Raw genomic sequence first — 72089 nt, 5'->3', positions numbered from 1 at the left:
TGGGCGAACGAATGAGCTGGCAACACGAGTGCAGACTCCAGCCAGAATTTGACAAGGACAAAATAAAACCAGACCCAGCCACCCCATGAGGGAGCCTGTGCCTGACAGGCCTTAAGAATTCATTCCCCAGCTGCCGCGGGCCTGCCCTCGCTGCTCCTCTCCACGGCTTTTAAATAAAGCTGCTTTGAAGCCCGTAACTCACTGTTGTGCCTCAAGGAAGGCACAGCGCCCAAAGGTGTTGTTTCTTAAATTGGTGATGGACAGTCTGCAATATACAAATCAGCCAGACTGTGTTTCTCTCCGGGCTTGCCAAGGAACGCCTGGTTCCGTCCTGGTAAGGAATCGGGTGGTCTTGCGTTGGAGAAGGGGAGCTTACGTCAGGGCCAAGCAAGTGAGTGTGAACCTTTCTGCCAGAGTGGGGGAGGAGCCTTTTCTGGAGGTTCGTCACGGGCTGCCATTTTATAAGCATATAAAGGAGAATCTGGTGGTTTTACTTCACCGAAGCCGGCAAACCAGAGCTGATGGATTGGGGTTGGAGAGGGTGGGGAGAAGGTATAGCTGGATCAAGAGGAAAAACATCTGCCCCTCCTCATATGCCAGGGTGGGCTCAAAGTCACGTGGACATTCGTGCTGCTGCGGCTCTCCACGTGTGGCTGGTGCAAAGGAACTGGGAGCCCGAAGCAGTCAGGAAGGTGTGGGGAGTCTGCCAAAGGTCCCCCCTCGCCCGCTCACAGGACACTCCTGGGTCCCTCAGGCAGAACACATCTCGGGGCTTAGTTAGGAACAACCCAGCCCCAAAGGAGCACATGGGTAGAGCCCACTCCCAGCTGGTGATCATTCAGAGAACATCCCAGGGCCCTAGACCCTAACCTGGCTGCCTCTCCTCAGAGCCAGAGGGAAAAGCCAGACGAAACCCCGTCTTTCTGTGCCACAGTGTTTTAAGAAAACCATCGTTCTAATAATTGGGTTCTGTTCAAAACAAAAAAAAAAAGAAGAGAGAGAAAGCGAGAAAGGAGAGAAGCCTGAACACAATTCATGCTGGGAGAACAGGCTCACACTTAGCTTGTTTTAAAGGTGTACAAATACAACTTCTCCAGCAGAAATTTCGGGGGGAAAAAGAAGCTTCTGGCTGCAGCATGCGGTGTGGGGAGGGAGCAACACCAGGTAGGAACGGGTGGGTGTAACTCCTGGTGTCCATTCCCCCTACCCCGTCAGCCTTGCCCTGCGATCTGACAGCTCTCCACCTCCTTACCGGGAAGTGAGTTTATTTCATTTCAAGCTCTCACAAATGAAAAGAAACAGGGCTATAACCCTTTTATGGAGTGAGTGAAAAATGTTTTGTGTAGGGTAATTTGAGCACAAACTGGAATTCACCAGGTGATTTTTTATCATTTCCATAAACTTTTATTGAATTAAGATAATAGTGTTTTGAATTTACATGTCACATTTCTTTAGAGGGAGCAAAGCACATTCACATATATTTCCTTGCTTTCCAAAAATCCCTGTGAAGTAAGACCTAGCAGGCACTGTCACTCCTATAAAATAAAATCTACATGCACAGTGCCTTGGGGCCCCTGGGTGGCTCCGTTGGTTAAGTGTCTGACTCTTGATTTCGGCTCAGGCACGATCCTGGGGTCGTGGGATCAAGCCCCGAATCAGGCTCAGTATGGAGCCTGCTTGGGGTTCTGTCTCTCCCTCTGTCTCTCTCTGCCCCTACCCCACTCACGCCCTCTCTCCCCAAAAAAAAAAAAAAAAAAAAAAAAAAGCCTTTGCCTTTCCCTTTAGTCCACCAAGATTATGGTTGAGTCCTTTAAGAGATTCTTGGATGCACACAAGGGTCTCCTCATAACAGTCACAAACACTTTTATTTTATGATGTGATACTCTGCTTTATAACTCCTGTACGGCTTCATGAATTCCAGCTTTGAAGCTGCAACTTCTGAAACCCTCCTTTCTCCAGTTAAACATCAGTTTCAAAACTCATCTTTTTGGATATTTAAAAGATCAGAGGAACTGTTTCAACCCCTCTTTAAGGCAGGCGTGTGATTGAGTGACAATCCCCTTCTTCAACAGATGCCCCAAACTATAAAAGAAGCTTCTTGCCTTTTTGTTATAAAACGGCATTTATTATACACCATTCCAATTATTCCAGTGAGCAATTTAGAAGGCGCAGTGTTTTTCTTCTTTCAGGTTTTGCCAGAGAGGGGGAGAGCACATTATGGAAGACGCAGCTATCATAATCATCAAAGACTATGGGAGCCGGGGTGGAAGTTTGAGAGCAAATGTGTTCTTTTTTTTTTTTTTTTGAATGTTTCTTTATTTCTGAGAGAGAGAGAGAGAAAGAGAGACGGAATACGAGTGGGGGAGGAGCAGAGAGAGACAGAGACGGAATCCGAAGCGGGCTCCAGGCTCTGAGGTGTCAGCACAGAACCCGACACAGGGCTCAAGCTCACAAGCGGTGAGGTCACGACCTGAGCCGAAGTTGGAGGCTCAACCGACTAAGCCACCTAGGTGCCCCGAGTGCAAATGTATTCTTAAAGAGAGTGCCTTTTTAAAATTAAGACACAATCACAGACCATAAAACTCACCTTCTTAAAGTGTGCAATACAGCTGTTTCTAGTATGGAGTTGCACAACCATTGCCAGTAATTCCAGAATATTTTATCACCCCCAAAAGAAACTCCATACTGTTAGCTGTCACTCCCCATCCACCCTTACTCCCAGACCCTGACAATCACGAACCTATTCCCTGTCTCTCTCGATTTGCCGATTATGGCCCTTTCATAGATGGAGAATCATGGAGTACGTGGCCCTTTACGTGCGGCTTCTTCCACTTAGCATTTCCATGCTGTAGCGTATGTCAGTACTTTCCTTTTTACGCTGAGTAATATTCCATTGTGTATTTTAGTTATTCGCCGGTTTGTTATTACGAATAGTGCTGCCTTGAACGTTCACATGTAAGCCCTTGTGTGGACATGTTTTCAGTTCTCTCGGGCACATCCCTGAGAGTGGAATTGCTGCGTCATACGCTAACGCTGATGAACTCTTTGAAGAAATTCCAAACCATCTTCCATAGTGGCTTCACCAATTTACATTTCCACCAGCAACATATGGAGCTTCCAATTTCTCCGCACCCTTGCCGATATGTGTTACTTTGATTTTAGCCGGCCTACTAAGTACAAAGGGTTACCTCATTGTGTAAACAGAGTGCCCGCTACAGGATCGTCAATAAAGGTTTGCCAGTAGGGCGTCATTTTTCTGCCCAGGAGACCAAACAGCTGCTATTTCATGGTTACATAGTCTGTAACTTATTTCTAAATCCTGCATCTTAGCTGAGCGAGATTGTCTCCTGTGTGGTTTTCCGTATGGATGATGACTGAATAATGAGTACTCGATCGCAAGAATGACTGTCCTCTCAGGGACCACCTCCTCTGTTCCCATCTTACCTGCAGCGATAACTAAACTCTGCCAGCCCCATGCACGGACAGCTGTGGCTGTCCCAGGGTGGCCCGGCATGCTCCACTCCGCTGGTGAGGGCCAGAGGCAGATCACTGCCCTAGCCTAGGCCCCCCCAGCTCGGCTCCACATCAAGCCAACCCTGAGAGCTCACCACGTCTGCCCGCCCGGGGAGCGAGGGGGCAGAGGGCGGAGGAGACAAAGGCAGAATTCGAATCTCCGGTAGTTATTTGACCCTCATCAAGGTTAGGCACTGAGCTTTCTCACCTCTGGGCTTTTTTCTTCTTGTTCCAGTTCCCCTTTGATAGCCCTGCCACACCTCAAGACCTCAACCCCTTCCTAAAGATGTGCTACTGTTCCTCCGCCCACAGACATGGGATCTTAGGTCACCCCAACAGGTTTAAAGGTGAAAAACCCCAGAGTCAGCAAGTCAAGTGCGCAAACATGGAACCGTCTTCGTTTCCGATTAGAACGAACTGACCTTTTCAGCCCTCATTTCTGCCGAAGGTGGAAAACTTCGTCGCGTCAATTCAAAACAATTAGTCGCTTCTAATTTAAAAATCATGCCCTTTTGGGTAACCTCAGGGGGACAACCTGAGATTCTCGTGACCCAAGGGCTGGGAGGCCCGTAAAGTGTGCCCGGCTGTCCCCGCTGGCCTCTGGGGGTGGGACCTGCGTGGCCTTGCCTGCATCTCTTCTGATGTCCTGGCGGTCAGGCGCCTGCCCTCCTTATCCTCCTCTTCCCCTACAGGCCCGGGCTGGCCCACCCCGCCTCTCCCCGAGGAGTGGGAGTTCGAGCTACCGGCCAGTGGCCACACCCGAGCCCTAAGGCCCTGAGGCCTCACCTGAGCCCCACCTTCAGGACACTACCAGGCCCCAGGCTCCAGCATCCTCCAGGAGGGTTCGTAATCCGGGCGACACGGGGAAAGGCAGGCGGCTGCAGTCTGCTTTCCAGTCCCCTGACCTCCTTCCACCTCCACCAGCCATTGGGAGCTTGCCCTGAGGCAGAGTCACGCAACACTGGGCATTTCTCGGGGACCCCCTACCTCGAGGCTCCGGTCCTGTCCACTGCAAGTCTTTTTCCTTTCCCCTCAAGTTAGCCTCTCCTCCGAGGCAGAAAAGCTGAGCTTCCCTCCTCACTCGTTCCATGCTCTAGGCCGGCGTTCCGCTCTCCGGACCAGCAGCGGCACCGTCTAAGGACTCAAGAGGCAAATCCCCAGGCTCCATCCCAGACCTGCCGAGGCAGAGGAACGGGTGGTGTCCTGGGACGGCATGGGTCAACCAGCCACCAGCTGCTCCCGGCCAGAGTTCGAGCAAAGCTCTAGTCCCAGTGTCCTTCACGGGCCACATCCAACTGTTGAGAGTGAAAACCAAGTGTGGGATTCAGACGGCTCTTTTCTCTCAGGCACCAGGCTTTCAAAACTTACCTGATTTAAATATTCATAGGCCCACCTGAGAGCTAGCTCAAGAGCCACACTTTATTTTTTAACAGCCTGATTGAGAGATAATTGACTCCAATCAAAACTGCACATATATAAAGTGTCCCATTTGGTAAGTTTTGACTTAGGTATACATCCGGGAAACCATCGCCACAATCAAGATAACGATCACCACAAGCAGTTTCGTGTTCTGTCAGGATTTGCTTCTGGTTTTGATGGGTTTCTCCTTCCGTGGCAGAACAAGGCTCAGCTTCTCTTGTTTTCGTGGTGAAGGGTTGGGAGGACGGACGGGGCAGGGAGCGGGAGGAGTTGCCAGGGAAGAAAGTCCTCCGGGTGAGAATTTAAAACATCATCTCGCCACAGATTCACTCTGCACGCCCTATTTTGGAGGGGAGACTAGATTCTGAGCACCAGGCTAGGAGCTAGAGGTACCACGACGAACGAGACAGACACATCCCTGAGCCCTGAGCTCAGGTCTAGCTAGGAGTCCGGGCACTTGTAACCACTAAGAAGTACCTCAGCAGAGCGTGGGCTGAAGAGAGCCAGCCTGGGAACTGGAGAGCAAGCTGGGCATTTCAACGGAGACCTGCAGCGTAGGTCTGAATGGACGGGGTGAGTTCCAAGCAAAAGAAACAGTCCGTGTGTGTGTGTGTGTGTGTGTGTGTGTGTGTGTGTGTCTGCCAGGGGCTGGGCGGCTCGAGGAGGTGCCGGGCCCCTAGGAACTGAGCAGAAAGCCCACTGTCCACTTCTCACCAGGGGACTGAATCTGCCAGGGCCTTGATCTGACTTCCAGCGTCCAGGCCTGTGAGAAAGAAATGTTTGCTGTTTGAGTGTATGGGATTCTGTGAGAGCAGCCTACCAGACTGAGACACTGACAGTGACGTGTGAACTCATCGTCAGCGTCAAGGGGTCCTTGACTGTGGGAGGGCTCTGTCACTCCTGCCCCAAGCGTGGACACGGGGTCTTTGTGAGCCTGGAAACCAGAGCTTCCTGGCTGCACCCGGGAGCCTCTCCCTGGGGGCCCTGGGGTGAGGAATGGTGGACCCACTCCTCGTCTCTCGGACTCCCTCCATAGGCCAGCCTTTTCCACTCCCTCCATCCCCTTCCCTCTGAGCCGGCTTCTTCGTTACTTCCCCTATTGGCTTCTCCAAGTGAGGGTGAGGCGCTGATGCCTGCGTTTCCTGAGGGGCTCCTTCTGTCCTCTCTCCCTCAGCCGGTGCACCATTCTCCATCCCGGCATACCCTCAAAGGGGCGGGGTGCAGCTGGCCTCTCCCCTCAGCTCCCGGGCTCTGTCCTAGTTGCTTCCCCGGGACAGTAACTCCCACGGGCCAGGGGAGAAGCCTGGGGAAAGGTGAATCTTCCACTTCAGGAAAATGGCAGCCTCCTTGAAGGATCTCCTTCCTTCCTGCCCTGCGTCTCCTGGAGGCTCCGTGTTGCCCGGGGAGGAGCCCTTGTCCTCAGCTGGAAAGGCCTCGAAGGAGGACTTGGCTGGACACCGCTCGTCTTGCTCTCAGAGCCCCACACGGAGTGGGAAGTGCAGAAGTCGCTCATGATCCGCTCGAATCAGACTATTGGTTCACTTGAAACTCTTACCTGACTTGTATTCAGGGCCGGTCTCTCCATTCCTTGAGGTCCACACACTGGGGTGCCTGTTTTTAGAGAGGAAAACGACTGTACAGGCACAGAAAGATCTTCAGCGTCCACACAGATAAGCAGTAAGGGCAGCGTGAGCGAGCACCACCCGCCCCCTACCCCGGGGCTCCACCGCACACAAGGCCTTCGCTGGGCACGTCCCCAGGCCCTACCCTGTCCCACATTAAGGGTCCACTCGCCTCCCTGTGCACCGCTGTGGCTCACACCCCTCCCCACCACTCGCTCTCTAACGGTCATGCCCAAACCCTTCACCCAGCACACTTAATATTTGCAGGAACCGGCCACATGCACGTGAAGGGACTCTGATAAATCCCCCCTCTGACTCAGAGTCGTTTAATGGGATCCTCACTGTAATCTGGTTTCCGCCTCCCATGTTACCTAGAAAGAAAGGGTCCAGGGAGACAAAATGGCAGATGGGCCCAGCACGGTGAGCACGTCCCCGCCTGGGGCTCCCGCAGCAGGCTCTGCCAGACCCCTGGCCACAGACGTGGCCAAGTCTGAAGATCAACCAACAGAAGTGTACGGGGCACCGCCTTAGGTGGGGTCCCAGAGGCAGTGAGACCAGGATCATGGACAAGGGATTTACTACCCAAGTGCTCCCAGGAGACGCCTGGAAGGAATGAGGGACCAGGACGGGTGGGGAAACCACACGTCAGGAACCTCCATCCCAGGGGTGGAGCTTACACCCCAGGGTGTGGGGTGTAAGCTATTCTCAGTGTATCTCACCCCGGGGCAAGGGAGCCAGCCCTCACCTCACCTCCCACATGGGTCAGTTATTGGGAACAGGCCCCCCAGGGGACATAAACTCCCACGTGGAGGCATAAGGCCTAGATGGGCACATCCATGTTCTCTACTGTGTGCTATGTCCCACTATGAGTGGAAAAGAGGCATCTTCAGCTCTCTGTGGATTTGGTAAGGGCTCCAGTGGCCTCTGGACAGTCCCTGAAGAGGGTCACAGCTGTCTGATGTCAGCAGCAAATCACACGGAGTCCTGGAGTCCAAGGAGCTTGGCGGGTCACCAGCGGGATCCCTGCCGTCACTACTGTGGGCCAGCCCTGTTCCAGGTGCTTCCAGACATTGGCCATTTAAGCCTGACAACAGCAACAGAAATGAGAGCACTGAGAAGTTAAATCACTTGCCTAAAATGCTGAGCTGGTGTCAGGAGATTTCCACCGAGAACTCCACTCTAGACTGTCAGCTTCTGGCGACTCAGCAAGTCTCAGGATGGTGCTCTGCGTGTCCCTTTGGTAAAAGAAAACAAACACGTATTTATATGTGTGAATGTGTGCATGGGGAGGAGGTAACCAAGCAGTGCTATCTTATACAAAAGAATACTGTGTGTGTGTGTGTGTGTGTGTGTGTACAAACATTCACTTAAGTAAAGCTCTAGAACAGGCCAAACTAACCTCATCCGTGGTGGGAAAATACCAGCACAATGGTTGCCTGAGAAGGAAGGCAGGCAGTCTGTGGGTTGATGTTTGTGTTTGGCTTCTTACTTCTGTCAAAACCAGCAAATGTACACGTAAAATCTGTGCATTTCATTGGATATAGATTTTACCTCAACAGACAAAAAAAATGTAAAGAAATCGTAACGTCTAGCTAATGATTTGCATGCTGAACTATTGGGGGGAAGTGTTGAAGAGGAAGTAGGAGGGGGAAAGTGCCGATGTCTGCGGTTTACCCGGAAACACATACTGAAAAGAAGGAAGAAAGATGGACCGATGGGTGGATAGAGGCATGGAAGACGGGCAGAGATGTGATAAAGCAAGAATAGTAAAATGTGAATTGTGGAATGTAGGTGGAGCATACAGGCGCTCGCTGCAAAATCGTTACTTCTAAAGATTTGAACATTTTCATGACAACATGCTGGGGGGGAAACGTAGCTACTCTAGAGAAGCCACGGAGGAGATTACGAGCGGATGGAAGGGGACCTTATTTTACTCGGTATGCTTCTTAATTGTTTCATTAAGCAGGTACTATTTTTGTAACAATTTGTTTTAATTTAAGAACTTAATAAAAAGTGCCATGAAATATGATCTTTCCCTCGTGGAGTTTCTGGGAAATGTGATGGGAAATTGAAGACCTACACACACCTTTCATTGTATGGCTGTCGCCAAAAGAAATGGCATTGACAATGCACGTGAATTGGTGACCCACCATGAAGGCCAAATGTGCCTTGGTCCTGCTCTGTCATCCACTGGCATTGCGACGTGAGCCTCAGTTCCACAGGGTGTAAGACAAGGGGGTTCGTTTGGGTGTCCTGGGGTGCCTTCCAACTCTGCTCAAGACATTCCTAGGAGACATTTGCACGAATGGTGTCTGTAACGTTTGAGGACATCAGAGAAGGAAAACCGCCGAACACAGGAGATTTATAGACGTACACTTTAAAAATAAATGTAATTGTTTGGAAGCAAAAACCTAGGGCGGATTATGCTCTGGGATTACCGTGGAAAGCGGTTCTTTGTGCTCTGCCAGCAGAGGCAATTTTACACCAGCCTGTGATTCCACACGATTGTGTCTCAGTGCGACTCTCTACGTCGGGCAGGTAAACTGGGCCCCACCACCTGCTTTGTAAATAAAGTTTTATTAGAACACAGCTGTGCTCACCTGCTTCTGGATCGTCTCTGTGTGCTTCCTGGTGACAGTGGCAGAACTGAATAGTTGTGACAGAAATACCATGGCCTGTAAAGCCTAAACTATTAACACTCTGGCCTTTTACAGAAAAAGTTTGCCAACAGCCGCTCTAAACATTCACTTCTCCTCTGCTGTAATTAGCGGTGAGTTTATACTTTTTAGTGCATTTTGCCGAACATTCCTGTGGCTGACAGAGCTGATCTCAGCCCATCACTAAAAAGCTGGGGAGGCTGTAGGTGCGCCTGAGCTACGGCTGGGCACGTTGATTTTCTGACTCTTATCACACACAGCCTCTTAAATCTCCAAGCAGAAGCGTGAAGTCACCTCCAGGCAGCCCTGTACATGAACTGTCGCTGAACACGCACCTGGCCTTTGCGCTCACCTGGATGGCGCAAACCATGACACCGTGCTGAACAGGTGAGTGTGTTTGCTCCATCCAGACTCCACAGTGGTCAGCACACCAGCCTTTAAAAATGAAACGGGGGCACCTGGGTGGCTCGGTCGGTTAAGTGGTTAACTTCGGCTCAGGTTCATGGGTTGGAGCCCCACGTCAGGCTCTGTGCTGACAGCTCAGAGCCTGGAGCCTGCTTCAGATTCCGCATCTCCCTCTAGCTCTCTGCCCCTCCCCCCGCTCATGCTGTCTGTCTGTCTGTCTCTCTCTCTCTCTCTCTCAAAAATAAATAAACATTTAAAAAAATGAAATGACATGAAATACTAAGATGGGTGCGGAATGCAGCTGTCTCTTCCTCAGTGGGACAGAAGAAGAGGGCTTCTTCTCTTTCCCTCTCTTCATTTTAAGTGGTTTTTGCATTTGGCTGCTTACATGATGACCAGGGCTTTGAAAGCCACAGAAATTGCCTCCGTGGCTGGCAGTTCCATTAGTTCCCTTAGTGACCGATGGCCCAGGTCAGCAGAGGCTGTGAAGTCAGGAGGGCAGGGTGCAGGGAGGTGGAGACCACACCAGATGCAGCAGCCGCAGAGGGACCGAGGGGACCTCTGGCCAAGGACCACCGGAGGGATCTATCCTCTGTCACCAGTCCTGAAATACTCCCCGCACTGAGACCCTGGCCTGAGCCTACAGCACAGCCGTGTGGAAGACCAATGACTCATCTCCCAAATTACCCGCTTTTAAGATAAAAAAATAAGGCACAGGGGCACCTGGGTGACTCAGTCGGTTACGAATCTTATTCTTGGTTTCAGCTCAGGTCATGATCTCATGGTTTGTGAGTCTGAGCCCCACATCGGGCTCTGTGTTCACTGAGCAGAGCCTGCTTCAGATGTTCTGTCTCCCTCTCTCTGGCCCTCTCCTGCTCGCTTTCTCTCTCTCTCTCTCAAAAATACATAAATGTTAAAAAAAATTTTTTTGAAAAAAATAAAAATTAAGCACCGACGTTTGTCCCGTGTACTACAAGGGGAGACGAGGATCCTGGGCCAGGCGTCCATTTTGTTTCCATTTCGTTGTCCTATTTCCGTGATGGCTTTCTCAGTCCCCATAGTCAGTGGGAAGCCACAGAGCTGTGTGTGTATGGAGAAACCACTTGTAATGGGTATGGAGCTCACAGGACCGGGGCTGTCTCCTTCAGTTCTCAGTCTTAGGTGCCTCCGAGGTATTGCCAGAATTTTCTCCCCAAGGTGATAGACAAAGGAGGTGATCGGCCGGAGGAAACACAAATTCAGCTAAACGAATGGTGCTCTTTCGTGGCCGCTTTCTGTTTTCTTCCTTTACACTAGTGACATCGACCGATGATCTCTTATCGAAGCCTCCAAAGACAGAATCGTGAAATAAACTCAATCAGACTTCAGTTCAGTGAAGATTTATTGAGCAAAGTGCAAGTCGGTGGACAACGCAGGACACAGAGGTGCGTAAGATGTGACTCCTGTCCTCAAGCAGGGCACAGTCAAATGTGGGTGGGGGACAGACACTACAGGGGTCTGCTGAGAGCTGTAAGAAGGGTGCATGGTGCTGGGGGCTCCAAAGAAGGAAAGAGTTACAGTCACAATGAGGGTGTTCGGGAGAGGGCAGAAATGGCTGGGGGAGATGGGCTTTAAGGCAAGGCTGATGAACGATGATGCCCTGCACACCCCCAAAACTCGTTCACGTGTCTGCAGGTCAGCTTGAGGTTGGCTGATCTCGGATGGCTTGTTTGGGCGGCTCTAATGCATGCTGAGGGCTCTGCTGGGCGTGGCTCAGTCTGTTCCACGTTTGTTCAGTCTGGGGCAGTGCTTACACACTGCTGGAGCTTTAATACTGAATAAGTGAATACCTGAAGTGTTGGCACTGTGACTAACAATACTCTTGGAGACAGTTTCTTTTAGCGTGTAAAGTGCTGTCTGAACTCTTACATGCAGGGAGCTTTTTCCTCAACGCTTCATGTTACAGTTCAGACGTCCAAGGAAAGCTACCCCAAATGACTTCGCTGGGTGTGAGGACATGAGTACGTAAAGGCTCCTAGTATGCTTTCTGGATGAAAAGGTTGGGTGCAAAGGGCATAGCCTTATCTTTCTTTGTCCCTTCTTTTGGTTGTGGATGTGAGTGGGATGGCAGGAGCTCTGGTCACCCTTTTGCAACCGTGGGGGAAAACCGAAAGGAATCTCAGAGTTACCAGTTGTGTCAGTCTAGGTCCTTCAAGAAGCAGGTGCCTGTGACTCTTGATTTAGGCTCAGGTTATGAGCTCCGAGTCCGTAAGATTGAGCCCCACGCCTGGCTCTGCACTGATAGCACAGAGCCTGCTTGGGATTCTCTCTCTCCCTCTCTCCCTGCCCCTCCCCAGCTCATGTGTATTTGCTCGCGCTCTCTCTCTCTCTCTCTCTCTCTCTCTCTCTCAAAATAAATAAATAAATAAACAAAGTCCAGCAAAGCCATCAGGAAGTCTTCAAACTAAAGTTGGCTGTCGGAGGAGTCCCAGATCCCCCAGAGTGGGTCTGCCTCGGTATCCCTGCTGAGTCATCATTGGTTGCCACGGAAGGCAGAGCTTAGGCACAAACATTGTGATGGATTTTAAAGAGAAACGGTTGGAGCCCTTGTTCAGTTATGCTCCCTGTGGCAGGAGGTCCACGAAGCATACCCCAACACCAATCTTTACGCTGTTGAACCATAGCCAAAAACTAACCTCCTTGAAGTACTCACTGTCAGAGAAAAATAAGCTCTTTGTCTCTCTACACCCTTGCTGTATAACTTGTTGCTGAATGAGTTCCTAACCTGCGCCCTTCACCGGGTTAAAGCCCAGCCTCCCACCATTTCCCCTTTCCTCTTTCCTTTTCCTCCTTCCTGTCTCCTCTCCCCCCTTTCCTCCCTTCATCTCCTCATACAGAGAAGCTTAATTCAGTCTCTTTCATACTTGAACTCATGCCAGCACCCAGGCCGCGAGATCTCACCTTCAACCCCAAGCTGAAGTGGCTTATCAAGTTGTTTTTCCAAAACAAACACATTCTCTCCCTAAAAGGAATTTGGGATCCAGGTGGTAAGGTAAAGATTTTGGCTCAACATGCACACATATGTACATACACGTGCGTGCATGTGTGCACCCATACGCATACACACACACACACACACATTGACCATTCTCTAGGATAGGTTACTTATCTTCCTCCCTAACGTGTGAACTATTCTAGAACTGATACCTTATCTTTTTATGTATAATTTAGTTTTACTATAAATTATTTAAAAATACAGAAAAATATCAAGAATAATACAGCACTCACAAAAACATCCCATGGATTTAACGAATGTTAACACTTTGCCATATTTGCTTGGAGTCTTATTTTAAGCAACAAATTATTACAGATAACAATTATAATAATACTAACACTTTCACAGTGCTGACTATATGCCAGGCCCTGTTCTAATACTTCGTGTGCATTAACCCCTTTAATCCTCATAAAATCTGTGAAGTAGATATTAATGTTGTCTCTGTTTACCTTCAAGGAACCTGGGCACAGAGAGGTTGAATAACCTGCTAATAAACAGCCAAAATTCGAACCCAGGAAGACTAGACTAGGTACAGTTTTGGATCATATTTGATTTATTCTTATACTTAGCTTGAGTAATAATTACTCAACAGCTATTTGTTAAAGAAAGAAAAGAAAAAGAAAGAAAGGAAAGGAAGGGAAGGAAGGAAGGAAGAAAGAAAAAGAAAGAAAAGGAAGGAAGGAAGGAAGAAAAAGAAAAGAAAGAAAAGGAAGGAAGAAAAGAAAGAAAAGGAAGGAAGGAAGGAATAAAGGAAGGAAGGAAGGAAAGAAATTTCATTTAGGGTATAAATAAATACATGACTGACTTGCATTCTGGGAAAACTAAGCTCAATGAGACCACAACTCCTTTCTGAGATATTGTTATCTTGGGTCCTAAAATGTTTTTAATTTCCCTGCCTAGTGGCTTCCTACTGGGAAGAGGATAGCTCTTGTATTGGTTACCTATTGCTGCCTGATGACTTACCCAACACAAAATGGCTTAAAACAATACTCCCTTATTATCTCACACCAGTTGCTGTGGTTCAGGGATTCAGGGCTGGAGATGGCTTTTCCCTGGTTCACAAGGTCTGGGGCCGGGCTACAAAGCTCGAAGACCAGAGCTGAGCTCATCAGGTCAATGTTCCTTCACTCACATGTCTGGCTGTTGTCTAAGGACGTCAGCCTGGGAGTCCTTACAACATGGTAGCTGCATTCCAAGGACAAATAACCCAGAGAGGGAGTCAGGCAGAAGCCATATTGCCTTTATGGCCTCAGAAGTCACACAGTGTCATTTTCACCCCATCCTGTTGGTCAAGGCAGTGATGAAGTTTGGCCTGGTTTCAAAGGGTGGAAATACAGATCCTTCCTTTCCTTCGGGAGGAAATACAGATCCTTCCTTTCCTTCGGGGGGGGGGGGGGCATGTCAGTGTCCTATTGTGAGGAAACCAAACAGGATGGGGTAAATGTGTAATCTACCACAGACCCTAAGAAACAGACATGTAGTAAGTATTCTTTCTATTATGGGGAGACAGTTATTTCTTTTTAACCAGTTGGATCCCACTAAAATGTATGAGAATGGACTCTACCAATGTGTCCACTATGAAAGCAGAGTGAGACCAAAAATCACTGTGCATGTCAACGATTGTACCAATTACCATATTCTTTTCTTTACCTGTTCCAGTGTTATCAGCCCTTAAAACACTGAATATGCAAGCACTCTTAAAAATCTAACCATGTCCTAGGGTGCCTGGGTGGCTCAGTCGGTTAAGTGTCCGACTTCAGCTCAGGTCATAATCTCATGGCTCGTGAGATCGAGCCCCACGTCGGGCTCTGTGCTGACAGCTCAGAGCCTGGACCCTGCTTTGGATTCTGTGACTCCCTCTCTCTGTACTCCTCCCCCACTCACGCTCTGTCTCTCTCTCTCTTGAAAATAAACATTAAAAAAAAAAGTAAATAAATAAACATTGAAAAAAAATTTTTTTTAAATCTAGCCACATCTTGGGGCACCTGGATGGCTCAGTCAGTTAAGCGTCGGACTCCTGATTTCGGCTCAGGTCATGATCTCACGGTTTGTGAGTTTGAGCCCCCTGTCAGGCTCTGTGCTGCCAGTGCAGAGCCTGCTTGGGATTCTCTCTCCCTCTCTCTCTCTCTCTACCCCTTCCCCGCTTGCTCTGTCTCTCTCTGTCTCTCAAAAAAAAAACAAAAAAAAACTTTAAAAAAATCTAGCCACACATCATTTTCTAAAATTACAAAGTGGGTCAGCTCCTCTCTGTGCCTCACTTTGTCTCATGAACACAGGTAAGTGGCAGTGGGTCCCTCGGCCCCAGCTCCCCCCACAGCAGCACCAGTCAGCTTCCCCAACTCAAAGCAGGTCTGACGAAGGTGAGGGGGTGCTGTGTTATTCCTGCATCCTCGCCGAAAGAACTACAGTCTGGCTGGTTTACATTCCTGGAGCGAAGCAGATGTAATTCATACCTTGAAGACATAAAGGCCAGATCCTATTTGACAGTTCAAATGACTTATTCTCCCGTCCTCGTAGAAAATATCTACTCCTAGAACTGAGCAGAAAAATGTAATAAAGTGGAAAAGGCTCGTGAAGAAGAGGTTATGGCATCTTTGCTCTGAGAAAAGAATGGCAGGTCACTTTTAACGGTCACATCACACACACCGCGTTCTTCTGAGAGTGGCGGTAAATCGAGCAAACCCTTGATGTTTTCTTCACTTGTAATAGGAGAAGGTGTGTGATGTGCTGACTGGAGGCTCCTCTCCTGCTAAGGTTTTCAGTCTCCTGTGTGTGTACCAAACACCAGGGCTTGTGGGCAATTCCTGCCGTTTCCGGAACTGCTTCTAGAGAAAGGGGTGAGATGGCCGCGTCTCCAGGACATTGTTCCTTCTTCTTTGTTATTAAAGAAAATCAGCCCCCTCCCTGTCCTGTGACCACTCAATTTCCACTGTCACTCCATAAATAGCTCTCTGATTTGGGCCATATTTTTCCTAAGGAATGAGTTACTGAAGTCATCTAATTTAATCATCAGGAGATTATCTTCCTACATCGATTTAATAAAGGAAATTAAAATGTGTTTTCTTTTTGTTAGTATCCTCGACTGCCATCTGCTTAAAAATGTGGATATAATCAGCCACTGGAAAGTATAAGAAACAGATCAAGTTTACAAAGGAGTTTCTCTCCTTTTAAAAAGCATGTGAATAAAATTTTGAAATCCCCATGAGGAAACAAAACAAAACAAAAAAAATCTGCCAGAATTTTTAGTTGAAAGAGATTTCATTTCATAGCAAGAACTGGTAATGTAAAATGATCCCTCTAAATAGAAACCCATGGCTTCCTGGTAATTGTGTTATTTTTAAGACAAATAAGGTATTTTTTTCTAATTTATTGTTTTCCAGAAACCCCTTTTTTTTTTTTTTTTTTTTTTTTTTGCGGTCCCTCTGGTAACACTCAGTGGGACTAAATCGGCCACCTGTTCCCATTGGTTTTCAATCTTACATATCTGGAAAGTCTCTCTAGTCATCTTCCCCAATGAGGATTATTCTGGAAAAATAAATACTGTTTTTACATGAGTATGAATGTGTTTTGAGTAAGGGGTATTAAGATTGTTTAACTGCTTGCAAGATTGACATTAGTTTTTTATCTTCATCAAGGAAAACATACATTGATTTTTTTTGAACAGCTTTATTGAAATATAATTAATATACCATGCCATGCACTCAGGTAATATGCACAATTCCATTTTGTCAGTACATTCACACGGTTATATATCTATCATCACAATCTACTCTTAGAACATTTTTGTCCCTCACAAAAAAAACCCTGTACCTTTAAAGCAGTCATTTTTCATTCTTGCCCCCGACCCGCAGCACGGGTATCCATTAATATACCTTCTCTACTGATTTGCCCTCTCTGGACATTTCCAATAATAAGATTCATTGGAAGGGCACCTGGGTGGCTCAGTGGGTTAAGCGTCTGACCTCAGCTCAGGCCATGATCTCACGTTTTTGAGTTCGAGCTCAGCCCTTGGCTCTGTGCTGACAGTGAGGGGCCTGCTTTGCATTCTCTCTCTCTGCCCCTCCCCAACTCACACTTTCTCTAAGTAAATAAATAAACTTTAAAAAATAAAACTAAAAAAATTCATTGGGGTGCCTGGGTCGCTCAATTGGTTAAGCATCTGACTCTTGATTTCGGCTCAGGTCATGATCTCATGGTTCATGGGATCAAGCCCCTCTTTCTCTCGCCCCCCCCCCCCCCCCGCTCATGCGTGTGCCCATGCACATGCGCTCTCTCTCTCTCAAAACAAATAAGTAAATATTTTAAAAATAATAATAAAAATTAAAGGATTCATATAACATGCAGTCTTGGGTGACCACCTTCTTTTACTTCGCATGATGTTTCTGAGGTTCATCCAGGTTGTGATAGGTATCAGCACTTCGTTCCTTTTTATTACCGGATAACCTTCCACTGTTCAACTAATCCATGTCTTACTTCTCCACACATCAGTTGATAGACGTTTGGGTTGTTTCTGCCTTTTGGTTATGAGTAATGCTGCTATGAGTATTCATATACAAGTGTTTGTGTGAATAATGTTTCAATTTTCTTGGGCATCTAGGAGGGGAATTGCTGGGCCGTATGATAATTCTATATTTAACGTTTCGGGGAACTGCCAAAACATTTTCCATAGTGACCGTGCCATTTTACGCTTCGGCTAGCAATAGGTGAGGGCTCAGATTTCTCCATATACTCACTAACACTTGTTATTGCCTGCATTTTTCACTACAGCCATCCTAGTGGGTCTGAAGTGGTTGGTGTCTTATTGTGGTTTCCCTAATGACTAATGATATTGATCATGTTTCCATGGGCCTATTGGCCATTCATATATCTTCTTTGGAAAAAGGCCTACTCAAATACTTTTTAATTGGGTTATTTGTCTCTTCATTATTGAGTTGCAAGGGTTCTTTATTTGCTCTTGGAAACAAGTCCTTTACCAATGTATGATTTGCAACCACTTTCTCCCATTCTGTAGGTTGTCTTTTCACCTCTGCGATAATATTACTACAGGCAGTAATGTTTTTAATTTTGATAGACTCCAACCTATTTTTTCTTTTGTTGGTTGTGCTTTGGGTATCATAGCTAAGAAACCAGTACCTAACCTAAGGTCACAAAGATTACCTCTAAGAGTTTTATAATTTTAGCTCCTACGTTTAGGTCTAAGATCCATTTGTAGTTCATTTTTGTGTATGGTGTTTAGTAGGGTTCCAAATTCCTCCTTTTGCATAAAGATATCGAGTTAGTTTAATACTGCTTGTTGGGAAAGACTCTCCTCTCCTCATTAAATTATGCTGGCCCCCTTATTGGGAATCAATTGATGATAAATGTAAAGATTTACTCATGGATTCTCAAAGCTACTCCATTGATTTATGTTGCTATCCTTATGATGACTGATAAATTACAGTAGTTTTGTAGCAAGCTTTTAAATCCAGAAATGTGAGTCCTCCAGCCTGATCTTCTTTTCCAAGACTCTTTTTTCTGTTCTGGGTCCGTTGCATCTTCATATGAGTTTTAGGGTCATCTTATCAACTTCTGCAAAAAGCAGCCAGAGTTTTGATAGCAAATGCATTGAATTTGTAAATCGATTTGGGGAGCATAGCCATCTTAACGATAGTAAGTCTTCCAATCAATGATTTAGACCATTCTGATCCACTAATTTAGGTCTTCGGTTTCTTTCGACAGTGTTGTGTAGTTTTCAGTATGCAAAGTGTGCATTTCTTTTACATATTTTATTCTTTTTGATGCTATTGTAAGTGGAATTGCTTTTTTTTTTTTTTTTGAGAGAGAGAGAGAGAGAGAGAGAGAGAGAGAGAGAGAGAGAAAAGTGGGGCTCACCCAAAGCGGAGCTCATGCTAACCTGATATGGGGTTCGAGCTCCCAATCCATGAGATCATGACATGAGCCAAAGTCAGATGCTTAACAACTGAGCCACCCAGATGCCTGGAAATTGCTTTCTTAATTTCAGTTTTGGAATGTTCGTTTTTAGTGCATAGTCAATTTCAACATTGACTTTTGATGTTCATCTTGTATCCTGTAACCCTGCTGAGCTTGTTTTTTAGGTCTAATAGTTTTTTAGTGAATTCCTTAAGATCTTCTACTATAAGATCATGTCATCTGCAAGTAGAGTTTTAATTCTTCCTTTCTAATATGGATGCTTTATTCTGTTAACAGTATGTATTAAGATGTTAGCTAATCTTGTATTGTTGGTATAAATCCCACTTGCATGTGGTGTAAAGTCATCTTTAGGTGTTCCTGTATTCTGTTTGCTAGTATTTTGTTGAGAATTGTTGTGTCTATATTCATTAGGGATATTGATCTTTAATTTTCTTTTCTTGTGACGTCTTTGTCTAGTTTTGGTATCAGGGAAATACCTCAAAGAAGGAATTAGAAAGTGTTCCCGCCTCTTCTGTTTTTTGGAAAAGTTTGTGAAGAATCAGTGTTACTTCTTCTTTGAATGTTTGATAGAATTCTTCAGAAAAGCCAACTGCTCTTGGATTTCCCTTTAAGGGAAGTTTTAAAATGACTAATTTGATCTCTTTGCTTGATATAGAAAATCTATTCAGATTTTCTGCTGTTCCTTTAATCAGGTTTGCTAGTTTGTGTCTTCCCAGGAGTTTTTCCGTTTCATCTAAGTTATCTAATTTTTTGCCACACTATTTTCAAGGTAGTCTCAGAATCCTTTGTAAGATCGGTCCTATGCCCTTTTTTTCATTCCTAATTATGGTAATTTGAGTCTTCTCTCTTTTTTTTTTTCTTCCTACTTGATTTAAGCTAGGAGTTTGTCAGTTTTGTCAGTCTTTTCAAATAACCAGCTTCTGGTTTCATTGACTCTCTCTGTTGTGTTTCTATTTTATAAATCCCCATGCTAGTTCTTATTGTTTTCTTCCTTCTGCCTGCTTTAGGTTTCATTTGTTCTTCTCTTCCCAATGTCTTAAGGTAGAAGGTTAAGTTATTGATTTGAGAGCTTACTTCTTTCTTTTTTTTTTAAATTTTTTTTTTCAACGTTCATTTATTTTTGGGACAGAGAGAGACAGAGCATGAACGGGGGAGGGGCAGAGAGAGAGGGAGACACAGAATCGGAAACAGGCTCCAGGCTCTGAGCAGTCAGCACAGAGCCCGACGCGGGGCTCGAACTCACGGACCGCGAGATCGTGACCTGGCTGAAGTCGGACGCTTAACCGACTGAGCCACCCAGGCGCCCCTACTTCTTTCTTAATATAAGCATCTACCTATATAAAATTTCCTCTAAACACTGCCTTAGCTGCTTCCAGTGAGTCTTAGTGTGCTTGCCTTCATTTCGTCTCAGAGAATTTTCCTTTTGATTTCTCTGCCAGCTCAAGTTTACTGTTGAATCCCTCCGAATTTCCCATTTTGGTTTGTACTTTTTAGTCCAGGATTCTATTTCGTTCTTTTTTTTTTTAATTTTATTTTATTTAAAAAAAACCTTTTTAAATGTTTATTCATTTTTGAGAGACAGAGACAGAGTATGAGTCAGGGAGGGGCAGAGAGAGAGGGAGACCCAGAATCCCAAGCAGGCTCCAGGCTCTGAGCTCTCAGCACAGAGCCCAACACCATCTCAAACTCATGAACCCCAAGATCATGACCTGAGCTGAAGTCGGACACTTAACCGACTGAGCCACCCAGGCACCCCTCTGTTTGGTTCTTTTTAATGGGTTTTCTTTATTGACATTGTCTTTTGGTAAGACGTTGTCATTATACCTTCCTTTAGTGCTTTAAGCATGGTTATCTTTAGTTCTTTAAACATATTCATAATAGCTGTTTTGAGGTCTTTGGCTGCTAGGTCCACTATTTGGACCCTTTCAAAGTCAGTTTCTGTTGTTTGCTTTTTCCCTTGTGTATGGCTCACGTGTTCCCGTTTCTCTGCATGTCTTGTCACTTTTTTTGTGTGGAAAACTGAACATTTTAGATACTGTTTTGTGGTGACTCTGGATACTGATGCCACTCTCAGGGGTGTGGGTGGGTTGTTTGTTTGTTTAGGGACTTGACTGCAACAATCCTGGGAAGTCTAGTTCCCCCAGTGCACAGCCTCTGACATCCCTGCTCACGTTTCTCTCACCTTGTTCTCTTCTAGCCTGGCCACCTAGGAATCGCTTCGGATGGGTGTAAGCCATTTATTGGTCAAAGGCTGTGCTCAAGCCCCCTTAGCCAGTTAGGTTTTGACCCTTTTCGGTGGCACATGTGTACGGCTTGAAGTTCAGAGTATTTACTTTTTTGTCCCATGTTCTAGTATCTTAGAGTCCTCTGATTGCTCCTGTCTGATTGTTCCCTGGGTGGGTGCAGTCTTGGCCATGCACAGTCTTCCAGATTGTCAGGAATGACTGCAATAATGGTTTTAAAGCCCGATCAGGTGTCCTGTGCCGAAGGGACTTAGTTTTCGGTCAGTGCTTGATCAGAGGTTGTATTTAAGCCCCTCCCCGTGCTGCCGGGTCTTTTGGAGACTCGTAGGATGCTTTCAAGTCAGCTCCACCAGCTGCTCTGATTGCTTCGTCGGGTTGGAGGTGGGGGGGCAAGGCGGGAGGTGCTAGGCAGCCCCCGCCTGCGCACAGCTTTCCCACCCCCCTGAGTTCACTGTGACCCCAGGAGGGCTCTCCTTCCTGCTTCTCCCTATTAAACTTCTGGCTGCTCTCTGCTTATCGTGTATCAGAATCACCGGCCTCTTCATTTCCACCAAGACCTCCACTGTTTTTGACAACACTTTTAGGGATGGAGCTCTCCACTCTGTTCCCAATAGGCGCCTCAGCTGAGCTACTGGGCTTGTTGTCTTTAGCTCGAGCCTCCACCCTCTCCACTATCCCCCCGACCCCCCCACCCCACCCCACGGCAGAACTCCTACACCACAGCACGGGCATGGCGGTCAGGGACCCTCTCTTCCAAAGGGTGATAAACGCCCCTCTCTATAAGCGTGTACCGGGGGTGGGGGCCGTGACAGTGCCTGGTCTTCCTGGCTTATCTCTGGCACCACGGAACCTCCACCCTCCTAGCCAGGGCACTGGGCCAGGGTTGGCGGTGTCAGGGCCCCAGGACTCTCATCTGGAGTAGAGCTTCTTCCTCAGGAGCAAGCTGGCTACGCTGTCCAGAAGACAGCTTCTGCCCCTGGTGGTGGGGGTCTGGCGGTGTTGCTGAGCCTGCCCCTACAAGAGTGAAACCGTAGCCTCAGATGGTTGCTGGGGTAGGAAGGAACCCCCATCTTCTTGGCCACACCTGCCCACGGGAGAGCGCCCAGCCGCACATCCCTAATCAGGAGCTGGCCTGAAGGGGGTAAGGAAACAGGATGTGACTCAAATGCCACAGACACTGGCTGTTCTCCCTCAGGTGTGATCGATTTTCTCGAGTGACTTTTCCTCCATGTGCTGTACACCCTTCAAACAATTTCTGGAGACTTTAAATTCCTGCGTTTTAAATAATGTGTACCAGTTAAATTATGGTTTTGCTAAAGAGGGGGTCTGCTGAGCTCCTACTTCCCCTTTCCAGAAGTCCTGGCCGACACTGATTTTTTGCTTTAAACTCGATATCTAATTGGATTGATGAGCCCTTGACCTCTCCATACGGGAGGCCTGGGATGGGAAAGGATATGACCTGTGGATGTTCCCAGAAAACAGCGGTGGCTTGATGCAAACTCTGGCTGCCTTTTGAAATTGCAAATGCTACCCTGCATTTCCTCCTCCTCTCCCTCGTAGTTAGCAAGCAGAATGCTGGTAGCTCACTTTCATTTTATATCAGGAATACGAGGCAGACTACATTTTCAAGTTGGAAGCAGACCTCAACTAAATGAGGATATAAGTCCCAAGAGAACAGAACCTGCTATTCCGGTTTTCCAATTTTTGTATGAAATAGGAAACGGTAGTCAAACAACAAATGATGTCTTTAAAATGGTATTTTCAAACTGAGTACTGCTTCTGGATGGCACAAATTATTCATAACCCAGCAGGGTCACAGCAAGCTTTATATTCTCTGCAGAATGCATTTTGTTTCCCGAGACACAGGGCCCAATGGACAAAGGGCCGAATTAAGACATTTCCTTACGTCAGCAGCAATTGTGAAGTTTCAGTCTGAAGAAGAAGAATGCAGTTTGAGATCTAAGGGCACTCAAATGTGACACTGCAAACTGTTACGTCTCCACTTAAACAGTTATGTCCGTCCTGTTAAAGAAGAAAATAATCATATTTAGGAAATATTGTGGGAGGGAAACAAAACCACAGCACTCAATAATCTATGCCACGCTTGTTCCACTGAGATAGTGGCGCTTCAGTCTGGTAAGTCGTGAATTAATTTTGTTAAATATTGAAATAACTCTAATAGTGTGCTTTAATATATTTCCATTCACAAGAGGTTCCGGGGTTTTTTTTTTTTAATTTTTTTTGTAATGTTTATTTATTTTTGAGAGAGTGTGAGCAGGGGAGGGGCAGAGAGTAAAAGACACAGAATCCGAAGAGGCTCCAGGCTCCGAGCTGTCAGCACAGACCCCGACGCGGGGCTCGAACTCACGGACTGAGAGATCATGACCTGAGCTGAAGTCGGACGCCCCACCGACTGAGCCACCCAGGCGCCCCGAGTTTCCGTGTTTTGTTGTTTTTTTTTTTTTTACCTCGATGAGAGTGTGGTATATAAACATGCTTATAGTTTACTGAAGATAATTTTAATAATTTTGCCCATTTCCACAGCCCTATGCATGACAGCCACAGGGGTCTGGGTAGCTGTTTTTTGATGCCTTACCAGCATTCTATAATTCACCAGAAATAATAGCATTGTAGGAAATCATAGAATCCTAAGATTCTAACCTCCTGGGAAAGAGACACAAAGAAACTGATTCTTCCCGAGACCCAGAGTCAATAATTGGTAGAGATAAAATGAAAACCCAGGTTCTCTCAAATTCCTGTGAATGCCCTTACCCTGTGTTAAGTGAGGCATTATATTCCGCAGTGATAGGAGAATGCGAGATAGACAACAGGACATTGAATAATAATAATGTCATTTTTTATCTTTTCATAGAGTTTTCATGTTCCTTTTCGAAATTTTTTCTTCACGTAACCCTTTGAAGTAGAAGGCAGTGGTGGTAGGTGTAGTAGGAGGAGTATTGACAGTCTCAGTTTGAAGAAGAGGAAATTGAGGCTTCTTATACTGATTTGAGTAACATCAAATAGCCAAGGAGTGGGAGAACCAGGGCATGAACCCAGATCTTTTCATCCAAATTAACGTTTTAAACACCCAGTGAAAAGTCAGCGGGACTTAACACAAACCAGGGTGTCCCAGGACCCATCAAGATGAACAAGGCCTTGCCCTCAGGCCATTTGCATGCCAAATAGTGGCCCCTCGAATTCCTTGTTATTACACACAATGTCTACACCATTAAGGACCTGACTCAATATTGACACCAGGAATCTAGTAGCCTTGGGCGCCTGTGGGGCTGGGTGGTTTGTTTCATTGAGGGTCAGACTCTTGATTTCGGCTCAGGTCATGATCGCACTGTCCATGGGGGTCCGTGGGATTGAGCCCAGCTTCAAATCCCGCATCAGGATCTGTGCTATCAGCACAGAACCTGCTTGGGATTCTCTCTCTCTCCTTCTCTGCCCCTTCCCCACTGCTCGCTCTCTCTCTCTCTCTCTCTCTCTCTCTCAAAATAAATAAATAAACTTAAAAAAAAAAAAAAGAATCTAGTAGCCTCCTTGTAGTGTGCCAGTATTCTGACTTTGAGTAAGTCATTCAATCTCTCTGCACCTTGGTTTTCTCTTTAAAAAACAAACAAAATGAAACACCTCCCAGTCCTCAATATGATGAGCAAAGGTCAGCTGACTACATAATAAATATGAAACGTTATTTATTTTTTATTTTTTTTAATGTTTATTTACTACTGAAAGAGAGAGAGCATGAGCAGGGGAGGGGTAGAGAAAGAGGGAGACACAGAATCCGAAGCAGGCTCCAGGCCCTGAGCTGTCAGCACAGAGCCGGACCCGGGGCTCGAACTCACAAACGTGAGATCATGACCTGAGCAGAAGTCGGACGCCCCTAAATGTGAAACTTTAAAAGCAAAAGTGACACGGGCGCCTGGGTGGCTCAGTCTGTTAAGCGTCCGCCTTCCACTCAGGTCATGATCTCATGGTTTGTGAGTTTGAGCCCCGGGTCGGGCTCTGTGCTGACAGCTCAGGGCCTGGAGCCTGCTTCGGATTCTGTGTCTCCCTCTCTCTCTGCCCCTCCCCACTTGCGCTCTGTCTCTCTCTCTCAAGAATGAACATTAAAAGAAAATTTTAAAGCAAAAATGATATATGGTACTCCCAACGGCACCCTTTCTCCCAAGCATCTCTGTGTAACAATGATTTCCATGTTCTCAGAAATGAACTAAGAGAGCAGCACATTGTTAGTCTAGTTACAACACAAACGTCCCACCCAGTCTTTGTCTGTGTTCCTTGCACCTCCTATATAATCCTCTTACACAGTGTGTACACAGAACACCATTAAGTTAAGAATAAAGGCTTGGAGGGCAAGAGAAGACACGAACTGTAAAAAATTTCCCATGCGGCTTCTGTTCTGCAAATCAATTCACCTCTCTTTCATATGAAGGTCATCATTCCCTTTCCTAACATTGAACTGAGAATGGCGATTGGAATAATGGCAAAAATAGTACAAAGAACAGGGGAGGTCTGTCACTGGGAAGAGATGTTTCAGTATTGCTGCGTAAAAAACCATCCCCCAAACTTAATGGCTTAAAAGCACCATGATTGATGATTTCTCACTATTCTGTGGTTTCGCCTGGGGTCACACATGTTACTGCAAGCAGCCGTTGGCTCAGCTGGGGCAACAGCCCTCCACATGGCTGTTCTCCTCCACATGGCTAGCTTGGGGCTCTGCACGCCATGGTGGGCTCAGGGTCCTAACAGAACAAAAGTGGAAGCGGGGCTCCTATGGGACAAACCGGCAGGGCATTCCACTGGTCAAAGCAAATCACATGAGTCAACTCAGATTCAAGGGTAGGGCAAGTACACTATGCCTCCTAGTGGGCGAAGGGATGTGCCCATTCAGCAGTGGAAGCGATTGTTGGTGGCCAGTGTGGGAGCAAAATGCCACCAAGGACGTCAGGGGGTCGAAGGCTTGAGACGTGTCTTTGGAAATTCCAGATCTGCAGAAAAGGTGGGTGAAGTAGAAGCCGTGTGGAGTGGTCTGAGGGTCTGAGACAGTTCTGAAGAGATCAGTTGAGTGGTCCAAGTGTGGAGAGGGAGTGACCTGGTCTCATGTCTTCCAGAGACATTCTGCTCTAAGCACGTGTCCATATTCCTCCTCCCCTCACCTTTGGGGACCAATCGGGAATTGGGACAGGGCTAACTAAGGTAGAAGCATTATGCACTGAATTATGTCCTCCTCAAAATTCAGGTCAGAATATGACTGCATTTTGGAGATAGGCAAATTAAAGGGGGTAATTAAGTTAAAATGAGGCCTTTAGGCTGAGCCCTTATCCACTCCGACAGGTGTCCCTACAGAAAGAGGAGATGAGGACACAAGACACACACCAGCTCCTGCACGGTACACCCTGCACTGAAGGATGACCATGTTTGAATTTTTTATTTATACTTAGAGAGAGAGAGACTGTGAGTGGAGAAGGGGCAAAGAGAGAGAGAGAGAGATGGAGACAGAATCTGAAACAGGCTTCAAGCTCTGAGCTGTCAGCACAGAGCCCGATACGGGGCTCGAACCCACAAGCCACGAGATCATGACCTGAGCCGAAGTCGGATGCTTAACTGATTGAGCCACCCAGGTGCCCCAGGATGACCGTGTTTATTTATTTATTTTTTTAATATATGAAATTTATTGTCAAATTGGTTTCCATACAACACCCAGTGCTCATCCCAAAAGGTGCCCTCCTCAATACCCATCACCCCCCTCCCCCCCCCACCCCCCATCAACCCTCAGTTTGTTCTCAGTTTTTAAGAGTCTCTTATGGTTTGGCTCTCTCCCACTCTAACCTCTTTTTTTTTTTTCCCCTTCCCCTCCCCCATGGGTTTCTGGTAAGTTTCTCAGGATCCACATAAGAGTGAAACCATATGGTATCTGTCTTTCTCTGTATGGCTTATTTCATTTAGCATCACACTCTCCAGTTCCATCCACGTTGCTACAAAGGGCCATATTTCGTTCTTTCTCATTGCCACGTAGTACTCCATTGTGTATATAAACCACAATTTCTTTATCCATTCATCAGTTGATGGACATTTAGGCTCTTTCCATAATTTGGCTATTGTTGAGAGTGCTGCTATAAACATTGGGGTACAAGTGCCCCTATGCATCAGCACTCCTGTATCCCTTGGGGAAATTCCTAGCAGTGCTACTGCTGGGTCACAGGGTAGGTCAGGATGTCCGTGTTTAAAAAGCAGCAGCAAGAGGGCATCTATTTGCAAACCAAAAGCTGTAGGGTTGGGGGTCTGTGGACCCCAAAAGGAGGGGGTCTGTGGACTCCAAAGGAGAGAGGCCTCGGGAAAAACCAATTCTGTGGACACCTTGATCTCAGACCTCCCGCCTCCACAATTCTGAGCAAATAAGTTTCTGTTGTTGAAGCCACCAGGTGTGTGGTATTTTGCAATGGCCGCCGGGGCAAACAACTATAAAGAGGGCAAGCCCGAGACTGCTGAGCTCGGGAAAGTAAACCGCAGTGCTACCTGGAGGCCTCCAACACCAGGAGCAGTGCGGGGAGCCTCCCCAAATCGGAGGCCCCGGAGCCGGGTTCAGACGTGGCTCTGGAGACAGAGAGGCCAAGTCCTGGAGAACCCGCAGCCTGGTCGGTGCCCTGGCCACTTAGCCCCAGGTACGTCTTGTGGAACCCACTGTACCTCTGTAGAGATCGTTAATTAGCTGCCAACATTTAAAAATCCGGAGGTTTTGCTCTTGAAAGAAAAAAAAAATAGGGTTTCTAGCTTTTCTTGAAAAATTAGATTTGGCCACACGGCCCCACACGTGTTCGCGGTCAGAGGTCAGGGGCTTGGTTTTTCATTTGAATCCTGGTCGTCTGTCTAAGCGCATTTCCAACGCGAAGTTTGGTGAATAACAAGTGAGAAAAGGGACGAGCCATTCTCCCAAATTGCAGCACTTGGAAATGCGGGGATTGAAAGTCTTTATGGTAATTTATGTCTTGTCATTACCGTAAAAAGCGTGTGATTCACCTGCTCGGCTCTGTTCATTGTGATTTACGGTGGAGGAAGTTCTATAATTGGCAGTAACCATAAGAGGTGGAAACTTCTAATATCCCAGGTAGGGCTTTTAAAGGGTTTTTGTGATCTTAAACTGAGTTTTTATAGGTGTTTCTATTTCCGGAAGACATTGGAAATAGCTTGAAGTGTGCGTGTGTGTTCAAGTAGCTTCTCACTTGACACTCTTAGATACGCGTTCGCAGCTTGTAAATTCCTGCTTTGGTGTAATGAAAAATCTCGTTATAATTTGCACATCAAACAAGAAGGGCTGGTTACTCTAGCTGGGGGAGACTTGATTGAATTTCTAGGCTTTTGAGAAACTCAAAACGCTCCCAGTTGTTCATGTTCTTTATACATAATATCGGAGACAGAATTAGCAACAGAATTACTGCTCAGATCTGGGTTGCTTTTCTTTCTTGCAAGGCACTTTGCATATTTTAGAGGGTTCTCCCTGTTCCTGTGTTAAATTAGGCACTCAGAGGCTGCAGTCTCTTTCCCCGGGTGCTGGCACTTTATCTCCACTTGGAGCACCTGATTCTAGAACAGGGATGATGCCTGGTCTTTCACACCTGAACCTCATTAGGGCGTGTAGGCACAGCCTCCCCACGTATCTTTGGCACCCCTGTGCCCTCAAATCCTCTTTTAATGACCTCATCTTGCACCCACCACCTCCACAGACCCCAACCCTACAGCTTCTCAGCCGTTCAAAAGGGAACATTGTGCCTCTCTGGAAAAATAACCCTGGTCCAAACTTTCCCCCAGTTCCAGCAGTCATTGTGTTAAGACTGGCTGTTCTCCTCTGGCCAGTCTAGTCCAAGATCCATCAGTGATGTTCCCTCGATACATCAGTAATCGTTGTTCTTGTGTCACCTTGTGGAAGTCCCGCTTTAGTCCCCCGTGGCGGGAATCTGTGCAGGTTGGCACAGACAATAGGGTGTGCCTGCTGTGATAAAAACCATAAGTAGCCTTTACAGAGGGCTCGCTGTGTTCAGGGTTTTCCAGTGCTAGCTCACTGAACCTTCACCTCTACTTGCTGGGGTAATATTCTTATTCTGTCCATTTTGCCGCCGTTGAAACTGAGGCACAGACTCCTACAAAGTTACACAGTGGGAAATAACAAAGCTGTTGAACCCAGACAGCCTGACCCCAAAGCCCTAAAACTCTGCTCCTGTATTTTTTAAATGTTTATTTTTGAGAGAGCGCGCGCGCGAGAGAGAGAGATCACAAGAGGGAGAGGGGTACAGAAAGAATCCTAAGCAAGCTCCACGCTGTCAGCACAGATCCTGGTGTGGGGCTCAAATCACAGAACCACCAGATGATGACCTGAGCCCGAAGTAAGAGCCATACACTTAAGCAATTGAACCACCCAGGTGCCCTTCTACTCCTATTTATATAAATGACAATTATGCAACCCACACCTCGTTCCAGAAAGGATCTATGATAATTTACAGAAGTGCATAAAGAGCAAATAAACTTTAAAATCCAGGGTGGATCAAATCAGGACGATACGAAGAGAACAGGAAAGAGCAGAGGGAGCCATCAGTGTCTCTGTGAAGAATTAGAGCCTGTGGCATTGTGTCTACACCTCTGCTGGCAAGTCGGGACCTGCCATCAAAGTCCTCTTGGAGCACATCTTCTCGGCACCACCGACCTGGTGGCTGCTTGAGGGCGGAGTGAGCCACGGCTACAGGACTGCGATGGTGGAGGGCGCGTCCTCTGTCTTTGTCCCCTCCATTGTCTTAGTTCATGCAACAAGCTTTTCTACTTCTCCGGGGCCCTGGAGAAGTTGCTCCTAGGAGCCTCCCGCAGGATCCGCCCTGAGGAACAGCAGTCCCACCGACCACGGGAGGTGATGGAGGTGCCCCGTCAGCCCACATGACCCTGCAGGGTGGGGTCAGCGCTACGAAGGGACCCTGCTCCCCATGCATTGTCTGGCCCTCCTTGGGCTCTCAATCTTGGTGTTGATGGCTGGAGGCTCTCGTCCCCGCAGGCCCTAGTCCTGGGGGTGGGGATGGGGTGCTGGGAGCGGTAGGGATGTGCAGCAGGGGATGTTGGAACCTGCAGTTCCCCAGCTGTTGGGAGTGCGCTTCAGTGAGTATGAATTCAGTGGAAAGTCGTGGCCATTTTGGCCTCAGCTCCAGCTTTTGCGGTAATAGAGTGGACCTTTTGATCGCTGACTCGCACATCTGTTTCTCAACTTACTCAGAATGTGGAAGGAAAGAGTCTTTTGTTGTTGTTGTTGACCCTTAAAAATCACTTTGCTTTCTCATAATCCTTTCTGTTGTTTTAAAAAAAAAAAAAAATTTAAGGTTTATTTTTGAGAGCGAGAAAGAGGGCCAGAGAGCACAAGCAGGGGAGGGCCAGAGAGAGTGGGAGACACAGAATCTGAAATAGGCCCCAGGCTGAGCTGTCAGCACAGAGCCTGACGTGGGGCTCAAACCCATGAACCGTGAGATCGTGACCTGAGCTGAAGTCAGATGCTTAACTGACGGAGCCACCCAGGAGCCCCGCATTTCTGCTCTCAGAGTAGGGATCTTCCAAGAGTCCGTTAGGAAAGCTTGTGGTAGCAAGCGATGGAAGAAGACTACAATGGCTGCATTTTGGAGGGCTTCTGAGGGGCAGCTGCCAAGACAGGAGTAGAGATGCCAGCGATGGATTGGAGCGGCGCTGGGGGAGGATAAAGAAGAGGGGCCGGAGAAGGTGAGGAAAGACAGGGATGCGGGTCTGATGTGAGCAGGTAAGATGGAACCAGGGGAGGAAGGAGGGGGAGTAGAAAGTGTCACACTGCAGGGCAGCTCAGCCTGACGGGGGAGTCCCCGATGCAGTGTTGCCCACTGAAGGGTCCCCACGTCTCTCAGGAGGGAGCCTGTGCCGGACCCGGTGGCCTTGTTCAGTCACCGGCCGGGAGTAGCCTGTGGGAAGCGGGCCTCCCAGAAATGTGTTGGTGGATCCAGAAGAGAAGCAGCAAAGCCTTCATTACGCTCCTTGCAGCGGGAGAGCCGAGTGGTCCTGTTTGGCCAGCACGGTGGCTTGACCTAGTAAAGGTTTGAATGAGGAGGGTACCTGCTGGCATCTGGGCTGGCGTCCTTGCTATACCTTGGGTATGCCACGTGGTTTAGAGATCAGTGCAGCACCCCGCCCCCCCCCCCCAGCTGCCACATCCACAGTCAGCAGGAGAAAGGCGGAGAGGAGCATCGCTATCAAGAAAGCCAGATCGTTCCCAAGAGCCTCACGGCAGCCTTGTGCCTCCTTGACCAGGGCCAGGTCGTGTGGTCCGGTGGCTTAGAGAAAGGAGTGGGGTCAGCCAGCCCCCCGCGGTCATATGCCTGCCACAGACCTAACGGTGAGCCCCAGCTGGAAGGCCTGAAAGCTGGGTTTGAGTTCCGCGCAAACTCTACGTTGGGCAGTTCAACCTGGACCCCGCTGTGCCTCCCGTAGAGGCTCCCGGGCGTTTCTGGCCAGTCATGTCTTCATGTCCTCCGTGGAGGGGACCTGGACTGCTTTCTCCTAGCTCATCCTGGTGAGACCAACCCTACAGATGCTAGAGTTCATTTCCCCCCTCATCGGAAGGGGAGGGACTTTTGTTTGGCCACCACCCCACCTGCGTTTGTGTGTGTCCTCTTGTTTTCTCCTCCCAGTGAACTTGTGTGTGAGGTAGATGTTGTCTCAGGTACCAGGGTGTCTCCTTCTGTCTACCCGCCCCCCTCCTGTTGGGTGGCAGCCGAGGGGTTTGGGACATAGATGCCAAATCCACTGGGTGGTCTGGATTAATCTAGGCCAACCGGTGCAATCCCCTCCCCTTGTGACTGGTTCAGAAATGGATTTATGACCAGTTTGGCTCTGAGATGCAGGACAGGGTTGCCGGGGCTTCTGGATTTGCCCCCTCCCCTTTGGGTTGGAGAGAAAGCCACAGACCGCCAGTTTGTATCTTCAGCTGGATATGAACAAGAAAACCAGGATTGCCTGTGGCTGTCATTATGTGTGATGCTGAGGGGAACCCTGTTAGAATGCGCCCGACGCTGAACAGCAGTATGGACTCAGAAAGACTGTGGATCCTTGAGGACATGGCTGAAAGGTTGGACCCTGAAAACCTCCTAATCTGTAGACTCACTGGTGTCTGAGCCCATAAATTTCCTTATTGTTGAAGCCAGTTTGGTTGGCTTTTTTCTGTTACACTGAAAGCAACCTAACTGTTCCAGATGTTACACCCATTTTAGAGATGAGGAAACCTATATCCAGAGGGATTAAGTAACTTGCCCAAGATTGCACAGCTAGTGTGGCAGAACTGGGCTTGGAACCAAGGTCTGACTCCTGGTTCCACACCCTGCAATTAATCTGGCTTTTCCCCCCCGGATAGCTGATTCAAAGGTTATAAGAACAGCTTAGACATGCTGAACTTAGTTTAAAAAAAAAAAAAAAAAAAAAAAAAAAAAGGAACTGGTCTTTGACTTTTTGTTTCCTCGATGAGTCCAGAGCTGGGCCGTTTCCTGTGTAACAGGGATCTCCAGAACATCAAAAGACTTTGATGAATCACACTAAGGCCAAATCAGGCAGATTTATGACCAGTTTTCAGGGTGACATCAGTACTTTACCTTCATTTGTTAAAACAGGCTGTAATAATGACAGAGTGTGAAACAAATATATACAGGGTTGTGGCTTCTAAGCTTCTCTTATCATAGTTGACAAATGCCCCACACCTGTGGGAACGGTGTGGGTGGAGAGTAGGCACTGAACTGTCACTGAATTTTTATATTGTGGGTAAAAGGACTGTGAATGTGGCAGTCTAATCCACAAGTGTAAGACCCTTCTCTAAAGCAACTTAAAATCTTAGAATTGGGTGGAATTGGGAAGGTATCTGGTCTAGTCTCCCACCCGTGGAAGACCGGAATCCCTTCCTGGATGCCCCCTTTGAAGGGCTTTCCCTTGAAAATGTTTCAGGATGGGAAAGCACTCTTGTCTATTCCCCTTGCTAGGAAGTTCCTAATGCCGCATTGACTTTGTACTTCAGTTTTGTTATAGAACTTTTTCTTGGGAGCATAATGGATACCACCTCCTTAAAAAAACAAATGGTGAAATGGGGCGCCTGGGTGGCTCAGACAGTGACACAGCTGACGCTTGATTTCATCTCAGGCCATGATCCCAGGGTCGTGGGATCAAGCCCTGTGTCGGGCTCCACACTGAGCGTGGAACCTACTTGGCATTCCCTCTCCCTCCACTCTTCTCCCCCACTGGCTTGTGTGCTTGCCCGCTTTCGCTCTCTGGCTCTCAAATAAAAAATAATGACAGATGATCTTGGTTACTTCTTTTTATCAAGAAGATGTGATGATGGGTCACCAGTAATCTGCCCCCTCAACAGGGTGACCAAACCCACTTAGCCCTTTCCCTCCTAACTTTGGATAAAAGAGAACACCCATCCGGTCCGTGAACTTGACGTAGCCCAAGACAAAGACCAGGGGTAACTTCAAGGTTTTATGTAGTGAAAGGGTGACCTTTGAGAAGGAGGGGTGGATTTGATTTTTGTTCTCAAAGCACACATTCTAGTTTTGAGTTAAATAGCGCTACAAAACTAACAATCAAACACAGCAGTCTCCTACCCTTCCTATCTCTAAATATTGCTCTCCAGAGGCAAGCGCTTTGAAATCTTGGAGCTATTTCTTAGAGTATTTATACTTGAATGTGTTCCTTTTTTTTTCTTCTTCAGTTTTAAGTATCCTTTAGTTCCTATTGCGGAAAATTGGGCCTTAGCACGGCCACACCTTCCCTTCCCTCCTGGTGCCAGGCTTACCACTATTTACACACACACTCTCCCTCCCCTGTCTTCCCAGTAGGGTTATGTCACAATTGTGGGTTGAGTCAACTTTTAGTTTTGACATTTTTATGACAATGTAAATCTTGGCGACAGCTGAGCTATGCATTGAAACCCAGAAAGAATAAAGAAGCATATCGCGACCTCCCTAACGGAACTTGAGTGTGACGCAGGGGTGCCAAAGCCCCTCCGGGAGTGTTCGAGAGCAAATACCCAGGCTGTGGGCAAAGTATGGCTGGGAGTTAGTTATCCTGTGTCTACACTGGTTGAGTCAAGACCACCTCCTGAGGTGGCAGGTGAGATTTTCCGCAGCAGAGCGGAAGGATGGAGATAGTGTTCAGAGGTGAAGAGGGCATCCAAGCCAGGAGAGCCAAGCTTAAACTAGCTTCTACTCATGTGGGAACTTTTCTGAAGAGGTTTTTTTGGTATTTTCTTTGTTGGTTTGTTTTCTTTTGGGCTCTGGAAACATTCCTGTTAGGCATCCTCTTTAAATGCTTTTGTCCTTAGAGTCCGTCCTTTTCCAGTTCTTCATAACCATTCAGTGATTCACAAACCACTTTGTGTTGGTTAGGAGTTGGTGTTAAAAGGAAGAGCAAGGGACAAGGCGGTAAGGGAAGCCCCACGTCCCCGCTCCAAAAGCATCTAATTTTCTTTGAGCATGGCCATCCAGTCACCTCTCTTTGGTGGTGGTCATCTTGCCTCTGTCCTCCCCTAGCAAGGCTGGGCCCCCAGTGTGGAGAATCCTGGTCACAGGAGCGCTGGGGGGCGCCATTGCATGTAGGGAAGGAGGGGCTTCTGTGTGCCCTCACTCAGGAGGGGAAAAAAAAACCTGTCAAGCTGATTGGTTTTTTTTTTTTAATGTTGCTACTTTTGCACGGATTGGGAATTGAAATTCAAACTTCACTTTCTCCCAAATAGAATGGAGTCCATCTTTTAAGTTTTTTTTTCTTTTTGCAGTGGAACCAATCTCTAAGAAGCTCCCATTGTACTAAACTTCAACATAGGCATTTGTATAATGGCACAGACCATATATCTATCGTTTTCATTTCTGCTTTAAGAATTGTCCTTGTTGTCACAAAGTTTAGTCCGCAGTTTCTTAGTGGAGAACAATCACTTAAGCGACTTTAATTCTCTTTTCAGGGGTTATTTTTTAATATCTATAGAGAGGAGCTGGGCCCAGGAAAACCTCATTGCTTTTTTTTTTTTTTCATATTGATGGAAAAGTTCAGATGAATTACGCAAAATCAAATGAACAAGTATCTTAGTGTTCTTCTACTTTTTCAAATGTTCAGCTTCAGTTTCTACTCCACAGAAAGCCCTCCATTTCTGAAACTCTATCAGTTACTTTTCTAAGCAGCTTCATTTGAATGGTTCCCTTCAGCTGCTTTTTTTTATGGGTCTGTAAACTTTTGAAGATTCAGTTATGCAAAAGAGGTTTCAAGTGCTGTCTTCAAAGGAGGGGAAAGCCAGAAATGGATGTGAAAACGGGCATCTGCAGCATTGGGGTTGTTTTTGGAGAAGGACGACCTTCCTCTTGTCTTCATTAGAGATTAATATTTAGTCACGACCTGTCAGTCTTCCAGCTTATCCTTTGCAATTAACTGGGCTGGACCAAAACCCAGCCGGCTGCAGAAGAATCGATTTTTAGATGTCCTTTCAGGCCATGTGATAATCATGGCTAGCAGTGAGATTTTGCAGCCTGCAAAAGGGCTGTTACCCTTTCACTGAGAATACTGAAAAACTGGATCCTTAAAACAACTGGTTGGTGGTAAGGATGGTTGGAAAGATTTCCCGAATCGATACTGTGTCACGTCCCGGTTGTGAGTTTTACATGTATCGACTCTTGATCCATAGCCTGGTCTTCTGAGATCAGTATTAGCATCTCCTCTAATCTTCTCAGATGAGAAAACTGAGGTCATGTGGCTAACAAATGGCTCGACAGGGATTTGAACCCAGAGAACCAGTTTCCAGGGTCTATACTCTTCACCAGTACAGGACCGTCTTCCTCCCACCCCACCTCAGTGGGAGACCATCCTGTCCATGTCACAGCTGGGAAAGCAGAGACCCACAGCCTGTCTCCTGAGGCACACACTGCTAGTGACAGAATAAAGAGCTAAAACTCGGGTGTTCACTTCCAAGTCCTTGGCACATCTACACGTTGCACCACCTCCCTTTGCTGTCCTTCTGACCCAAGCAACTTTGGGATGGACGGTCTTTCTGGAGGGCCAGGACTAGGGTGCACAAAAATTTAAGGGGCCTCTAAAAAAAAACCTCAGTAATAGTATCTATGAAATATTTTTTAAATAAAAATAGAAAAATCCATGATGAATAATAATTACATGATTGCCAGTTCTAGCCTTTTTCCTGATTCCAATTCCTTCATGCCTTGCTCTTGAAGAAATACTCGAAAGTCTTGAGATTGTACTCCTCTATTCCAGGGGTATTGACATTTCACACCTCAGGTGTAAAGGAATTGGACGCAGTGAGGATTGCCAGAACTGGAGGAAGGGCTCGATAAGGAAACGGGAGGGACAGGGATGGTCTTGATTTAAAGTGTTGAGACCCTGTTCATCACAGGTGTTTACATTTCTGATGTTTTTCAAGTCGGATTTATTTGATGACTAAGTTGTCTTGAAACCTGTTAAATTTTGTTGCATTTAGTACAGGGACTGGAAACGAGTGAATATGAACCACTTTCAAAACCAGCAGAACAACCAAATAGGAAGTTTGAGTGGCTTGGCAGGAGGGAGCAGGTGTGTAAGGTCGGAGCAATGCTCGGTAGGCTCCCAGAAATAGCTGGACACCTACTTGCGTGACAATTCTGTGAGGTAATAAGTGTCCTGTTCAAGGTCAGTAAGTTGCCCAAAGCCAGGCAGCTAGCAAGTGGTGAGCCAAGATTTAAATCTACTTTTTTTTTTTTTTTGGTTGTAAAGCCCTGGACAGCAGTCTTTCTGCAATGAATCTAGAGCAAGCAGAGAGCATGGAGGTGGGGAAGAGACTACTCAATGTGTGTAATGAAATGCCATTTGATGGCTTTCAAATAATCAGAAAACTCAAAGGAGACAAAGAGCTTCTTCAGGAATAAATACTACATCAAATAATTTTGAACCTATATCTTAGTCCTTTAACTTGAAGTATCCTTGAGGAATATAAACTGTATATAGTCAAGTATAAAATTGGGTATACATAAACACCTGTGAAAGGAGACCCACATCAAGATAAAACTTTGATCACCTCCCAAAGTTTCCTTGTGCCCTTTTATAATCCATCCCTTCTTCCATCCCTGTCTCCAAGCAGTCCCTGCTCTACTCTCTGTCACTGTGGATTTGTTGGCATTTTCCAGTATTCCATATAAATGCGTTCATACAATAGAGTCCCCTTTCATTTGGCTTCTTGCAGTCAGCATAATTGGTTCAAGATTTAGCCCCACTCTTGTGTATATTAATAGTTCACTCCTTTTTACTGCTGAGCAGTATTCCATTGTGTAGATATAGGACGATTAGTTTACCCATTTACCTGCTGATGGTTGTTTGCAGTATCTTAGTTACCTTATGTATACAAGTAGATTTTTAGATGTATTTTAAGTTTTACTTATTTGTAAGTAATCTCTACACCCAATGTGGGGCTCAAACTCACAGTCCCAAGATCAAGAGTCACATGCTCTTCCTGAGCAAGCCAGGAGCCCCTCCCTGAATTCCTAATTACACTGATAGGGCAGGGGCAAGCCTGTGGTGTTCACCTAACCGTGCTTCTTTGTGTTCCCTCCTGGTAACATGAAAATACACTTCGCACCCCTTTGCACGTAGATAGGGTGTTCTGGCTAGTTTGGGCCCAAACAGTGTAAGCAGAGGAGGTGGGTGGTATTTCCCAGTGGGGCAGCAAGAAGCTTCCGTGTGATTATTCAGTTTCTCTTCCCCTTGGGCAGGGCAAGTGGAGGCCACGATTGGCTGATGGAACCACGTGACAGGAACAGGTAGGGCCACTGAGTCACAGGATATAAGCAGCTGCCGTGGGGAGCCCCATGACCCTACAGTAAACTACATGCCGTGAGAAATAACCTGTTCTGTGACTTGGGGTTGTTTCTGTAGTAGAAGCCTAGCCTGTCCCTACTAGTGCCCTTTAGCTTAGCAAACCTTCCCTTTATAGATACGCCACGACTCCACTTCTGCCAAGGCTGATGAGAGTTGTACTATTTAGAATTGTCTAAGAAATCAACTAATATTGTACAGCCACAGACCACCTTTCCCTTCGGTGCCTGGGAAAGAAAGAAACATAATCAGAAGAGGAGCATGGGGGGAGGCAATAAAGAAGGGAAAGAAAAATAAAACCTTTCTCTTCATCGTGTACCAGCAATTGAACTGCTTTAACTTATTTCGTTGTCAAAACTCTAAGGAGATATTTATAGTCCCATTTTTACAAAGGAAAGAAACTTAACAAAGACACAATGAGGTTCCCAAGGATACACAGCTGGTAGGGAGCAGTTCAGGAATTAAAATGTAGGTCTGCCTAGCTCCCAGCTACCTAAGGGCTAGTCCCATCGGGTTGGGAAATGCAGAAAGGTGTGAGGAAAAAGCGCTCCTGCCCAGCATCCGTGCCACCCCCTTGCTAGGTGTGAAGTCTAGGAATGGGTGAGAGGTGGGTGGTCGAGCAGGAACGACCCACAGCCCCAGTGATAGACGGCTGGCCGTAGCACACGGCCAGGGCCGGCCAGCCAAGTTGATGCAGTGACGTAAGGAGGTAGGGAATGGACTGAGCAGGCCTGGAGTCTTAATTCTGGATCTGAGACCATCTTCCATCGCTGAGGTGATATGACCTAAGGCAAAGTCCACCTGTTCTGCCTTCACTCCCCAAACGTACAGCAGAGATGGTCTGTGGAAAGCCAATGGCAAACCCTAATGTGCTGTGTAAGTGTGGGCTTGTCTGAGGCTCTTGACACCCCTCCTGGGTGACGCAGCTCAGCACCTGCCATACGAGGCCTGTGGTGTGGATAAGGTAAGCCTGAGAGATGGTCTCCTGGCTCCCCCTCAAAAAGCAGTATTGACACGATGTTGCTCTGAAGAAGAGCCTGCTCTCCATTCCAATCACTTGACACGTTCACCTTGTGCAAACATCAGGCCTTCAACTATTACCAATAAAGAATAAATTAAAAAAAAAAAAAAAACACTTGAGAGAATCCTACTGGGCGCCTGGGGTGGCTCAGTGGGTTACGTATCCAACTCTTGATTGTGGCTCGGGCCACGATCCCATGGTTCATGGGATCAAGCCTTGGATTGGGCTCTGCTGATTGTGGAGACTGCTTGGGATTTTCTGCCTCTCAAAATAATAATGAAAAGTATAAGACCCTCAGAGACCGCCTCGTCCTAATTCTCAGAAGAGTTCTGTCTCCCGGTTAGACTTCTCTCACAAAGAATGGGAGTCGCAGTTGGGCCAGGTCCAAAGGCCATTCTATATTACCACATACAGTGAAGATTTGTCCATTTTTTTGCAGGTGAAGCACCCCTTAGAGCTTGGGAGGGAGCTTTGTGTTTGTCAGCCATGAAGAAGTCCCAACTCTTCTGCTCTGAGAGGATCCCCAGCCCAGGGTACAGGAGCTGAGCAAAATATGTTATAATTAACAATTAACCATATTGCATTTATGGACTCGAGCCACGGCTGTTTTACATAATATTGAATACATGAAATTGCTGCCTTAGTAGGTTCAGATGGTTCCACCTACTATATTTTATCACTTGACACATTCCAGGAAGGAGACGGTTCTCTTGATAACTTTTAACACTTCTTTGTCTGTTTTCCCCTGCTTTTCTTTAAAAGCATCAGGTATGAGCAAAAAGCTAGGTGCAACAAAAACACACCCTTTAAATCTTCATCTTCTTAATAAATGCAATGTTTGGGTTTTCATATTAGGTCTATGGAACTGTGTTAAGAGCTGGATAGGAAAAGGTGCACATCCATAGCACTAAGCCTTTTCTCAAGAAAAGGCGTTGTTGACTACATCTGAAAAAATTATGAGCGACTAAAATTAAGGATCACCTCTTCCCCTCAAATCCCTACTCTGAATTATCTGTAGAATAGAACTAAAGATATTTAATTATGTGGTAAAGGTCCTGGTGTTTGGATATTATTATTGGGTATTACCCTAGAAACAAATCATTGGTCAATTACAAAGGTATTGACGCATAAGCTACTTGATTGAGGCTGTGCTTATTCAAGTATGCTTTCTAAAGATGCGGCCACCTTGATAGGTTCATTCTCAGTGTCTTTAACTCCATCCTCCGTGGCGCCTCTAAGCTATGCAAGTAGTTAGCATATCCAAGTACTTAATAACAAATTATTGGATCTATTATATTCTTAAGTCCTTGGCTATGACCATGTAATTAGATCCCTAGGTCCTTTAAAGGAAAGGCACTTCATATAAATAGAGATACAGCAATAAAAGAGCGTTTGGGGGCCTGCCGGCATGTTTTACATCTACACTACATGTTCCAGAACCCAGCGGGCACTTAAGGGATGCTAGTGTTGATGATGGGGCTTTATTGGATTCACCCAGCCTTGCTATAAATCTGCATAAAAGAATTTTCAGTATAAATTGATGACCTTTTAAGAAACTCTGAGGTAAAATAACAGGATAATTTTATATGAGCTGCCATATAAAAATCCTGATCACAAACTCCGAGAGGGAAGGAAGAGGAGGCATCAGACCCAATTACTAAATGGTAAACAAGGGAGAAAGTAGGTGAAACCTTCATAACAGACGGTAGGAAGCAAAGCTATGGATTACCTGTATGAACAAATGTTAATTAACTACATGAGGTTGAGGCCTACAAGCAGAGAGGTGGCCTTTGGGCTCTGGGTCCCCCTCTATGGCATTGTCATTTCTGGAATCTCACAGTGCTGCCAGGGTACGCCCCCCCTCATTAAGCTTTTCTTCTTCTCCCTCTCCTGTCTCATTTCTTTCCTTCGGTTCCCCACCCCATCCCAATTTCTTAATCATTTAACATCCCGTAACTATTATGAACTGAATTCTATCCAGAAAACCTCAAACTTCGTCATCCGTTCTCAAAGTTCCGTTGCCCTAAGTGATACTTTCTATTTGCTTGAAAACAATTTCTAAACGAACCAGAGTAAAAACCTTAACATGCACCTAAAACCAACAAGCAAATGTTGACATTTCGTCATGAAAAAATAATTAAAAGGAAAAAGAACAAATATTGTAGGTCCACTGAAACCCTCCTTCCCTCCCTCCCCAAGGCATGCCTGGTCATCATCTTTGTGTTCTTCTGGTTTTATACTTGACTGTGTGGATATAGGTCCTAAACAGAGTACAGAGTTGCTAGGTTATCATTTTGCATGAATGTACATCCTTCCAGAAGCTGCTGTTTTCACTCGGTTGTGAGCTGGAGTCACATGAGCACAAATAGTCTTCCTTCATTTCTGGGGTTGCCTGGCAGGGTTTCATCATGAGCATTCCTTGTTGTATTTATTCCCAACTTGGTGTCCAGTCAGGTTGTTTCCAATTCTTAGATATTTCAGACTGGCTTGTGATTTCCTACCGCACAGGCGGATTCACCCGTTCTCAGTCTCGGTCAGTTGGCCTGCAGAGTTGCGCCGATGACGTGACTGCCAGGGTGTCAGCACTTCTGTCTTCCTTTCCTACATCCTCTCGCTTGGTTTTCCTCCGACTTGTTGATTGCCACTCATCTGATGGCAGATCTTTGGAGTTTTAAATGTTATTTGTTTCTCTGATGATTTAAGGCGGGAGCATGTCCTTCTCTGGAGATGCCATCCAGACATCCTCTTTTGTGCCCTGCCTGCCCTTGTTTATTGCTGTTTTTCTGTTCGTTTGTCCTTTTTTTTAATAATTTATAATTCTTTGCATATTCCAAATGTAATCCTTCACCTGCTTGCCTGTTGCAAATATGTTCTAGTCTGCCGTTTATTTTTTTATTTTTATTTTTAAAAATCGTCTTCATTTTTTTTAACGTTTACTTTGAGAGACAAAACAAGCAGCCAAGGGGCAGAGAGAGAGGGAGAGAGAATCCTAATCAGCCTCCACACTGTCAGTGCAAAGCCTGATGTGGGTCCCGAATTCATGAACTGTGAGATCATGACCTGAGCCCAAATCAAAAGCCACACACTTAACTGGCTGAGCCATCCAGGTGCCCCTAAATTTTATTTTTCGTCTCTGCACCCAACATGGGCTTGAACCCTCAACCCCGAGATGAAGAGTCGCACTCTCTACTGACTGAGCCAGCCGGGCACCCCTGCTGTTAGTCTTCTAATACTTTTTCATGATGCTGCTGGAGTACAGATGGTTTTCATTTTGATGAACTCAGATGTGTCCGCCTTTTGAGTTCTGCATCTTTGTGTGTCATTGCTAAGAGATCTTTGCTTGTCCCTAAGGTTATGAAAATATTTTAAAGTTTTGCTTTCCGCATACAGGTGTTCAGTCTCCTCAGGATGAGTGAGGTGGAGATCTAATTTCATTTTGTTTTGTTTTTTTCCATTTCCATTTTTCTCGTTGGGATCGCCAGCTGTCCCAGCATTGCTGATTTATAGAGACATTGCTGTCACAACCTGAGCCCCCAGTGTATCTAGGACAGTTTCCCAGCTCTCTATTTAGTATGCTATTTTGTATCTGTTTCCTAATCTTTCCACTCAGTTTACCTACATGGCTGTTGGGATATATTAAGTCTATGAAATGGCTATTCAACTTTATTAAAATTTACTTGGAAAGCCATAAGTAATTTTTTTTTTGGCCTAATGAAAGAGCACTGGTGAAGGCTGAGCCTGACCTTCTGTGTGGATGGAGTTTAGTAAACACTAAATACAACAAGTAACTAGATTAGGAGGGGTTGGGGTGGGAGAAAAGAACTCAAGTTTGTCAAGCACCTAAAATGTGCCGGTTATAATTCTGGGTTTATAAACTCCTTTCAGAATGTCAATAGCACTTTGACTTAAGTTTTATTTTTGCACTCATCTTATAGATGAGGAAAACTGGAAACTCAGAGCAGTTTCCTAACTTGGTCAAAGTCACATGGTGAGTGAGCAACAGAGTTAGGACTGACCCTTTTGCCTGTCGGCCTCCAAAGACCTTGACCTCTCCACTTGGCCACAAAGATTAAAGAATTTGCTGCTAGGCCAGGCCACCTCAGCTAGGAGGAGTCCCATCCCCCCATTTCACAAAACCATTTGAGATCAGGGCTGGGACTAAAGCACAATCTTTTGCTAGGTTGCTATTACTACGCATCAGGTCATTTGCATACATGATCTTCTTATGTTCCATCAATCCTGCACAGTAGGACTTACTCCACAGGTACAGATGAGAAGCCTGAGCTACAGAAAGGGTGAGCATTTGGGCACCTGGGTGGCTCAGTCAGTTGAGCATCCAACTCTTGATCTTGGCTCGGGTCACTATCTCACAGTTGGGGGTTTGAGCCCCTTGTGGGATTCTACACTGATAGCATGGAGCCTGCTTGGGATTCTCTCTCCCTCTCTCTGCCTCTCAGCTCCCCCCACCGTCTCCCCTCATACTTTAAGGAAATAAACAAACTTATAAAAATGGGATAAGCATTTTCCTAAAGTCACTCTGCTACTAAGATAGACTACCAGGGTTGCAGGCAGGGAGCCTGTATGCCTTTGTGTACATGAGATTAAAATAAAACACAAAAACAAAAAAAAAAACGTGCTCCTCCCCTCCCCTCCTTCCCACCCCAGGGTAGACACAGCCCAATGTAAGGAGCTTGGCTGGCAGAGTGCAGGCTGGATCTCAGCCCCAGGAGCCCCTCCACACCATGACCCTGTGCAACTGCAGCCTGCAGATTGGAAGGTGGAGACCCTGAGAAGGGCTTGACCTTGGATGGGTCTGACTCCAACAACCTGCCCTATTTTTCCTATATCCCATTGTTTTAGACTAGTGCTCACCCACTTTGCTGGTTTCAGACCATTTGGCTGAGACAAAAGACTCCAATGCCCCACCCATTTCAACCTCCCTATGAGGCAGCAGCTAGGTGAGAGCAGGAAATTGTTACTTGCACGTAGGTGTATGTTTTATTTAGCTGTGGTTAATTCACGTTTGAACCACAATGCATACTAGGTCATAAAATCTATTCATTAGGAAAAAAATGAGTCAAGTTAGTGATGCCAAATGTTGTCATAGCTGGAACTCTTAGGGGAAGACAAAGTATAATTCTCTGCATACTCCAGTACGGTGCTGCTTTTAAGATTATAGATGAACAGTAAATGGTGCTGAGTGGTACATACAAATACGAATCGGTGACAGGAGGTGCATTTTTGGATTAGTTCACAGCCACTAGAGATCTCACTTGGAGAACCACTTCTCTAAACAAAAGTGACGTTACGTTGGGTTTCTCCAAATTCTCAGAAATCCTAGTTGGGGAACATTCTGCAACATGTATTAGTAATGGCGTACCTGAGCCATTCCCCATGCTTAATCCCTGAAGTGTCCACATGTCATTTATCTAGGCTCACAAACCGCAGACACAAGTCCAAAATGATAGCAGTCCCTTTGCATATTTAAAAAGAAATAATCCGAACATAGAACTGGAAGGGCCTAGGAGGACCAGAATCAAATGATCCAAGAAGGAAGGATCGAACAGTTGTTACAATTGTGCCAGAAATATGATAAGCTAGAAGGAGTGGAGACAAATGACTTTATTGAAGTTCTAGAAGAAAAAAAAATGGATTCCACGCGTCCTAAATCCAGATATTGTTCTCAAAAGACCATGTTTAACAGCCGAATGAAACAAAGAACAAAGTAATACCCTTTAGGGAGAAATAGAGAAGCCGAAACCAATAACTGCTTATTCTACATTTATGACTTTTCCTCACCGAGCAGCTATTGGCTCAAACTTAATCAAGTTAAGACATTTGCTTCCACATTTGCTTTTTCCCTGACCTCATGTCCGCCTCCTTTACTCATTTCTTCAGTACCTGTCCTTCAGGCAACCCTTGAATAAAAAGGGGCGGCGAAATGACAAACTGTGCTTTACCCTTCGGGGAAAGAAGTGACCACTTGATTCGCTTTTTTTGAGATCGCCTCCCACTTTGGTCCGCACCAGGAGGAAAGCAAAGCCTGCGGCACCTGAGTTGGGTGATTCAGATGTCCTGTGAAGCTAAATTCAGGCCTCAAAGATTCCCTTCTTTCTGGACTGAGCGCCATCCATTTCGTGCTCAGGAATAAATGTCCCTCTTTCTGGTTCCTTTTTGCTGCTTCTGGTTTTCCTCTGCTCTCATTTTCCAATTCGGTCTCTGTCCCAGCTGTGTTCTCAACAATCCCTCAACTGGATGGGTCTTGGCATTTACTTCTCTTAGTCACTGGTGTGTTATGAATCAAGCTTGTGAAAGCTGCTTCCTTGAAAATCGTTAACACAGTCTCTCATTCCACAGGCAGAACGTTGCAGCCCTTTGCTACCCTCATCTACAGTAAGGCAACCGAAGTTCCAAGTGGGCCTTTATTCACCAGTCTGCAATAAGTTGCCGGCAATGAGGGCTCACATTTGCTTATTCCTATTAGCCAGAAGAGTTGGGAGGAAAGAAGTCTTTGACTTTGTTCCTACCCCAGAACTTGCCTAACTTGCCAAAAGTACAAAAGAAATAAAATCTAATTCATTTCTCTTAACCTAGGCGACTAGCAGCTTTACTGTTTTGGCTGAAGAAATCCTCCCATTAAAGAGTAAACAGACCAAATAAGGCAATGATTCATCTTGCCAGGTTCACTGACCATAATTTTGTTGGCAAGCATCACCTGACATGGAATAATGGAATTTCAACATTGGAAGAGACTTGCGAAGTCCTCTGGTCGAAACGGCCAATGGATGCTCAGATGTCCTTTATGCACCAGTGGCTCCCAAGCCTGGCTGCACATCAGAATAAGTGAAGGCACTTGTTCAAAATAAAACTCATTTAGCCTCCCCCCAGCGAGATTCCGATTCAGTTGGCCCGGGTAGACCTTTTTGAATAACACCAGGTGATCCTGATGCGGCCATGCCGCGGAGCCGTGTTCCAGAACCACCCTATGGCATCGCGGTGTTTGGGAGTCGGCCAAGTGACCAAGCCTTTGCCTGGTCTTGTCCAGCACCCGGCCCTCCCTGCTTCCCGCGGTAGCTGAATTGGGGCAGCTCTGACGGCTGAAAAATTCTTGCTCGCTCTCCCTGCAAATATTTTTCCTCACCACCTCGTCCTACTGCTCTCCTCCTCCCTTAGAGCTACCCAGAATCCATCTGACCACCGCTGAACCTTCAGATATTTGAAAACGGTCTTTGTGGTCTGGCCTGAGCTCGCTTCTCTGCACTAAACACCTCTCAGTCCTGTAACAGTCGCTATGGGGCTTGGTTCTGACCTTCTCCCCACTGGGTTTTCTCTTCGGGGGGCCCTACCTTTGGGCTTTAGAATTCAGTAAAGGTAATTTCTCCTCTCAGCTCTTGCTCTCCCAAGCTGAGTAGTTTGGGCCCTTGGTGATACTTAGCCTTTGTGAACCTGTGCACTTTGTCATCTGGAAAGTGGAGATGATACAGCTCACTGCTCAGGGCGGTTGTGGGGTCAGGCACAGAGCCTGCCACCCGGTTGGCCTCAAAGGCAACCCCTTCCATCCCCTGTTTGTTTGCCTTTCTCCTGGACTGCCATGTTGGAAGTAGCACCATCACAGAGAAATGGAATGGGACCATGTCTGTCATTTTAAGCTTTGTGGCAACCACGTGGAAAGAGTACAAAACAGGTGACATTCATTTAAACATTTTTTTTTAATGTTTATTTTTGAGAGTGACAGAGACGGAATGTTGAGTGGGTTAGGGGCAGAGAGAGGAGGAGACACAGAATCCGAAGCAGGCTCCAGGCTCCGAGCGGTCAGCACAGAGCCTGACTCAGGCTTGAACTCACGAGCTGTGAGATCATGCATGACCTGAGCCGAAGTCGGACGCTCAACCGAATGAGCCACCCAGGCGCCCCTGGGTGACATTCATTTTAATATATCCTGTTTTATCCAATTTATCTGAAATATTTCCACGTGTGATGTATAATGAGCTATTTTGCAACTTTGTTTCCACCCTAAATCTTCAAAATCTGGTAGGTATTTTACTCTCACTGCACATCTCCTTTCAGCCTAGCTCCATTTCAAGTGCTCGAGAGCGACACGTGTATCAGCACAGGTGTGGGCATGTATCTGTTCCTACACTGTGCCCGTGGCCCTTCCACTATCAGGAACCTCACTCCTGCTCCTGCCCTTGAGAAGTTAATCTGCCTGGGGGCGCCTGGGTGGCTCAGTTGATTAAGCGGCCGACTTCAGCTCAAGTCATGATCTCACACTCCGTGAGTTCAAGCCCCGTGTCAGGCTCTGTGCTGACAGCTCGGAGCCTGGAGCCTGCTTCAGACTCTGCCTCTCCCTCTCTCTCTGACCCTCCCCTGCTCTCTCTCTGTCTCTCTCTCTCAAAAATAAACATTAGAAGAAAAGTTACTCGGTCTGAAGATGAATCTCTGGTCCAAAGCCTGTTCCTCTCACACACCTGGGTTTTTTTGTTTTTATTTTTATTTATTTTTGAGAGAGAGACTGAGTACGAGCAGGGGAGGGGCAGAGAGAGGGGTGGGGGGACACAGAATCCAAAGCAGGCTTCAGGCTCTGAGCTGTCAGCACAGAGCCCAATGTGGGGCTCGAACCCATCAACTGTGAGTGAGCTGAAGTCAGACACTTAACCAAATGAACCACCCAGGCGCCCCCAAGAACCACTGTTTTAAGCTCACTAACACTTTCCCGTGTTTCAAGTACTGTAGGTAACAAGATGATCAGTCATTCGAAAGCAGGCGAGCCGCATGTGGAGATGGGTTTGTATATCGGGGCAAGAAGGAACACAAAGCTTAGCAAGATCACTTTATTGCCGACAAACGCGGATGAGAAGTATTCTTCCTTAATTATGGCTACAGTTAATAATGGTGTTATATTTAATTAACATTCGTTCATTCAGGTAACCCAGAGCTTTACTTCCTACAGTCTGTTACAAAGGTTTCACTTTCTTTCTTCTTTACCATTTAGTAATTGCGTCTGACGCCTCCTTTTCCTTGCCTGTAGGAGTTTGTGATCAGGGTTTTTATACCGAGACTGAACACTAGGAGGGCAAGGGCGGAGACAGAGGGAGACACAGCCAAAGCCCGCTCCAGCCTGACTCGGGGCTCGAAGCCATGAACGGTGAGATCATGATCTGAGTCAAAGTGGGATGTTTAACCGACTGAGCCACCCTGGTGCCCCTCTGACACATCTGGTTTATTTTATTTTATTTTTCTAATGTGTTTTGCTTTTGAGAGAGAACGAGAGTGTGGGAGAGGAGGGGACGAGCAGAGAGAGAGAGGGTGATAGAGAACCCAGAGCAGGCTCTGTGCTGACAGCAGAGAGCCTGATGCGGGGCTTGAACCCACGGACTGTGAGATCCTGACCTGAGCCAAAGTCAGACGCTTAACTGACTTTGCCATCTGGGTACCCCTCACGCGTGGGTTTTTAAATCCTGAGCGATTAACTCAGTTCCTCAGTAGCGGCTTGTTGAACACCAATACCGGCTAAGGGCTGGGGCTACCGGTTCTTGTCCTCAAAGCACTTGAATCTAGTTAAGAAACATACCCCTACAACTATAAGGTCAAGGCAGCGCTATTATGTCCATAAAGGCATAAATATATTGAGACATTTTATTAACCACTGACAAAACGATTCCTCTTAGAGGTTGTTGGCACTTTGGTCATGTCGACTCCTCCCCCGCTTCACCCATGTTCCCAGGTCTGTAGCGGACCTCGCCCACAGATGTCTCATGTGCATCAAATTTTACTTTGGGTGGGGGTTGGGATTCAAAGACGTGGCGAAGCCCGTGGAGTGCCAGCATGTGCTATGAGGAAGGACCCCCGAGAAAGAGGTGATGGCGGGGACGTGCCCACGTCCCCACCCCTGCCCGAGACGGTTTCAGAACAGAGATCTCATGGGAGGCTTTGGAATTTCCTGGGGCCATGGGACAAGGACGGAGTGACTGTGCTAAGCCAGTGGTTCTCAAACTTTGCTGTGCTTGTGTAGTCCGGTCACTTGGGCAGTTTATCGAACTCTCCCTTGTCAAGCTGGCATCTCAGATTATTTCATCACAATCTCTAGGGGCGGGACCCAGAGGTCAACATGTTCTAAAACTCCCTCAAGAGATTCTAGGGCAGCTGAAGTTGGGGACCAGTGATCTTAAGTGCTTCTGAAACTTTCGTGTCTAATACAAGTCATGTGGGAATCTCCTTAAAATGCAGATTCTGAATCAGCAGATCTGGGTGGGGCTAAGATTCAGCATTTCTAACCTGCTGCCAGATGAGGTCTATGTTCTTGTCTACGAAACAGCAAGGTCTAGATTTCGAGGTGCTGGAAGACGCTGCTTTGTTGCTGGGTTAGGTGAAGTTCTCTGAAGTTCAGAGGCTGGAAAGTTGACTGCCTGCTGGGAGGACACGAGCAGGCAGGCCCCGGGGAGAAGAAAGAGTAAAGCAGGAACGGGAAGGACAGGTGAGATTTGGAAAGATGAGAAGGGAAGAAACGGATTTCAACAGGAAAACAACCCTGTCTTGTCCCCAACAAAAGGCCTATGTTTGGGGAAAGGAGCTCCCTGTGCAGGGTAGAAACTAGAAGACAGCCAGAAGGAAGCACTGAGCTAAGACAGTAGGGGTGGGACTCTGGCTTGAGAGGCCCTGGAAAGCTCAGGTTTTTGACTTGGACCACAGCTTTCTGAAAACAACTAGTGACTTATCTGTGCAACTAAAGTAGCTAAGGATAGGAATACACCCAGGCAGTCAAGCCCGGAGGGCTTTGCAAACAGCGGACATTTGGGTGTGAAAACGGATTAAGTCGAGCCAGATGGGTTTTGAAAAACACTGAGGTTCTGACTTGAGCTACTGCTCCTAGAGTAGGGTTGAGGAGAAATGGCGACAAACCCAAAGCAGCAAAAATACTAACACTTGCTCTTCTTGGAAAGAAAAATGTAACTTCTCCTGTCTTATCTCCCCTGTTTCGCTATCACCATGTACCAGATCCAAAATCCTCAGGTAATGTGTCTGAGCAATTTGGCAGGCCCCTGAATTAGGGCCCGAGATCTCGTGATTTTCCCCATGTCCCCTGAATATCCGTGCCCCTGCCTTCGAACCTTTGAGCGTTTTTAGGATTAGAGCACCCCATCTTGTTCCAATCCTGTCTGCCACCAGCCCTCCACGCTGTCTGTTCTTTGTCATCCAAACAGATCCTGAGTACACAGACCACATCTCCGTCCCTCCTCATGGCCCCCCTGAGGTTGTAAGGCAGGTGCTGGCTCTTTGTAAACCTGCTTTGGCTAACCCTGACACGCACAGCCTCCTTCCACTCTCTGCCCTGCTCGTTCATGCTGGATCGTGTACAACATAAACTCTTAGTCTTTGACTTCGTGGTTTCTTTGGCTGGCTGTTACCTGTATCGCCTTCCCAAGTTTGGGGAATTGGTCACTGTACGTGTCTGGAAGTCCCGAGAGCCCACCTTCCTTTACAGCCAAAAAGGATGAATTCTAAGCTGCCTTCTTGACCCCACTATGCATTTGCGGACACGTAGCTTGGCTTAGCAAATCAGATGCCCCTACCCCAGGTATCTGATTTCAAGGGAGAAGAAAAAGAAGAATTTCTTCTTTCAAAAAATTCCTTTAAGTTGATTAGAGCCGGTTTCCCTTCCTTCTCAGGTCAGGACGTGGCAGGTTTGTGCCAGGAAGGCAGGCAGGCATGGGTGCAGTCCCCAAGTCTGTGTGGTTGTCAAGTTCCCACTGCTCTGTGCCTCCTCTGAGAGCCCACACCAGGGCCACTGGCCATCCTGGTTTTCCTGGGATGGAGGGGGTTTCCCGGGATGTGGGACTGGGGGAGCTAAAACCGGGACGGGCAAAGATGAATGGTTGGTCAACGCGGTCTGAGCCCTGGGAACCTAAAAGAGTTTGGTGTTCTACTTGCCTGTAACTGAGGATACATCAATATGTCCTGGAGGAAAGAAGGATCCCAAAAACACACTCCCCAGAGAGAGCTTTCTCAAATCCAGAGCTCTCTGCAGGAAGTGCTCAGCGATTTTCTAGAGTGGCTCAAAATATTTGATGGGAGCAGAGGTGGATTTGCCAAGAAGCTACTGAAGCTTGGGCTTCAGAGGCTCTCACTGGCCCTAGGAGGCCCTGGGAGGGACCCAGGGGGCATTCACAGCATATGTTTTGCTGTGTTTTTGTTTTTTCATAAAAGTAACATTTATCTTTAGTGTCGGAGGTTAAGGTGCCTATCTCTTTCCTTTCTGACTTGCCCTTCTGTCAAGAGCGGGGTGTGGAGGGAGGGTCCACGGTTGTTGTTGGAAATTCTGCCAAGAGGAAGGAAAGCTGAGACACATTTAATTTGGGTGTAGTGGGATGTGTTTATGTAGTCACTTCTTGTGTAGTTGAGCTGTTGCTGGCAGAGCTGGTGTGGAAAATGCTTATCACTCATATGGAGAGTTTTATCTGATGCCTTGCCCAAGGTGCTTCTTGAACGCCTAAGGAAGACGTGTTGAGTTATCCATACCTTCTAAGCCTGGAAGTGGGTGTGGGGAGGGATTAATAGAAAACCCTGAAAAAGAGGAGAACTGCCTTGAGACACAAGCGCGGGTCTCTCATGAAGGAAGAGCCAGATGAGCAACAAGTGAATTCTGTCTATACAGAGAGGGGCTTTGGGGAACAGGTGCATTCCTCTCTTGGATGCTTTGTTTTGGACTCAATTGGTTGAACTTGAAACTGCCTCTTAGTTGGGCGACAGAACAAGTCTGGGAGCCTGAGAGTATAACAGGAGTTACATGTGAGATGAAAGTTTGAAGAATGTACATGGTAGGATGCAACATCTATGATGTCAGAGGTTCTGCTCGCAGAGAAGGCATGCTGCAGTCACGGCAGGTGCCCTCCCCCAAATGAGCTCATGCTTCTAGCACAATGCCCAGTTTACCCCGGCACTGCTGATAAAAAAAAAAAACAGCACTTTCCATAGTTTTGGGTTTTGCCACCTGGGAACTCCTCAAGGGCAAGGTCTCATTGATGAGGATTCTATCAGCGGCACCTGGCAGGGTGCCTGGATCCCAAAATAGGCTCTCAAGAAATGTTTGCTGAATTCAGTTAAAATAACCATGCAACATCTATGACCACAACAGCACCCAGTGCCCTGCTAATGCACAAAGGTTAAGAACATTCAGGTGCTCTTAGAATGAAAGGATTCCGTAGAAAACCAGCTGAGGGTGTGCTGGCACCACAGATCCTTCCCCCTCCCAATGCCAGGGAATGTGGACAGACAACTGTATGTGCCCAAGGCTGGGGTCTCTGCGGTCAGGATGGAAGCGAGGGTAGCAGGACTTGCTGCACCCTGGGTAGAAGCCAAAAGAAGAGAGAAAGGTGTTGCAGGAAGTTAGAAGCAGAAGAGGAAAAAGAAAAGCATTGCACTGAAATTAAATCCACGTATATTATTGCAATTACACATTTAAGTAAGATGGTACATAAAGATGTAAACACAAAACAATTTTTAAAAATTTCTAATGTTGGGGCGCCTGGGTGGCGCAGTCGGTTAAGCCTCCGACTTCAGCCAGGTCACGATCTCGCGGTCCGTGAGTTCGAGCCCCGCGTCGGGCTCTGGGCTGAAGGCCTGGAGCCTTTTTCCGATTCTGTGTCTCCCTCTCTCTCTGCCCCTCCCCCGTTCATGCTCTGTCTCTCTCTGTCCCAAAAATATATAAACGTTGAAAAAAAAATTTTTCTAATGTTTACTTTTTTTTTTTTTTTTTTTTTTGAGAGAAAGAGACTGAGCACGAGTGGGGGAGGGGGAAGGAGAGGGAGACACAGAATCCAAAGCAGGCTCCAGGCTCTGAGCTCTCTGTCAGCCCAGAGCCCGACGCGGGCATCAGACTCCCAAACCGCGAGATCCTGACCTGAGGTGAGGTCAGATACTTACCCAACTGAGCCACCCAGGAGCCCCACTACATACCAATTTAAAAAAGCTCTTAAATCAGGGCGCCTGGATGGCTCAGCTGGCAAAGTGTTGGAATCTTGGTTTTGGCTCAGGTGATGATCTCACCGTTCATAGGTTCGAGCCCCTCATTGGGCTCTGTACTATTGGAGCCTGCTTGGGTTTCTCTGTTTCCCGGTCTGCCCCTTGCCTGCTTGTGTTCTCATTCTCTCTCTCTCTCTCTCTCTCTCTCTCTCTCTCTCTCTCTGAAAATAAACTGAAAAAAAAAATTTTTTTTTAAAAAAAAGCTCTTGGGGCGCCTGGGTGGCGCAGTCGGTTAAGCGTCCGACTTCAGCCAGGTCGCAATCTCGCGGTCCGTGAGTTCGAGCCCCGCGTCAGGCTCTGGGCTGATGGCTCGGAGCCTGGAGCCTGTTTCCGATTCTGTGTCTCCCTCTCTCTCTGCCCCTCTCCCGTTCATGCTCTGTCTCTCTCTGTCCCAAAGATGGATGGACGTTGAAGAAAAAAATTAAAAAAAAATAATAATAATAATAAAAATAAAAAAAAAGCTCTTACAGCTGCGATGCTTAGGTGGGTAGGTGGTGACAGCCTGGTACCATGAACACCTCTGGGTGCACCGCCCGGTTTTAATTAATGTATAAAACCAATTGGGCTACAGCTGAGGACAGACGCTGTTGTGCTACGCTCTTCCAGGTGAAACACTGAGCAGTGAGGGGTCAGAGAAGGGCTCTAGAGCCGGGCATACCTTACTTTGAGCAAGAAGAGGTGTCCAATAATGATCATGTCAACCTGAAAACAGAGAATGGAGTTTCCTGGGACTGGGGACACTTTGCCCAGTGAGCATGAAGGCACCACGAAGGAAGTGAGAAGTTCTGAAGGGCCACGGAGGAAATGTGTGGGATCATTTTGTGTGTGAGGAAACCCCCTGAGGTAGGCCATGAGATGGGGTGTACCATGGACAGCTGAGGACTGCCCCTTGTTTAAGTCAACATGGTAACTTTCTTGGCTTCCCTGGAGTTTGTGTGTGTGTGTGTTTTCCCCTCCATCTCCCCCCCTTTCACCCTAACTTTAGAAATGATTTCAAATTTTCAGAGAGGTTGCAAGAATAGTACCCAGGTTCACCAGTTATTAGGGTTTTGCCACATTTGCGTTACCGATCTAAGTACATGTGTTTTCTTTCTACATTATTTGAGAGCAAGTTGCAGGCCTCCTGTCTGCTTTACCCTTACGTATTTCCACATATTCATCCAGAGATAAAAAATTGTTCTACATAACTATGTTATGTGGATCAAAATTAGGAAATTTAATATGGACACATGTTACCAAATACATACCTTGTATTCAAATTTTGACGATTGTCCCAATATGTCCTATATATTTAGCACTGTCCGATGGAAACTTCTCCCATGATGGAAAAGGCTGTTGGGTGCTTAAAATGGGCTCAGTGTGACTGAGGAAGTCAAATTTTAATTATATTAATAATCAATTATATACAATTTAAATTAGTTTTCATTTAAATAGCCACACGTCCCAGTGGCTAGTGGTTAACATGCAGGTTCCATCGTCCTGGCTTTTAAATGTATAATTCTGAAACCTGAGCACTATCAAGAGAGTTCCCCTTTCTCGGAGGTCACAGACTGGAGGTCCACCAGCTGAGTAAGGCCGTCAGATGTGTTTTGTTTAGCCAGCACAGTGCTTTCTTAAAAAAGAAGTTGAATGAGTTGCCTACATTTAAAAGCTCTGCAGTTGCAAAAAAAAAAAAAAAAAAGGTTCTGTAATTGCATACAACATTTGGAATGCCTGGCTTCGCATGAAAAATCAGAAGGCCTAGCGACACGGCACCTCCTTCCTACAGGCCTGCTCCTTTCCTTGGGCCTGTGGGCCTCAAGGTGCTTCCCAGGCCCACCCCAGCAGGGTATCTAGATCCACCTCCCTGGGGTGTGATCCACAGGTGCCTTCGCTGGGACCTCATTGCTCTCCCCAGGGTCCCACCTCGGGGATGAAGGCGGGGGAAGGCTCTGCCAGCCCGACAGAAAATGCTTCTCTGTGGGTGGTACCATTTTCCCCCAGATCTGTTGCATGATAGGGACAACGTCGGATTCCAAAATTCTTTTCTCTGAGGAGTTTCTTCTCCCTTGGGTGAAATTCCAAGGATTCCCTGCTGCATGGGTTTGCCCATTGGAAATGGATGAGAAGTCATGGCTTGACACCTTGAACAGATGAGAGGAGAACTTCTTTTCTGAACCACTGTGAGGTGGTCTGAATTCCACCCCCACAAACTCTGCTCAGAACCTCAGCTACTCCAGGTGTTTGCCTGGTGGGCCTGCAAGTTTCCCCTCTGAAACACAAGCCCATGCTCTGGAGAGGTGTGCGTGTGTGTGTGTGTGTGTCATTGTAATGAACTTTTAATTTTTTTAAATGTTTAATTTTGAGAGAGCGTGAGCAAGGGAAGGGCAGAGAGACAGATGGGGACAGAGGATCCAAAGCAGAGGCTCCTCGCTGACAGCAGTTGGGTCGATATGGGGCTTGAACTCATGAACAGTGAGATTACGACCTGAGCTGAAGTCAGAAGCTTAACCGACCGAGATGCCCAGGCGCCCCTGAACTTTTAATTTTAAATCATCTAGAACTATTGTGACAGTAGTACAGAGAATTTCCACATACCTGGCACCAATATCCCCCTCAACGTTTTACCTCAGCAGGGTGCAGTGATTACAATTAATATTGATATGTTATTATTATCAAAAGTTCACACTTGCCTCAGATTTCCTTTATTTTTACCTACTTACCTTCTTCCGTCCCAGGATTCCATCCCGGATACCATGTTACTTTCAGTTGTCAGGCTTCTCTTGGAAGCGATGATTTCTCAGACTTCGTTTTTTGATAGATTTGAGGAGGGCTGGTCAGGGATCCTGCAGAATATCCCTCGATTGGGATTTGCCTGACGTTTTTCCCACGATTGTACTGGGGTTCTGTGTTGAGGGGATGAAGACCTCAGAGGTGAAGGGCCATTTTCTCACATCCTATCAAGGTTGTACTGTCAACATGACCTTATTTTGTCATCGTGGCGCCCGGCTTGAGGCAGTGTTTGTCGGGTTCCCCCAACAGTAACGGTAGAGTTACCTTTTCCCCTCCTTTCCATACTATACTTTTTGGAAGGCAGCCACTCTGTGCAGCCCATACTTAAGGAATGGGAGGCTATGCTCCAGACCTTCAGCGTAGAGTATTGACATAAAATGGTTGAAATTCCTCCTCATGAAAGACTCTCTATTCTCCCCCATTCATTTATTTATTCAGTCGTTTATTTGTACCAGTATAGACTCATGGGTATGTAACTTATGTTTTGGGCAATAAGCCAATAATACTACCGTATTTTCTTAAATTGTTTCAGCTTTGGCCAGTGGGAGCTCTTTCAGTTGTCTCCTGTGTTCATTTGACATACCCTTCTCCTCACGGGATTGTTCTGTTTTGCGTTAGCACTTCCTTACTTTCTGGCCTTCTAGATGTTCCAAGATCATCTTGTATATTTTCGGCCCCAGTCCTAGAAGAACCAAAGGGCTCTAGTTCCTTTTATTGGAGAATAATACTAGAAACCATGATTTGGGGGGGTGGGGGGGCGCCTGGGTGTCTGGAGCCTGTTTCAGATTCTGTGTCTCTCTCTCCTCTCTCTCTGCCCCTCCCCTCCTCACACTCTGTCTCTCTCTGTTTCTCTCCCAAAAGTCAGTAAACATGTAAAGAAATTGAAAAAAAAAAAAAAAAAAAGAAGAAGAAACCAAGATTTGGGTGCTAGGAGTGTTTGTTGGGACTAGGGTAACTTTGCTTCTAGGCCCTCTTAGCTGACAGAACAAGGAGCAAATATACAAACCTGTGCATCTGTATGAAGCTAAACGTGAGTTCATGCTGTTGTTATCAGCCCTAATCCATTGCTGCATGGAACATTCTAACCTCCCCACTCTGACGGAGGGATCCCTCCACCTGCTATCCACTTACTTAATGTTCAATTCCATTATGCGTGTATGGCAATATATATACATTAACCCATGGTTACCCTATACCCCCCCCCCATAGAAACAACCTTATTAGAGAACAGCGCTCATGGACGGTTTCTTTTGCCTTTAGCCTTGCAGACTCCAGTCATTTCCAAAGTTACTTAGGTCCCTGACTCCTTCAGTGGGCTTGTTCCTATATTTGTAATATAATTTGTTTTGTTGCATTCTATCGTAGGATTTCCCAGCTTCCTAAGGGATCTGTTTGCAGCATACATTAAGGTTCATTCTCTGTGCTATAAAGGTCTGTGGGTTTTGACAAATAGTGTCCTGTATCCACCACTATAGTATCATATGGAATGGTTTCGCCCCCCCTAAAAGTCCCCTGTGCTCCACCCATTCAATCCTCCTTTCCTCCCGCTGACCCCTGACAACCACTAATCTTTTTTACTTCTCTATTTTTGCCTTTTCTGGAGTTTAATATAATGGGAGTCCTAAGGGCGCCTGGTTGGCTCACTTGGTTAAGCGTCCAACTTTGTCTCAGGCCGTGATCTCTCGGTTCATAAGTTCAAGCACCGTCTGCTCTCAGGACAGAACCCACTTCGGATCCTCTGTCCCCCTCTCTCTCCCTCTCTGCCCCTCCCCAGCTCACTCTCTCAAAAATACTCAAATAAATCAACTTTAAAAAGGGGAGTGGGTAAACCATGTAGTCTGTTGAAACTGGCTTTTTTCATTTAACAACATGTACTTAAAAGTCATCCATGCATTCTTGTGGCTTGGTAGCTCGTTATTTATCACTGAGCAATATACGTATACCACAGTTTGTCCATCCGTTCTCGTATTGAAGGGCATCCTGCTTGTTTCCAATTCCTGGGAATTAAGAGTAAAGCATCTGTAAACATTCACATGCAGGTGATTATGCAGACTGGAGTTTTCAGATCCCTTGGGTAAATTGCTAGAAGCATGATTGCTGGATTACACGGTAAGCCTGTGTGTAGCCTTGTAAGAAACTATCGCTGTCTTCCAAAGTGGCTGTGACATTGTGCAATCCCACCAGTAACAAATGAGAGTTCCATTGCTTCACATCCTTGCCCGCAATTGGTACTGTCCATTTTTTTTTTATTTTGGTCACTTGTAAGTTACTTTTTTCATCATTATAAGTGTACTTTTTAATCCCCATCCCCTATTTCAGCATCCCCTCACCCACCTCCCTGCTGGTAACTATCCATGTGTTTGCTATATTTAACAGTCTGTTTCTTGGTTTGTCTCTCTCAATCTTTTTTTCCTTTGCTCATTGGTTGCTTAGATTCCATATATGAGTGAAATCCAATGTATTTGTCTTTCTCTGACTGACTTCACTTAGCACTGTACTCTCTAGCTCCATCCATGTCCTTGCAAATGGCAAGACCTCATTCTTTTTTTATGGCCTAATATTCCATTGTGTATATATGCCACACCTTTATCCATTCATTTACCGATGGACACTTGGACTGCTTCCATAGTTTGGCTATTGTGAATAATGCTGCTATAAACATAGGGATGCATGCGTCCCTTTGAGTTAGTGTTTTTGCATTTTTGGGGTAAATAGTAGTATGATTGCTGTATTGTAGGGCAGTTCTATTTTTAACTTTTTGAGGAACCTCCATACTATTGTCCACAGTGGCTGCACCAGTTTGCATTTCCACCAGCAGTTCAAGAGGCTTCCTTTTCCTCCTTCTTGCCAACACTTGTTTCTTGTGTTTTTTATTTTAGGCCCTGTGACAGGCATGAGGTGATATTTCATTATACTTTTGATTTGTATTTCCCTGATGATAAGTGATGTTGAGGGGCACCTGGGTGGCTCGTCAGTTAAGCTCTGACATCAGCTCAGGTCATAATCTCACCGTTTTGTGAGTTTAGCCCTGCACTGGGCTCTGTGCTGACAGCTCAGAGCTTGGAGCCTGCTTGATTCTGTGTCTCCCTCTTTCTATGCTCCTCCCCGGCTCACTCACTCTCTGTCTCTGTCTCTCTCTAATATAATAAACATAAAAAAGTGATGTTGGTCTATTTTCTTGTAGACACAAGATGTTGGCCATCTGTAGGCCTTCTTTGGAGATAAGTCTGTTCATGTCTTCTGCCCTTTCTTAAATTGGATTATTTGTTTTGTGGGTGTTGTATCAGTTCTTTACATATTTTGGATACTAACCCCTTTATTGGATATGTCATTTGCAAATACCTTCTCCTATTCAGCAAGTTGCCATTTGGTTCTGTTGATTGTTTCCTTCACCGTGCAGAAACTTATAATTTTCAAGTAATACAATAGCTAATTTTTGCATCTCTTTCTCTTGCCTCCAGAAGACCTATCGAGAAAATCTTGGTACAAACCAATGTCAGAGACTTTAGTGCCTGTGCTCTCTTCAAGGATTTTTATGATTTTCGGGTCCTACATTTAGTCTTTAATCCATTTTGAGTTTGTTTTTGTGCATGGTCAGTTTCACTCTTTTGTATGCAGCTGTCCAGTTTTCCCAACACTATTTGTTGAAAAGCCTGTCTTTTTCCCATTGCATATTCTTACCTCCTTTGTGGAAGATTAATTAACCATATAATCATGGGTTCATTTCTGGGTTTTCTATTCTGTTCTATTCATCTATGTATCTGTTTTTGTGCCAGTATTATATTATTTTGATAACTACAACTTGTGTACCTTAAAATCTGGGATTCTGATACTTTGTTTTGTTCTTCCTTTTTCAAGGTTGCTTTGGCTATTTGGGGTTGCTTGCGGTTCCTTAGAACTTTTAGGATTATTCTAGTTCTGTGAATCATGCTGTTGGTATTTTGATAGGGATTGCATTAAATGTGCAGATTGCTTTGGGCAATATGGCCATTTTAATAATATTCTTCAGTCCATGAGCATGGAATGTCTTTCCATTTCTTTGTGTCACCTTCAGTTTCTTTCATCAGTGTTTTATAGTTATCAGACAATTGGTCTTTTACCTCTTTGGTTAAGTTTATTCTTAGATATTTTATTGGTTTTGTCCAATTGTAAATGGGATTGTTTTCTTAATCTCTCTTTCTGCTGCTTCATTATTATTGTATTGGAATATACAAATTTCTGTACCCTAATTTTGTATCTGTGATTTTGCATGATAAACTGATTTATTTATACTAGTAGGTTTTTTGGTGGGGTCTTTAGGATTTTCTATATATAGTATCACGTCATCTGCAAATGGTGAGAGTTTTACTTCTTCCTTACCAGTTTGGATGCCTTTTATTTCTTTTTGTTGTCTGCTGCACTAGGACTTCCAATACTGTGTTGAATAAAAGTAGTCAGGGCCACCTAGGTGGCTCAGGTGGTTCAGCATCTGACTTCGGCTCAGGTCATGATCTTGCGGTTCGTGAGTTCAAGCACCACATTGGGCTTTCGCTGTCAGCACAAAGCCTGCTTTGGATCCTCTGTCCCCTCTCTCTCCACCCCTCCCCTGCTTGCATGCTCTGTCTCTCTCAAAATAAATAAACTTACACAAAAATTGTTTTTTAAACTAGTGAGAGTGGACAATCTTGTCTTGTTCCTGACCTTATGGGAAGAGCTTTCAGTTTTTCCCCATTGAATATGATGTTAGCTGTCAGGTTTTTCATATAAAGCCTTTATTATGTTGAGATATGTTCTGTTAAGACCTACTTAGCAGAGGGTTTTTATCGTGAATGATGTATGTTGTACCTTGTTGAATGCTTTTTCTGCATCTATTAAAATGGTTGTATGGTTTTTATCATTTCTCCTATTGATGTGATGTATCACGTGGGTTGATTTATGAATATAGAACCACCCTTGCATCCTGGGAAGAAAGTCCACTTGATTTTGCTGTATGATTTTTTACTGTATTGTTGGATTCAGTTTGCTAATATTGTGGTGAGAATTTTTGCATCTCTATTCATGAGAGATACTGGCCTATAGTCCTCTTTTTGTGGTGTCTTATCTGGTTTGGTATCAGCATTGATACTGGCCTCATGGAATGAATTTAGACATTTTCCTTTCTCTTCTATTTTTAGAATAGTTCGAGAAGAGTAGATATTAAATCTTGTTTAAATGTTTGGCAGAGAACAAATAAATGGTTGGTAGAATTTGCCTGTGAAGCTATCTGGTCCTGGACTTCTGTTTTTGGGAGTTTTTTGATTACTGATTCAATGTCATTCCTGGTAATCGGTCCGTTCAAATTTTCTATTTCTTCCTGCTTCAGTTTTGGTGGAGCTATATGTTTCTAGGACTTTTTCCATTTATCCTAAGTTGTCTAATCTGTTGACATAATTTTTCATAATATTCTAAGTGTTTGTATGTCTGGGTATTGGTTGTTAGTTTTCCTCTTTCATTAGTGATTTTATTTGTTGATCTCTCCTCTCCTCTCTCTCTCTCCTCTCTCTCTCTCTTTTGATGAGTCTGGCTAAAGGTGTATCAATTTTGTTGATCTTTTCAAAGAACCAGCTCCTGGTTTCACTGATCTGTTCTACTGGTTTTTTTAGTTTCTATATCATTTATTTCTGCTGTAATCATTATCCTTTCCCTCCTTTGATAGATTTGGGTTTTGTTCTTCTGACTTGTTTAGTGTAAGGTTAGGTTGTTTGAGATTTTTCTTGCTTCTTGAGGTAGATCTGTATAGCTATAAATTTCCCTCTTGGGACCACTTTTGCTGCATCCCAAAGATTTGGACCATTGTGTATTCATTCTCCTTTGTTTGCATGTAATTTGTAATTTATTCTTGGATTTCTTGGTTGACCTATTCATTGTGTAGTAGTATGTTATTTAACCTCCATATATTTGTGCTCTTTCCAGATTCTTTCTTGTGGTTGATTTCTACTTTCATAACATTGTGGTCAGAAAAGATGGAAATTTTAGTCTTCTAATAGGTGTATAGTGGTAACTTGTTTTAATTGGAGTAATTTTTAAAATGTAGTCCTGTATGCCAAAAAAGGGAGGGAGAGATGGCTCATGATATTAAATCCTATGAAAATAGGTTATAAAAATAATAAGAAAGCAAGTTAAAATGAACAAAAAAAAAACAGGCATTGCCAAGTAGCTGGAGTAGTTTATTTTCTTAAAAAAATTTTTAATGTTTATTTTTGGGAGAGAGAGTGCGAGTGGGGAAGGGACAGAGAGAGAGGGAGACACAGAATCCAAAGCAGGCTCTGAGCTGTCAGCACAGAGCCCAATGCAGGGCTCAAACTCATGAACTGTGAGATCATGACCTGAGCTGAAGTCAGACACGAGCCACCCAGGCACCCCTAGAGTAGTTTATTATTGTGCTTCTATAGTAAATTTAGCTTTATATTGCAAACAGTTTCTTTTATACATGAAAAGCAAGCATACACGACTGCTTAGAAAGACAAAATTTTTCCTGCCTCCAAATTTAAGTAGAAATTTATCTTGTGAGTTTTGCATAGGCATTGGATACCACAAAAGACAGTGTTGGCAATGAGTTTTACAACTGTAGCAACTTGCTCCCAGCAGAATTTCCTTATATCTTCCTCCGGTGGAAGCTGGATTCCATCACCCACCTCTTCCAAGAATTACAGTTTGCTGAAATGCATGACCGAGAGCATCATCTGCCGTTCTCTAAAGAATTTTACAACAACAGACGTGGTGATACAGACATATTAAAGCCTGCTAAAAACTTGTGAATTAAATTGAATGAAGACAGTGTAGACACCATCCTATCTGGTGATAGGGGGTTGGTCTGTTGGGTTTCTCCTAGTGGTTCCCAAACCTGTGATGGTTCTCCTCTAGTGGCCAATATGAGAATTAAAAAAAAAACAACAACAACCGTACCCTAACCCTGGAAGGTTTCTCTCCATTCCAGCCCTAACTTGGAATTTCTTACTGTTCATTTTGCTATTTTTTAGATAAGAGTCTTTCAGTACCTTTTCTTAAAGTGTAGTCGTGTTCTTCCACTGGATGGACACACCTGGATTGGAAGGAATCTCTGAAATCGTGATCTCCTCACAGTGGTTTTATTTTGCAAGGGCTGTGTGTGTAAGAGTTATTGCTAAGCAATTATTCATCTGACAACTGTGGAATGGAGTCAGGTATTTTAAATGGATCAGTACATTGAGGCTTAACTCCTTTACCTGGAATTAAAAGGAGCAAAAAAGGTTCTTGATAATATTTCAAGTTAATTTTCCACAGTATCCCTTGAAGACAAAGCAGCGGAAGGAGATGCAGCGGTCTGTCAGCCCATTTGTCTATCTCAGCTTTGAGATGCAGAGAAGCAGGTGAACTAATACCGCCCCTCACTCTGTTTTTATAAAGCCACTGTGCAGAGTATGCTGTCCAAAAAGAAAAAAAAATGGGAAGAACAAAGAGTGTCAGTAGCTATTTAGACGGAAAGACAATAATGCTCTTTCTAGAGTGTCCATTAATGCCAATTTGCTGTGAAACTTTCCAAAGCTAATGAGATATTAAATGTGTTTTGTCAAGGGAAGAAGCTGATTAGTCTTTGGTTTGATTTTTTAAATGTAATTGGCAAGGAAAAGTACGTGGCTTAAATTTTGGAAGTAACTTTCATTCAGAGCCCTGTCGAAATATGACCGGACTTGTGAAGGAAATGAAGACCCCTTAGCTGGGAACTTGACAGCAGTTATGAAGCATGACTTCTCCTCTGGATGGGGTTGCTCATAGGACTTTTCTTGGTATTTGTAGGGATCCCTGAGCCCCTTGTGTAGATGCCTGAACATTTTATCTTCCACACATCACTGTCATGGCTTTCAAAGACCGTTTCATTCTGAGAAGGGTTTTTAGAACTTAGGGCTTTCCAGATAACCCTTCACACAGGGATGAACCCGGTAATCAATAGTCAACCTGTTACAAAACCTACAGATAGCTAATATGGAACACCGTGTTGTATAACACACAGATAATGCTCTACTTGGTGTAAGGCATTTGGTATTATGGAAGCAGGAAATCTTGGAACTGATGAATTGTTCATTTTTTAAATGTTTATTTATTTTGAGAGCAAGCGTGGAGAAGGGGCAGAGACAGAGGGCGAGAGAGAATCCCAAGCAGGTTCCGGGCTGTCAGCATAGAGCCAGATGCAGGGCTCGATATCATGAGATCATGACCTACCCTGAAATCAAGAGTCCGACAGTCAACTGACTGAGCCACCCAGGTGCCCCCTGAGTTGTTTATCTTTAAACTGTATCACACCGAACTCTTATTCTCCTTGGGTGAACTCTTGCTCTCCCTTGGGTGGGGAGACAGTTTGAAGACTCCAAGCTTGGTTCCACCTGGGTGGGCTTGAAAAGACAACTCCACAAGCTTAAAGAGTACTTTCACACCAGTTTCCCAATATCCGGCCGTATTTAAGATTGTTGTATAAGGTATGATAACCTTAAAAATAAAACTGTCAGTTCTTTTACCGGCAAAAACAGGTTTATTTGGGAATAGCAGAGAGCTGCAATTTGAGACATGCAAGCTATGACAAAACCATAGGCAAATCTGGAAAGGAAAGGCATATTCTTTTATAGAAAAAAAGGAGGTATTGGGAGAGCCTCTTAAGTCCACTGGAATAAACTGGGAGTACTAAGTTTCATGGCTTTTCATTGGCTGAGCTGTGACGGTCTCTCTCATTGGCTGGGCTGTTGCCAGGCAAGGAGAAAATCTTTGTTTCTCCTGGTGGGGTAGTCAAGTGTAGATGTGCTTCTTCCTGTGGGGAATGCAAGGTCCTTCTCTTCCTGTTTCAGCATTTGAGGACTTGTGGTGGGGTGTGAGGGCTCCCCCTTCTGGCCTGCTGACTCCACTTTAAATGAGGTTTCCTTTTATTCATTTTCACAGGCTAAATATCTTTGTATGTAAAAGTCCCACTTGTGGGACAGTAGCTACTTAATCCACACATAGGCTAGGGGCGCCTGGGTGGCTCAGTTGGTTGAGCCTCTACCTCTTGATTTGGACTCAGGTCATGATCTCACATTCGTGAGATGGAGCCCTGTGTCAGGCTCTGCACTGACAGTGCGGGGCCAGCTTGGGATTCTCTCTCTGCCCTTCCCTTCCTTGTGTGTGCGCTCTCTTGCTCTCTCTCTCCTCTCTCTCTCAAAATAAACTTAAAAAAAAAAACAGCTAGATATTCCCCAAGTTCCTGTCTTGTCCTTTAAAATGTAGCTAGAGAGGTAGATTGTTATATAACACATTAATCAGGTAAAAATAGCCACTGTATCTGTGAGAAAATTAAAATACTTTCTAACCAGTGAACATATCTATAAATCCGAAGTGGTTGTAACTATAGTGATAATTACAAATTATCGAATTCAGGTGGAAATATGTAGTGCTTCACATTCAACAAGGTCTTGAAATGGTTAAAGCGGACAAAAACAGGAAAAGATGTTAAACTCTGGCACTCAAATGTAGGAGAGACAGAGGCAAAAATCAGATGCACTCTTGAGTGAAACACAAATGCATAAAGTAACAGTGTGAGGAAATAGGAATTAGAGTGGGCTAGAAGGGGCTGGCTCAGTGGGTAGAACGTGAGACTCTTGATCTCAGAATTGTAAGTTCGAGTCCCACATTGGGTGTGGAGATCACCTAAAAGATAAAATGTAAAAACCTTGGCAAAAATTAAAAAAAAAAAAGAAAAAATCACTGCCCAAGACTCCTCTACGGGATGGGTGAGGTCCATGAGCCACCAGCTGAGACTTTGCGAATAGAGGGATAGGCAGTAAAGTCAAATGATCGGGTGAGGAGTAAAGCCCTGTAGGCCTGTGTTCAAATACTAGTTTTGCCACTCCCTGGCCAAGCCACCAAGAGCAAATTACAGGTCTAACAGCGACCCGTCTACAATTGTGGCTAATACTGATAGCCAAATGATAGTCATTGTGAGGATTCCGTGAGAGAATACAGACGAGGCGTTTAGGTTAATATCAACAAAAACCAAACTTAGTTGGTGATGTGGAAAAATAAAACTTTATCTTACTCTCTGGTAAAATTCTTCAAGCAGACCGAAGGTGAGGTTTAAAAAGATGCTGAAAATCTCCGCAGATAGATGACCTTAAGGCTGTGAGGGAGAGCTAGAAGCAGAGTATAGCACGAGCTACCCAGGAGTAAACAGACGAAACTTTCCTTCCTGTCGAAACGGAAGGAAACTCTGAGGCATCCTGAAGCATCTTCCTACTGTTTAGTTTTCAACCAAGGCCTAAGGGTTTACAGCAAACATGTCCTCCGGGCTAATTAGCACACCCAGACCTGGCTGGTGCCTCATCGAATCACTTAAAATGTTGCTGAGTCAGAACACAAGAGGACCGTTTGTTTGTTCAGTGACAGACGAAAATTGCAAAGGCTTTGTTTTTAAGATTCATTAAAGTGAAGTTCAGCTAAAACAGGCATCAGAGTTTTTATCAAAAGTCCACCTTTTCGATATTGTTGAGGCAGGTAAGTTCTATGAGGTTTTGAGCCCCTAAATGATTGTACTTTTATTGTTTTTAAATGATGATTTCTGGAGAATGGTAAAGGGGTCCTTAAATAGGGGGTACCATTTTACCTAAAAAAGTTGATACGCTGTGTTGTAGGTTAAACTGTGGTGCCCGCAAAAGATATGTTCAAGTCCTAACCACTAGGGCTTGTGAATGTGATCTTGTTTGGAAGTTGGGTCTTTGCAGATGTAATCAAATTGAGATGATGAAGTAGGGTGAACCCTAATCTAGTATGACTGGTGTCCTTCTAAGTACAGAAAAGATACAGATACACAGGGAGAATACCACCTAAGAACAATGGTAGAGATTGGAGTGACATGTATACCAGCTAAGGAATACAAAGGATTGCCAGAAATTCCAGAAACTAAAAAAATGGATAAGATTCTTCTCTGGAGCATGGCCCTGCCAATAGGATTTCTATGTTCCAGTCTTCAGACAGAGTTTGCTCTGGAGAAGGAAACCTCAGTTTTTGCTTGTAAGGCCTTCAACTGATTGAACGAGGCCCACCTGTTTCATGGAGGGGTAATTTGCTTTACCCTGATTTTAAATGTTAGTCACGCCTAAAATTCTGTCACAGCATCTAGACTGCGGGTCTGGCATCACACAACCGGCCACCCTAGCCTAACCAAGTTGACATATAAAATTAACCAATACGCTTCCACACTTCATGCATTCTCCCTTCTCAGCCTTTCTCTCTGTCTCTGGCACCTTAAAGCCTACGCTTACTCTATTCCCTTGCCTGCGAGGCTTTCCACCTTTCTCTTCACATGGTGTCCCAGCATATGCAGAAAAGCCCTCTCTGATTCTTCCAACTTAGGACTCCTTAATGGTATGATCTTACCCAGCTCCTATCTTCCTATATTTTCTTTCCCATTTTTTGGCTGTGTGTGTGTGGTGTGTGTGTGTGTGTGTGTGTTGCATCTACGTAACTAATCGCTACATATCTTCCCTCTTGGCCTGGAAATCCTGTGGGATACTTACTGTTCCCACAGTGCTAGGTATAGAGTAGATATTGATGAAAACCTTGTAGACTCTCTGATCGATGTAGAGAACTGGAGGGTACTCAGAGAGCTTGGTGTACAGGTGAGGCATCTGATGCCCAGAAAGGTTAAGACTCTTACTAGGGTAAACAGGATTTAGACCCAGGTCGTCTTCTGATACTGAGTCAAATCTTCTTTGCACTTGAACCTGCGGCTTCCCATTTCAAGGCAGAACGCCAAGTGTCTCATTCTGAGCTGGCTGACTTCTTCGGTCTTTACTAAGAAAGTCTGCCTCTCTGACTGTGGTTTCCAAATTCGTAAATGAAATCCATGGGAAGAGGATGCTTCTTCTCATGAGTTAATATGGAGAGACCAGTGGGTTGAAGATGGATCCCAAGAGCAGCAATCTCATGCCCCATTATCCCCGACTCCTCCCTGTCTGCTTCTTGGTTTTATGGGAAACTTGGAAGTGTAGATAATAACGAAGGCAACTATGTATGAAATGCTTACTGTAGACCGTGTTCTGTGTGCTTCACGTCCATGTTCTCAGTCAAGCTTTCCCCACCTTTATGCTAGTATTAGTCCCATCCTAGACATGTGGAAAACAAAACACGGGTAGTCTCTGTGACTTAACCAGGTCTTGCAGCCAGATAAGGGCAGATCAGGGATTTCAGCCTAAGCAGTCAGGGTCCAGAGCCCATGTTCTCAATCACTCTGCCTTAGGAGAGATGAGACTTGAATGTGTCTAAAGTAGTGCTTCCAAGGAAACAAAGCGTGAACCACAGACAAGAGTCACATGCGTACTTGGAGTCACCTTTCTAGTAGTCACATTACAGGTCTGAAGCATCTGACTGTCGTCCTGAGTCACTGAGCTACCTGGCCATGCTCTTATTTCCTGTGCATTAAAGTCCCCACTGCCCCAATCAGGAACAGCCAAGTTACACCCACTTGAGAATGCCAGTTGGTTATTGGAATGCATGGGCCTCCCGCTCAACTCAGCCTTCAGGAATAGGAAGGTTACCACCAGCCTCATAAACTGCACGCATCTTTTGCCCTGTAGACAAAAATTCCGATTCCGCAGCCCTTGTCTAGATTGGGTTTGCCTCTGGCTGGGCGGGCCATTCTGTGGGCTCACCCTGAGCCTCTCACTCTGTCTCTACCTGGAGAGGGTCCAGGTTGGTGAGTCAGGGCATGAGTTATGAGTAACCCAGAAGGCCTTGGAACAATTGTCTTCCTGACTAGCTTTTGAATCACCCGATCCTCTCTGGGATCAGATCAAGTTGGGAAAATTGGTTCTGCCCAACCAACCAGGGCTCCCTGCCAAGATTTCTCACATCTGGTCCCTCCTTTCCTTCTTGGCTCCCAGACAGTCCAGGCATTTGGCAGAGAAAGCTTGAATTTTCTGGAACTGCTTTTGCAGGGAATTTGGCATAAGCTAATCGGCCCCTTCACGGGGCTTCCAGTCTCTCAACGTTTACTTTATTGGTTCCCCACCCCCTGTCCCCGCCCCCTTTCATTTAAAAAAAAAAAAAAACAAAAACCCTTAGCCATTAAAAACATAAGCTAACTCAGGAAGCTGAAGGAGTGGTTCCAATAGGATGAAAAATCGAAAGAAGATTCTGGTTATGGTGTATTAGCAACTTCTCACTTGACTGAAACCAGTCTCCATCCAAATCTTCCCCAGAAAATCCTGCAGGTTCTACTTCCAGGCCCCTGTGCCCGGAGATGCTGGCAGAGACTTTTGGACACAGGAGCAAGGTTTAAATTTTTACAAGAGAAAGAAATGCTCCACTCCTAGGGGACTCTAATGTTGAAAACAAAAATACACAATGCAGCTAATTAGCATTGCACGGCTCACAAACCCCCCTCCAGGGGCTGCTCCTCGGATTTAAATCAGGGCTGTGCGAGATGGAACAGCTCCCACAGAGAGACCCCTTCTACCAACAGTCCTGCCCGCTGTTTTTCATCCTTCTCCTTTGGCTCTGGGAGGAGTAACAGCTGAGCCTGGATCAGTGGGCAGCATTTACCAGCTGCATGCTAATAGTGCCCGGCCCCAGCTCCTGCCTTGCCCTCCCCTCCACCCTTTGCTTCTGAATTCAGACCTTAACCCTTTACGTTCACAGTTAGCCCAGGCCCCAAGAGGCTTCAGGCATTTCCCTGGCAGCCTGTAGGAGAGCTGGGACCAAAAAAGTCCCAGCTCTCCTCTCTCCTAGCCAAAGGAAGGGCATTTCCTGACTGACCCTGGCATTCTTTCGCTCTGATGATGAACTAGATGCTTCATAGATTCCCTGCATGCTCACAACAACCCCACTGGTAGGTGTTACAATCCCCATGTTTACAAAGGGGGAAGCGGACTCCAAGAGATTGCTGTTAATAGGGTTGAACCAGTATGTAGGGTAGACGGGAGATTCCAACCCACATGTGTCTTGCTCCAAGGCCCTATGCCGGGAATACTGTTCCTCGTCTCTCCCCGGGACCCCAGTGGTGGGGATGTCATGCTAATGATGACAGTAATGGTAAAAGAGGAGTACAAATACTTGGTGACTGACTGCATCTGTGGGAGCTGTTTTGTCTCACACCCAGACCCTGATTGTGATCTGAGAGTTCTTCAGGGGTTCAGAGCCACGCAGTGATATGTTCATGTGTATGTATGCACACGTGTTGATACATAATATACATATACACACACGTGTGTGTATCTCATCCGAATATTCTTACAATGAGGACTGACATTCCTTCCACTGAGACGGTGGACTCTGTTTCCCTCCCCTTGACCCGGGTGGCTTCCCACTGCTCCAAACAGAGGAAACCCCAGTGGAAGTGATGCTGTGTGGCTCTTGAGTTTTGGTCACACACAGGACTCAGGCTCTCACACAAGGCTACAAACACCTGCAGGCTTGACTGGAGAAGGGCCCTGGCACCTATATACCTCAGGACCTTGCTGTTGGCCAGAGACCTCAGTTCCTTGCCCCATGGGCCTCCCACGGGACCACTCACAACGTGGAAGCTTGCTTCCTCACAAGGGCTCTGAGGCAGAGAGAGATGGAAAGTCACAGTCGTCTTGTAACCTAATCTCAGAAGTGACATCCCGTTGCTTTGTCATTTTCTATTCGCTAGAAGCTGGTCACCACTCCCGCCCCCGTACAAAGGGAGCACAACGGGCCCGAACACCAAAAGGGAGATCCCCTGGGGCCGTTTTAGAGGCTGGCTGCCACACCCTCCTTTGTTGGTCTTTTGCTGTCGTGGGCACTGCCGGCACGCACACACTTGGGCACACGAGGCTGAGTGCCTTGAATGGGGTTGCACAGGGCTAGCATATTTCCAGCTGAATTTTTGGCTGCTCTTGCTTGTCAGGAATTTCAGTCCCAGGACTGACAGGCTGAAAAGAACACAGAATCCCATTCAAGTATTTTAAACTCTGAAGAACTTTTCCAAATTAACTTGCATTTAGTTACAAGGGTCTGTGTTTACAGAGTCCTGAGCCCCACCGTCCTCTCCTCGCTTTGAGGCCATGAAGAACGCTGGTAGAATTTCTGAACTTGGTACCGCTCCTCCTCCCTGTCTGCCCTTGAGAAGGCTCTGCGGAGGTTTAAAAAGTCCAGTTGCCCGGCCCACACTCCAAGCCTATCACATCAGAATTGCTAGCGGTGGGCCCCAGGTGCTGAGACGGTCTCTCGAAAGCTCCCCAGATGATTCCGGTACGCAGTCACCCAGGGATCTTGGGAGAGTATGGATTCTGATTCAGCAGGTCCGAAGTGGGACCACGTTTTTAACCAGCCCCCAGGTGACTCTGCTGGTCCACGGGCCACACTTTGAGCATCACCGGGTTAGGGCAGTGGTTCTCAAGCCTGGCTGCACGTCGGCCTCGTGGAAGCCTGAAAAAGGCCGATGGCTGGCTCTGTCCCAGGAATGTTTAGTCGGGCTGGGCCGAGGTGCGAGCATCCCGCACCCCGAGTGAGGACCAGTGTGCAGCAGGTTGCCTGCCGCCCTGACACTCCCGGGGTCTTCTTCCGCGTTCTCGTCCCCAGCCCCCCGCCCCCACTCCTAACCGATGTCCTCCCCACCCCCTTTCCTCACTGATGTTCTTCCTCGTGGAGAGGCTGCCTCCAGTGTGGTTTCAGCCACAGGGAAGGCATCCAGGCTGCCCGACCTGTCTCTGGGTGCACCGGGTTCCGCCATCAGGGACTCCTCCCTGCGTGTGGAGCACCACTCCCGCCTTGGAGGTCTTTTAAAAATACAGCATTCATGAGAGTGGTAGCACATTAAATCTCTACTAAACCTCTACTAAATCTCTCCTGGACTTCCTTTTTTTTTTTTTTTTTTAAGTTTATGTATTTATTTTGAAAGGGAGGACAGGAGTGGGGGAGGGGCAGAGAGATGAGGCCAGAGAGAGAATCCCAAGCAGGCTCTGCACTGTCAGCACAGAGCCGGATGTGGGACTCAAACTCATAAACTGTGAGATCATGACCTGAGCCGAAACCAAGAGTCAAGCTTAACTGTCTGAGCCACCCAGGCACCCCTGGGACTTCCTCCTCCTAAATGGCTTCTCTCCTTGCAGTCTCCCAAAACACCCGCAACCAGAAGGCTCTTTCTTTCTTTACTTTCTTTCTTTCTTTCTTCTTTCTTTCTTTCTTTTTTCTTTCTCTTCTTTCTTCTCTTTCTCTTTCTCTTTCTCTTTCTCTTTCTCTTTCTTTTTTTCTCTTTCTTTCTTTCTCTTTCTTTCTTTCTTTCCTTCTTTCTTTCTTGGCACAGGAGGGGCAGAGAGAAGGGGAGAGAGAGAATCCCAAGCAGGCTCTGCAGTGTCAGCTCAGAGCCCGTTGCAGGGCTCACACTCCCGAACCACGAGATCATGACCTGAGCTAAAGGCAAGAGTGGGACACTCAACCAACTGAGCCACCCAGGTGCCCCCAGAAGGCTCTTTCTAAAATGCAAAATCCACACTCTACCTTGGGTACGCTCTCCCATCTTCCCACTGCTTCCTCTAGGATCCGTGCCTTTACCAGCTACGTTTCTGCTACTGGATTCTCTGCAGTTCT

The sequence above is a fragment of the Lynx canadensis genome, chromosome C2 (genome assembly GCF_007474595.2).
Source record: "Lynx canadensis isolate LIC74 chromosome C2, mLynCan4.pri.v2, whole genome shotgun sequence".
Lineage (NCBI taxonomy): Eukaryota > Metazoa > Chordata > Mammalia > Carnivora > Felidae > Lynx > Lynx canadensis.
The sequence above is the reverse complement of the archived record's forward strand: the minus strand, read 5'-3'. Positions refer to the sequence as shown.